At 36.2% G+C, this 56,639-nt stretch overlaps 3 protein-coding genes across 3 annotated transcripts; all 3 read left to right on the forward strand.

The window, feature by feature from the left end:
• Positions 1–4,781: 4,781 nt before the first annotated feature.
• LOC137731072 (auxin-responsive protein IAA14) lies at positions 4,782–7,541 on the forward strand. Its single transcript, XM_068470143.2, has 5 exons — positions 4,782–5,554; positions 5,931–6,169; positions 6,699–6,834; positions 6,985–7,046; positions 7,207–7,541. Exons 1-5 carry the CDS (start codon positions 5,295–5,297, stop codon positions 7,242–7,244), a joined length of 735 nt encoding a protein of 244 aa, XP_068326244.2. The 5' UTR covers positions 4,782–5,294; the 3' UTR covers positions 7,245–7,541.
• Positions 7,542–32,985: 25,444 nt separating this feature from the next.
• On the forward strand, positions 32,986–38,159 carry LOC137731136 (magnesium transporter MRS2-2). Its single transcript, XM_068470228.2, has 11 exons — positions 32,986–33,728; positions 33,869–33,898; positions 34,294–34,447; positions 34,606–34,727; positions 35,247–35,321; positions 36,143–36,370; positions 36,452–36,496; positions 37,136–37,180; positions 37,257–37,286; positions 37,442–37,561; positions 37,649–38,159. The coding sequence occupies exons 1-11, from the start codon at positions 33,486–33,488 to the stop codon at positions 37,733–37,735; spliced, it is 1,179 nt and encodes a 392-aa protein (XP_068326329.2). The 5' UTR covers positions 32,986–33,485; the 3' UTR covers positions 37,736–38,159.
• Positions 38,160–48,059: 9,900 nt separating this feature from the next.
• Positions 48,060–53,221, forward strand: LOC137730791 (E3 ubiquitin protein ligase DRIP2-like). Its single transcript, XM_068469750.2, has 7 exons — positions 48,060–48,863; positions 49,684–49,783; positions 50,346–50,934; positions 51,023–51,468; positions 51,569–51,619; positions 52,129–52,201; positions 52,799–53,221. The coding sequence occupies exons 1-7, from the start codon at positions 48,749–48,751 to the stop codon at positions 52,973–52,975; spliced, it is 1,551 nt and encodes a 516-aa protein (XP_068325851.2). The 5' UTR covers positions 48,060–48,748; the 3' UTR covers positions 52,976–53,221.
• The last annotated feature ends 3,418 nt before the right edge of the window (positions 53,222–56,639 follow it).

Consider the following 56,639-nt stretch of genomic DNA (forward strand, 5'->3'; position numbering starts at 1 on the left):
ATAATCAATATAACATTTTAAGATCCCATGGTAAGATCCCAACGAAGATCGATCTCTATATGCAAAAATCTCACTAGAAGCTTACCTATTAACCTCACACGTATGTGCATAACACAATACAAAGCTCGACGAACAACAGAAGCTAGAGAACATGATGGGCAAGGTACTATAGATTCTTGGCACTAGAAGATAAGACTAAATATATTTATGTACACTACAAAACGTGAGACAACACAGAGACATGTTTGCTTGCAAGTTGTAGTTGCACACCAATTGACCCTATGGACACATCCGAGTGCGCATCACGGGCCATACATGAGGAGCAAACATCTAAGTGCGCAACACAGGGCCATGAGTGAAAAAAAAAAATATTTAAACCATGTATTTATTTATTTATTTATAATCAATATAACATTTTAAAATAGTAAAATAGTCAATTTCTGTCGGTTATAACCATCAGAATACTAAAATAATAACCGTTAGAAACTAAAATAATAAATAGTCAATTTCTGTCGGTTATAACTGCCACCAATAATTTTATGGTGGTTGCATCTGACACTAAATATCCGTCAGGAATTTATGTCGAATATAACTCAAAATGATTTCATTGTTATCCGACACTAACTGAATGATGTGTTGGATATCTTTTATCTGACATAATGACTTATTAAACCGCCATCATCATCCGACACATAAAGCTAATATTGTAGTAATGGAATTCCAGATGTTGAATTAGAATAGAGTGATTTTGAACAACCAAAGAACTTGTAACCACCAAAATTGAAGTTTTGAGAAAACATGTCTCTCTCTTTGTTCTTGTTGTTAGCGGACTTGTAACCACCAAAATTGGAAGAAGAATGATTATGTTGTGTACTGTAAGAACCTCTAAACTTAGAATTAAACTCATTTGTATTAGCTACTAAAGCAGAAAGCATTTGAGTAGCAGATACATTGTCAACATTGAGATAGAAGATCCTTTAAAGAAACGACAGCTTTGCGCTCTCTAATTACAGATCTAATTGTATTATATTCAGCAAACGGTCCATTCAAAGTGACACAATATCATCATCATCAAAACATTCTCCAGCAGCAGACAGATAATCCATAGCTTCTTCAATTCTTTGTAAATAGACAGTGATAGAATTATTACCCTTCTTAATCGTTTGCAACTCAGATTTCATCTGGAAAATACTTATTCGAGTAACTATGGAGACTTGTTCCTTGAGACGATTCCATAAGTCTTGAGAACTGGTGCTTCCAATTGCACATGAGATAGCAGCATGAGATAAAGTTGCAATAATCAACTGCATCAAGACCTTATCGTGCATCTTTCAAATCTTGAAACCATCAGATTCACACCGAGTAAAAGATCCCTCAGAATTAACTTCGGAATCACCAGAGTTGGTATCAAGAAATCGTTTAGGATAAGGAGTAGAATCATCCACAATCCACAAACTAACGATGCCACAGCCTTCAAGCAACAATTGCATATGGAAATGCCAATGCAAGTAGCCAAAATCATCGAGCTTCATAGTAACAGAAGTCAGAATTGAAGAAACAAAGGACGTATTGGCGATTGCAAGATGAGATGTCGTCACCATTGTGATAGACAGAGATCGAAACCAAAGAAAGAATTGAATGAGAACTTTTATCAAACACCTTTTGTGCGTAAGAGAATCAAAAGATATTTAGAGGGCAATAGCAGCAAGGAAGTAGAAGCGAAGAATCCAAGACCGTAATACCGTCAAGCTTGAAGCATTTCCGACGAAGATGCCATGTTAACCAAGCAGATATAAACAGATAAGACACATAAAGAAGAAGAAGTTTATAGAGAGATTGAGAATTACTTCAGTAGTAAGAAAAGAGATTTCACTGTTTCATTAATCTTAAGAAAAGAGATATCCTAAACTATGATTGCTTACAAACTAAGGAATCTTTACAACAACTTGTAACTAACTAACAAATCTATTGACACTTCTATCACGACCATTCAATCTTTATTCCTAACATTAATTGTGGGGTCTAGTTACAATCCTTGCACGTCTTAAGTACAATAATTATCTAACGGTGAAATATAATTGATGTAAGTATGTGTATTCAATATAATCACTATTTGACCGTTGAGATGGTAATTATATTAGAATACATGTAAGTATTTTAGCTAAATCCCTAATTATGATCAACTAGAGAATTTAAACTTTGAACTTCCAACACTAAAAAGATAAATACATTCAAATAAATGGCTCGCTGGCTAATAATATGTGGTCATGCTTTAGAATATTGTCATGATTCCATAATCATAGTTATTTTGATTTTGGTTTTTGTCAATAAGAGAAGGAGTTTAGAATTTGGGAAACTTTAAAAGTTGAGAAGAGAGGTATTACGAATGGATTAGATTTTTAGCCAAATATGATATTATTATATAGGTAATGCTCGGGAGACTAAAATTTTAAACTAAATTTGTAAACTAAATGATGTATCACCAGTAGGAAGTACGTAACGTTAATTAACTCTTCAGTAATAATCTAATCATCAACAACCACATCATTTAGTTTAACAATTTAGTCTCCCTAGCATTACCCTATTATATAACAGGAGATGGGTTGAGGTTCTCAAAATAATGGTCTCATTTTTTTGTCAAATCGAGAAAAATTAAGCGAAATTAGCTTTTCGACAATGATCGTGTGCGAGGAACTTACCCTCTCCCGAAAGGGTGAGGACCTTTACACCTAGAAACTCCTTGACCATCCATCCTCCATCAAATTTATTGATGATATATGAGCGTAAACAAAAAAAGATACAAGTGAGGGAACTACGCTAAGACCCATGAAGACAAAATGATTAACGAAAACGATAATAAGTAGAAAACAAAATGTCATGAGCATGGGTAGAGGCTACAAAATTCAGAACCGTAGGTCACCACTTATTAGCCTAAATATCTTCCTCGAATGAAGCTAAAACATCTGCAACATGATTTCCTTCTCGATAAATATGTAAAAATAAATTGCATTTGACAAAATCGACAAGGAATTTTTCGAATCCACTGTAAGAAACCAAGGGGCCTTATTAGGAACCTTGAAAAGATAATAAATAACCAACATGGAATATGTTTCAATCCATAAATGTTCCAAATCTTTGGCTCAAGTTATACGCACAACCTCAATGAAGACAATAATTTTTACAGCAATTGAACTTACAAATTTTGTGTTTGATGCAAAATCACCTACCACCCCACCTCCAAAAAGCTAAAGATCCCTCCAAATCTAGCACGTCTGGCACAAGACTCATCAATATTAACCTTGAGTCATCCAGGTATCGGCAACTTCCAATGAACTGGAATAAAAATAGAGCCACAATAGAAGGCGACGAGATACCGAATAATGAGAATATAAGCAACATTGAAGAGGAGGAACTGCAACTTGAGAAACACATTAGAGTCAAGTCACAAAACTGAGCCGCTAGCCAACACTTGGAATAATCTAAAGAAGGAGACTTGCTCTCAAACCGAACTCGTTAACCTAAAAATTTTTATGTGTAGACTAGAGGTGATATGATATGATAATTATTTGATTTAACTTAATCTAAGATATAATTGTTTTGACTAGCTTCTCATTTGGACCAAATAAGTAGTGCCTTTGTGGCCCAACCTATTGAGTTACGTTTTGAGTTTGTAGATGAATTCACTTATTAGCGTTCGTAGACAGATTCCCTTACTTGTGTCCATTGAGGGATTCATTTACTTGAATCTCTGTTGTGGGCAGATTCACTTGTGCATCTGTGGCTGATCTACCAAAATTGCGTATGTGGATAGATTCATTTACTTTTGATTCCATGTGCCACATTCTAAACTAGATTCCTAAATGCCTAAGTGATTGGCACCCTCGAGTTACATGCAAATGGCAAGGTTGGAATCAAGAAGGCAATGTATCAAAGCGTAAAAACCATTCCCACTTCATTTTGATTCTACTCCGAGGTTTTACTAGACATACATTGATGCGTTAATCCGATAATTCGGTTGTAAATAGATACATAATAAGATTGAGGTCATTCCACAAAAGTTGAATGTGGTTGTGGTAGCAAAAATTTGCTTTCTTCAGTTTTGTCGAATTTGTACCTACAAAATAATTAACGTCTTTGATAAAAAACCAAAGCCTCACGCACCCACGACGTGGGGGATGGGGGGGGGGGGGGGGTGGTTGGCCAATGGATCTCTAATGCCTAATTAAATACTTCTAAAAAGAGTGAGTGTTTAGGGCTTCTATGCGTAAGAAAAAGCTTACCAAAATGTGGTAGAGATGAGGTATTTATAGGAGAGGTGACCAGCCATGGGGTTTGTTTTTGCCCTACACATGACGGCATTCTATTGGTCAAGGAGTGTCATCTATTGGATAAATTAGGAAAGAATATTCCCAAGATATTAATTAGGAGAAAATATATTGGGATAATGGTGAAAGTATCCCTAAATGATTATGATAGGGATATCTTACTTGATTGAGTAGTTCAATTGAAAATGCATTAAATATATGATTTAGTAATTAACCCTATTTTTAATTGCTTTGATTTTTCTATGCTAGAAGTAGGGAAGCCTTGAGCATCGTCGTTAGCTGCTTGGACCTTCAAGAATGCTCATCTAGCTATGGGAGCAGTTAAAGGCACTCACCCATTTAATAAGGGCAATCTTATTTTTCTCAAGAAAAAATTCACATGTCGTTTTCTATACTTTTGAGATTATTTTGGCTCCACAATAGTTTTTAAAAAGGAGGGAAAAAAATTGTAATTCTGATCTATTCTAATTGTAAGTGAATTTATCCGACTGCTGGCTCGCAATTAATGCATGTGATGGATGACTCTGAAACCAAGACAACAAACAGCTAGCTAGCTTAAAGGATCAACAATGAAAAAAGAGTGAGAGCCATATTAACCACTACCTCCAAATCTTACCCCGTCGGCAAATGATTGCCAACAAGTCTGCAGTCTGCACGGTAACTCCACAACATCAACGATCCAAATTCCTCCATTTGTCCAGTCATCATACCATCAGAAACTCGATCTGACATACATACACATGCAAACACAGACACAAGCGTCCCACGCGGTTATATTATTGTGTGGGGGTCTCCCTCTCTCTTTGCCCAAAACCAACACAACAACGCAACAAGACAGAAGAAAGAAGAAGCAGCAACGAAAGCAGCTCTACGCATCACCACCAATATAAGCACAAGCTTAGAGACCCTCGCAGGCTTTTTAAATACAAGCACTTTCTTCAAAACTTCTTTATTCCTGTTAGCCGGAAGATGACGAGCATGCTTGGAGTTGAGTGTGATTTGAACCTCAGAGAGACTGAGCTGTGCCTAGGGCTGCCTGGTGGTGGTACTTCTACTGTGGCTGAGCCGGAGACTAAGGCTACCGGAAAGAGAGGCTTCTCTGAGACCGTTGATCTCAAGCTCAACCTTCAGTCCAAGGAAGATCTGAATGACAATGTAAAAAATATTGCTTCCAGGGAGAAGAACGACCTCCGTTCTTGCACAAAAGATCCAGCAAAGCCTCCAGCCAAGTAAGCAGGAGTCTATATTGTCCTCTCCTCTTTTTTTTTTCCTGGTTTTGGTAGTAATTAAAAGTCGAAAAGGAAGTAGTTTTGTTCATAAGCACATCATATAGATAAGCACAAAATATCGATAGAGGATCCACCCTCTAATGTGTAACCCCCAATTTTCTTTCTAGAGTAGGTTCACCCAAATTGCGAAATTATGTTTCTATGCTTCTTTTCTTCCCTTTATTTGGTTTTGTGGATATCGTTTGATATTTTAAACAGTAATTAGGGATTTTCTAATTTTTGTAGGTAAATTTACATGCACTAATAAGATGATTGTCTGACAAATATATGTATATATATTGGGGGTAATTAATTATTTTTAAACCATTATCTTCAGGGCACAAGTTGTGGGTTGGCCACCAGTTCGATCATACCGAAAGAACATAATGGCGCAGAAGAACACCAGCGAGGAAAACACTGAGAAGGCAACCGTCGGTGGTGGAGGCTGCAGCGCTGCATTTGTGAAGGTTTGCATGGATGGCGCTCCATATCTTCGTAAGGTGGATTTGAAGACGTACAAGAGTTACCAAGAGCTCTCTAATGCCTTAGCCAAGATGTTCAGTTCCTTCACCACCGGTAAGTTGGCAATATATGATTGATTCAACTAGTTATTTTATCTCTTCGACTTACAGTACACTGAGAACTAATATTAAACCAAAACCCAATTTGATTACTTAGAAAAACAAACAGAAAAAAGGAATTTAATAAGTAGAAAAGGAAAACTTCAACAAATAAGTCAGCTACATGTTTAACTTGTTCATTTAGAAATTGTAGTACTACCTTTTTTCAGATCTTGATCAGAAGTTCAGAACTGTAGCAATTTCCTTATGCCAAAATTAGTCTTAGTGTATATAGTGAAATTATACTTTTTTTCCCTTTTCTATACAGCAATTTTGTATATTAAATTTCTTTAAATTATAGAAAAAAAAAATATTTAAACTTAAATTCAAGATGTAGCATATGTAATAAAGTTGAGTAGATTCAAGTGTGAAGTCGTTGTTAGTCGATGATCATTACAACCTAACTAGCTTGTTAATTGTCACTTCAATGTTACAATATCTTGTTAACTGTTTAATTACTTATCACATATAATATTTGATTGAAGGTTACTATGGGGCCCAAGGAATGATAGACTTCATGAACGAGAGCAAGTTGATGGATCTTCTTAACAGTTCCGAGTATGTGCCAACCTATGAAGATAAGGACCGTGATTGGATGCTCGTGGGTGACGTTCCATGGGGGTAAAGTTGTTCATACCTTATTTGTATACAAACCCTAAAACAACTAATAATTACAGAAAAAAAAAAATAGAATCCAAGAGTAATGCTCGTTATCAAATAATGAAGCTGCTACACTTGACTGACAAATATATTTCCCTAATTTGTATGCAGGATGTTCGTTGATTCATGCAAGCGCTTGAGAATAATGAAAGGATCAGAAGCAATTGGACTTGGTAAGTACCCACATAACATTCTCGCTTTTAGGCTAATTTATTTTTCTCATAGCATGGTCTTTGTAATTTCCCTATATTTGTATGTAATATTTACCTCTTTAATTAATTCGATGGAAAACCCAACTCTATTCATCCATATATTTCTTTCGGTTACTTTTAGCCCCAAAAGCTATGGAGAAATGCAAAGGTAGAAGCTGAGCTCGATCCTCAAGAGAAAATGGATCGATGGAGGGAGAGCTGCAGGGTGTGTTCTTTTGGATGTGTCTGTACTTTATGTGAGGATGGTATGTAAATGGTAAAGATGCTGGACATTTGTAATAGACAAGAAGCAATAAACTTAACCAAGTGGTCCGGTCTGCTGCCTTGTTTATTGCTATTTGATTTCTTTATAATTACCCAATTATTTTTTGTTGTTGGCCTTGTTGTCATAGTTGGTGTGTGTTTTTATTCCTTCAAATTAATGCTACTTTTTTATATATTATTTTTTCATCAAAAGATTCTTGATTAATTTTATGATCAATTTCCTTTCATGTGTTCAAATCAATAATATAAGGTATTGTATATTTGTATTGATTTTGTAATATTTTTCTTCTCTGAGGCAAGTGAGCGAAGGGAACAAGACCATGTGCATGTCGATGGGGGCTTTCATTCATGGCCTTTAATTATACTCCATTTGTTTAATTATAAATTCGGCTAATAAAATATATGTGTATCTGAATCCGACTTGTGAATGTAGGCTGTTAAGTGAACGTGGTTGGTGTTCCATTATTATTATTTTTTTTTTCAGAAGGTGTTCCATTATTTGGGGTATGGTAATTAGTTATACGTATATATAATTATACAGTAGAATTTTTTTGTAAGTGTCGTCTGTATGTTGATTACTATGTCATTGAATTTTATGGGATCACTAACATTTGATTTGGGCCAATAATTATGTAGCACTTATCTTTTCAAGATAATGCAAATCACAAGTCTATGGGTTCTCTCTCTATCACATTATAAATGGATTTTCTTGGATCTGACATTTTGGCAGCCCCAAGTTTCATCTTTTGCATGGAAAACAATTATTTTAGACAGGTTGGTTTAGTATAATAAAATTAAAAACTAGAATCGAATGATCGGAAAGGAAACAAACCCGGCCGCTATTTCCTGAACGAGGATATTTAAGATTACTAAAAATATTTAAAATAAAAAAAATATAAATGATAGAATTTTATTTTCTAGAATTTATGAATTTTCTTGTTTGATTAACCTAAAAGAACAAGAGAACTTGAATACAGAATTTTTATTTTTAGACTCACTTATAGAAATTTAGAATAACACCTATTTACATGGAATTTATGTCGCATCTCGGCCCGGGGCGGATCACTTCTCGGGCCTGCTCCACCACCATAGCACGATATTGTCCGCTTTGGGCTTACCATTCCCTCACGGTTTTGTTTTTGGGAACTCACGAGCAACTTTCCAGTGGGTCACCCATCATGAGATTGTTTTAGCCCCCTTCTCGCTTAACTTCGGAGTTCCTACGGAACCTGAAGCCAGTGAGCCCCCAAAAGGCCTCGTGCTAGGTAGAGATGAGAATATACATTTAAAGATCACTCTCCTGAGCGATGTGGGATGTCGCAATTTAAACTTGGAAATTGGAGAACTCAAATTCCAAGTTTATTTCCAAGTGGATGTTTAAAAATTCTATGTTTATGAATCCAAACAAGAAAATTGGTGCATGTCAATTTATATATTCTAATTTTTGTCAAAATTCCAAGTTTTTCTCTCATCCAAATATAGTGTAAGATTATGTATGGTGAGGAATTCATCAGTTTTTTCTCTCATAACGTACAATATGAACATAATAAAGGCAAGCATGAAAGATTTGAAATGACTCATTCGAAGTATGAAAACCTGCAAATCTCGCCCACATGCTTTTGTGATGCTTAAATGGTGTATATTTTTTTTTTTTTTTAGTACAATGATATATTTTACACTAAGGGGATGAGAAGTTCGGCTAAGCCACACAATGGGCAACCTTATCGAATTCGCCATCCACGAGATTCAAACCTAAGACCTCTCACTTACAAGTGAAGAGAAATACCACCAGACCGTAGTACTAAGTGGCTCAAATGGTGCATTTTTAATTTCTCTTATTTAACATTTTGTAATCCATTCTTATTTACTTGGCATCAATCCCTTTATACTTGAAAATTCTTCAAACTTAGCCTCATGTTTTGATGAGGAACTTCCAAATTCCAAGGGGTTAATACAAGATGAGGAAGAAATGGATCACACAAAGTTAAGTAGAAAGCATTAAAAGTTGACCACATGAGCATTACAAAGATGCATGTGTAAGAATGATCTATAAAGGACTTCTTTCAAGTAGTCATTTGCAATTTTCTCTTACATGCATTGGTAATGCACATGTTGTGCATTTCTAATCTCTTTCATCTAGCTATTTGTAATTCATTTCTTCTTTATTTTACTTAAATATCTTGAAATTTGAAAGTCTTTCGCTCAAAACTTCCAAAGTGGGGATTTACAAATAAAAGCTAAAACCCCCGATTTTGGTATAAAAAAGTGGATCGTATTGAAAGCCCTTATTTTGAGGACCAAAAGAAGCTGCTAATTATAGGGTAACTCAAATGCTATATATATTGAATGGAAACTTAGATGTAAAAGGATGGAATGGGTTGGTTAAAGAAAGAGTCGAAAGACAGAAAAGTTATATAGGGAAAATGTTTAATGCTACTTTTTTTTATTTATCACCAGTTTGTAAGCCAGTTTGCTTGGTTTGATCTTCTTATAACAATTTTTCTCTAATCCTAGAAACAACTAATTATTTTTCTGGAAATCGGCATCGTTTCTTTTCCCTCTAATCGTAGACAGTTTTGAAACCTGCTAAAAATCTTGCAAGTAAAATGTGTATTTAGTCATCTGCGCCGGAGAAGTCCTTATGGAACTACTCGAATATCAAAATCAGAGGACCAAATTCATTACGGAAATGGTTGCACCTATGTTCAATGGGGATCTTCTATACTGATTACTGAGAGGTGTTAAGCATGAAGGGTCGCCGTTCGACAAAATCATACGTCTAAAACTCAAAAACTTTGACACGGTCTAAGAAGGTCGAAATATCATTGGACCGAATTACAAAATCGCTATTTTAAGAAGTATTATACTAGTAAGTTTTGGATCCGATTCGTGATATTGGTGAATTACACAACGGTGGTCAAAAAGGCTCAAAGGTTTCTGTGAATCATCCTATGGTTGTAAAAATATAGTTCATTGAATTAATAATTTACAATGAGTACAAAATATATTCGGCTTGACATAATCCATATGTGGAAGGAATCTTACAATAAATACAATAGTAAAATTGAATTCCTAAATCACGAAGAGGGTTTCGGTTATTGATTTTATTGTAACACTAGTCAGTATCCTCAAGCTTTGTACGTTTCTCTTGATCAATGAATATCATACCGTTTCATAAAACATTAGTCCGTATTTAAATATTATCCAATAACAAATATCTCATTCCACGACTTCTCTAAGTACTATTTAATATAAACTACATATTAATAGAACCATCTTTGTTAATTAAAATAGAGTAAAAAGACTATTTAGGGCTGGTTTGGTATTGCTGTGTTTTGAAAAAAAACTACTTCTGCTGTGCTATGAGAATAAGCAGCTGTGAAATAAAGCAGCAGAGTGTTTGGTAAACTTTTTTGTAAAAGTGCTTTTGAAAAAAAAAAAAAAAAAAAGCAGTATTAGAGTGTTTGGTAAACTTTTATGTAAAACAGATGTGAAAAAAAACCGGTTTTTCAAAGCTTGGTTTTGCAGCTTCTTGTTTTTGGCTTTTTTTCATCCAAAATTGTGAAAAAAAGCTGAAGCTGAGTGTTTACCAAACACAAAAACAGCTCCCAGCTTTTTTTTATTGTAACTTTTTTCAGAATCACCTCAGTACCAAACCAGGTCTTAATCTTCTATCACAATAAAAAAGGAAAGGCAGCTCGCAAAAAAAAAATAAAAAATTTCACACACACTTTAGGTGTGGGGTGGGTTGTGTGAGCATGTACTAGCTGTAATTAAGATTTGGGGGGACTACCCTAGCAAAGGTCATTGTCAATCCCGTATATAATAAATACACACAACGACGCAAACAACACAAATTGATACCATAACAATGTCATATTAACATTTGGACAATAATATAGCAACGATCTATCAATCCCACAACTAAATGATTCTATAATAATAACAGTAAACACTAACCCACCTCTTCATCTCTTTTTCCTCTGTTAAAACTGGTTGTGTGTCCTTCTCTACGGGAAAGGATCCTCTCCGGATCCTGAAGTTTGGCTGCAAGCCTTGCCTCCAACACAGCCGCGAAGCCATTGTAGCTTCATCTTCTTCCTCGAACAGGTCCGCAAAGCCACGATCTCAACTTGCCTCGAACGGGACCGTGAAGCCATCGATCCAGACTACGATCCCGAAGGCGGTGCCGTCATCTCCTCTACCTCCGCACCCTCTCAACCCCTCCCGCCGTCAACACCATCGCCGGGGATTCGATGCAGAGGATGCGATGTAAATTTCAAGTGCTTCTAACAATTACTTGTGTGAAATTGTTTCTGTAAAAGCTAAAATCACTTTTTGACAACTAAAAAGAATTCTGATGCACAATTTTCTATCCTCGTTCATGATAGTGATGGAGAAAGATGACAATGAAAACTTACAAGAAATAAAAGAAGATTAGTACAACGCTTATGAGCAAGAATATTTTCTTACAGAACGACTCAAACAACAAAATTGGTTTTTGCAACACTCCTAAACCACGCCCTAGATCTTCAACGAGCAAATTACATTTCACAACAAATAACTAATGTGCCTGCGTATACAAGTGTAGCCCAAATAAATGGGTTTGGGCCTACCGGGCATTGTTTCCTTCTTTTTGTGAATACAAAGAATAGTACTTGGGTATTGATAATATACTGACTTTGTGATGTAATCAAAAGATGTTACATGTGCTTTTTTACGGTCCAAATATTATGTGTGTTTAGAAGTTCAAGCAAAATTAAATATATAAATTATTTTTGTAAACAATAAGTTTAAAATATTATTCGACCAGATTACTAAATCAGTATTATCGCCAATTTCTCAATCTTTAAGCAACTCTATTTTGGTCAAAAGAGCTTATTCTTCCCTGATTCCTGTTTTAGAGCCGAATCAGAATATAATTGCGCGCTCGAAGTGGAATTCATGATATTTTTATCCGGGAACCTAAGCACGTATGTGCGCTGAGAAGTATCACACTCAAAATTTTTTTTTTTTTTTTTTTAACAAACGATATTATCCACCCTAAAGGAGGAGAGTGGGCTTAGCCTCACAATGGGCTAGGAATAATATGGTTCAAATTCGCCTTTGACAATAATCGAACCTAAGATCTCTTACTCACAAGCACTGTTCTAAAAAGTTGTTGATAGGCGCCTTATTTATCATATTTTCATGTTAATTATCCATAAGTTTTGTTAAAGAATTGATTATAAAAGAGCCTTATTACTTCCTTTCCTTAATTTCAGCCAATCTGCACACTTAGAACGTTTTTTGTGATAATTCGACTTTTCGGAGGAGTTTTGGTGCAAGGCCAATTGGGGAAGGAAGCTAAGAGGCTGAAGCTCATCGTGTAAGAATTTCATAATTTTCCATGGAGCCATATTCATTCCAGTTTTACAAATCAATCTTGCATAAGTTGTTTTCCTGTTAGAATTGCGCAATTGTAGGAGATTGATGATTTGAAGGCTTTCCCAATTTTTCATAGAGGCGTGCAATATATTCTTGGAAAGATAAGAGATAAAGCTACGTTTCTCATATTTTTACGCAATTTTCTAGAAGATAAATTGACTCCAAATTTGGCGGGCAAGACAGATGATGTATTCCCAAGTCAAGAAGGATTCTTTCCTAATTTGTGTCATTAATTGTTTAGGAGTTTGTTTTATTTTAGGAGAGTTTCTCCCAGACCTTTTAGGGTTTTTCTAGTATAAATAAGGTGTCCTGAGCTCTCTCTAGAGCATCCTCTCGACATCACCCCACACCATACTACCATTCACCATCGCCGTAATTTGTGAAGAAGAGCTTAGGGACGTGCTTTGCCATGGACTCCGGGTTCTATCTTTCTTTTATTTTTATTTTTATGTATAACTAAGTTATTTTCTAATGTTTATGATGAAGCCATGACATGAATATTTGCGAAGTACTTTGTTAATTATTATACGATTATGTGCCATGATATATTCTTAATCTTTGTGTGTAATTTATTCTAGATTCAGATTTCTAATGATTGATCACCTTTAGAAATTTTGCATCTAGATATTTAGATAAATCTATGAGGATGGCCAATCAATTAGGTTTATTGGAATTAAGATTAAGAAGATTAGACAAGCTAGTGAGGATGACCAATATCAAGCTAGTCCTACTTGGTTGACATGATTCTTCTACGGTTAATGGGTTTTTATGTGTTTAATTGTATGCCTAACCAATAGGATAAAATTATCATATAGAGATACAAGAATTGATGTCTGACCACAGATTAATTCATACCTTAGAAATAACAACCTTTAACATTGGCATGGTAATTGGATAGCAGTTGGCTCTAGGAAAAGTAAATAAGATTGTTATTGGTGAATTCATGACCTTGGGTTCTTTTGTGTCGTGTGTGTTTATTTAAATCAATTGTCTTCTCCTTTTTTTTTTCTTGTTAATTTTAGTCTTACTCAATTATTCAATTCAATCTATCATTTGTTTGTTTAATTAAGCCTAGTGTGATTAATCGGTTAAATTGGTGTTAAAGCAATCCATGTGGGATCGACCTCATAATTGCATATATTACTATAATTGATTCTTGCGCTTGCGAGTTTAATTTGGTTTAAATTAATCTATTATTTAGGTTAGTTTAAATATCCATTAAGTTTTTAGTGCCGTTGCCGAGGATTGCCCCCTAATCCCAATTCAGCTTGTTAATTGCGCTTTAATTAATTCTGTTTTTCATTCTCTATTTTTATTTTTGTAGTTATTGTTTTCTATTTTTATTTTCTGTTTTATATTTAAAAAATTAAATTAAATCGGTAGTCTTCTTTATTTTCCTATTCGATTCATAATTGAAGTCCTTTACTTAATTAGAGTCTTCTGTTTGTGTAGTTAGTACTCCGTGAATTATTAGGAGTATAGTTCTTTAGTTTAATTTATGTTTTCCGTCAACTAGTTTTCTTTCTTCACTATTTTCAATTATTTGAATTGGTTATTTGAGTTGTTTTATATGGTTAATCAGATCCTTACATGATCATTCTCAAGTTTATTTTATACAAACAACCAATGTTAGTATAACTACCTCTTAACTTAGAGAATTATATGTGGATTTTAAGTGAAAACTTATTGAACCTTTGTGAGATTTTGAGCCTCTTGCATATTCTTTCTTGTGATTTTCATGATAGCATTATCATTCACTAGAACTTGCTTCAATATCTCTTGATGCAAAATCCTAAGTCATGCAACATTAGGGAGATGATTAAGGCTATCTTTAGACCGTTTGAGCTTTTCTAGCTAGCCAACCCATTCATTATTTTTCCTTGTTAGCCCCTTTGAGCCTTTATATAAGCTTTTTTGTTCTTAACGTGAATTTTTCTTACCTAGCCTTACATAAAATTATCCTACCCTTTTCAAGAGAACTAGTAGATCAATACTTTAAAGAGAGTTTTGAAGAATGCAAGGTTTTAGACGAAGTGAGGAATAAAGTAAAATGTTGAACCCCTTGTGATGAAAAGAAATACGTTTGAGGGTTTTAAATAGTAAAAAAAATATGTTCATAAAAGATATAATGAAGTGTGACCCAAAAAGTCATAGCCCTAGGGTGCTATAAGGATGAATCAAGGAGATCCAGGGTAAAGAGCTGCAAAATTGGGCCAAAATAAGCACAAAGAAGGTGCTATGCATGTGTGTACATTGAAGATCTGTTAAATCATGCCTTGCGCGTTTTAATGTTTAATATCTCTAAAGTTCATTATGTGCTCATTATTATTAGTTCTCTTGACTTTGTGTTTTCCATACTTTTTGTTGTTTAGCCAATTACGTTAGCCTAATGTTACAACGTTTGTCAAGACCTTTGATCTTTGGTGTTGCATTGATTTACATTAGTAGAAAGATGATATGAAGAGCAAGCTTATGGGGTTTTATATTGCTTATTATGATATGAGTGAAACACTTTACCTTTAATGTGTGATTTCTTTCTGAGTGATATTCATGGTAAAGGATTTGAAGTGGAAGCTTTGGTTTGCATATACTTATTCGGGTTGAGTAAGTTGTATTGATATTGGTTATTTCACTCAATACACTTGAGAATGTTGTGTAAGGTTTGGTTAATTATATTTTGAAAGGTGTTTAATTCTCTAAAGTTTGGTGACCGTTTTTAGATTGCACTAAGTCTAATTTATGGAAAGGTCTATTTTCTCGTTGTCTTTTATTTTTGTTTTGCCCGAGGACTAGCAAAAGCTAAGTTTGGGGGTATTTGATAGGTGCATTATTTATCATAGTTTAATGTTAATTATCCCTAAGTTTTGTTAAAGAATTGATTATAAAAGAGCCTTATTACTTTCGTTTCCATAATTTCAGCCAATCTGTAGACTCAGAACATTTTTGGTGATAATTCAACTTTTCGGAGGAGTTTTGGTGCAAGGCCAATTGGAGAAGGAAGCTAAGAGGCTGAAGCTCGTTGTGTCCAAATTTCATAATTTTCCATGGAATCCCGCAAAAGTTGTTTTCCCCTCAAAATTGCGCAGCTGTAGGAGAATGATGATTTGAAAGGTTTCCTGATTTTTCCTAGTGGCGTGCGATATATTCTTGGAAAGATAAGAGATAAAGTTACGTTTCTCATATTTTTATGCAATTTTCCAGAAGATAAATTGACTCCAAATTTGGCGCGATAGACAGATGATGTATTCCCAAGTCAAGAAGGATTCATTCCTAGTTTGTGTCATTAATTGTTTAGAAGTTTGTTTTATTTTAGGAGAGTTTCTCCTAAACCTTTTAGGGTTTTTCTAGTATAAATAAGGTGTCCTAAGCCCTCTCTAGAGCATCCTCTCGACGTCACCCCACACCATACTACGATTCGCCATCTCCGCAATTTGTGAAGAAGAGCTTAGGGACATGCTTTGCCATGGACTCCGGGTTCTATCTTTCTTTTATTTTTATTTCTATGTGTAACTAAGTTGTTTTCTAAGGTTTATAATGGAGTCATGACATGAATATTTGCGAAGTACTTTGTTAATTATTATCCGATCATATGACATGTTATATTCTTAATCTTTGTGTGTAATTTATTCTAGATTCGGATTTCTAATGATTGATCACCTTTAAGAATTTTGCATCTAGATATTTAGATAAATCTATGAGGATGATCAATCAATTAGGTTTATTGGAATTAAGATTAAGAAAAGTAGACAAACTAGTGAGGATGACCAATATCAAGCTAGTCCTACTTGGTTGACATGATTCTTCTACGCTTAATGAGTTTTTATGTGTTTAATTGTATGTCTAACCAATAGGATAGAATTATCATATAGATACAAAAGTTGATGTCTGACCACGGATTAATTCATACCTTAGAATGAACAACCTTTAACATTGGCACGGTAATTGGATAGTAGTTGACTCTATGAAAAGTAAATAAGATTGTTAATGGTGAATTCATGACCTTATGTTTTCTTGTGTCATGTGTGTTTATTTAAATCAATTGTCTTCTCCTTTTTCTTGTTAATTTTAGTCTTAATCAATTACTCAATTATTCAATTCAATCTATTCTTTGTTTGTTTAATTAAGTTTAGCATGATTAATTGATTAAATTGGTGTTAAAGTAATTCATGTAAGATCGGAGCTCATATTTGCATATATTACTATAATTGATTCGTGCGCTTGCGAATTTAATTTAGATCAAATTAATTTATTATTTAGGTTAGTTTAAATATCCATCAGCGATCTAGGTGGCGCCTAGGTGTTGAACAGCGGTGCTCCGCCACGATTAGCCCAAAATCATTTGTTAAATCGACAAGGATATTAGGTAGTGTAAGGCGGCCGACTTGATGGGCTGGGTAGATGCTAAGCGGTCTGGGAAAAAAATCTAGCGATTATCACAGCCGTCTGTCTCCCCTATCTCGTCGTCTCCCTCCCGGTTTGCAAGAAGATGAGTAGTGAGAGAGAGAGTTGTAGTCTTGTAGATGAGAAGTCTGTAATTGCAGAATGGGTGACAACGACAGTTATGGAAGAAGTTTGTGCAATTGCAGAGATGGATACGGTGGCAATGGCTTTTAGCGGTTGCAGCTTTAGGCTTTAACCAGCTTTAAGTTAGGGTTGTCGGTGCTGTTTTGTTAACATAAGGAATGCAAGCCCAACCTTCTATTTAACAAATTTGAATAAAGGCCCAGTAATATGGGCTTAGAAAATGGCATAAAAAATAGTCTACAATTTAACATATAAGCTTACATATGTATTTTGATTTTTAAAAACAACATATTATTGAATGTTTATTTATACACTATATAGTAAACTTAATTAATTTATAAGATTTTTAGTAAATTTACTTAAATCTACCTAGTCCACTTAGATTCCTGCCTAGGCTGTAACAACCCGGAATAGAAGGGCAGTTTTGTATTTTCACTATGGTTGGGATAGATATTTTGAAATGTTACTTTTTGGTCTTAATTGGTGTGACCAAGGGGGCCCACCCTCTTGGTTTTGTCCCCGACCCAATTCCACTTTTCTTATATCTCTTTCTTTCTCCCTCTCCGAGTGGCTTCTCACTCAGGTCTTTCTCATCTTTTCCTCTCACAAGTCTTTTTCTCTACACTCACCTCTCCTCTTCAAACCACAAACACACACAAACAATGACGACGACGACGACAACACCACCACCATCACATTCTCCCTTCTCTGCAAGTTCCACGAAACCTGGAACGATGAAGGACACTCGTATATCGTTGCACCATGGCTGCGCCACTATACACTCCTCCGGTGAACCCTCAACATAGGTAAGCCCTAGAACCTATTGGGTTGTGTTTTAGGGTTAGATTAAAGTAGGTTTTAAGTTGTTTCCCTCGTTAGTTGCAGAAAACACCTTGTTGTGACTTTCCCAGATTCCGAGGAGGAATGCTGTGAATTCCAGGCCACTTTCCGGCCAACTCCGACCACACACGACTCCAAATTGGTACGAATCTCTTCCTCTCTCTTTAAGCTTCATTTCCATATATTGTATGTTGAAAATGGTGTAGAAATGAGCTTGAACAGAGCTCGGGAAACCTTGCCCAGATTCTGGACAACCCACGGCCTGAAACCAGGTCAACCTAACTCGATACCCCTAAACCCGAATCCAAGCCCAACTATTAGCTAGCCCAAACCTTTGGGCCATACTACTGGCCCAACCCAGAGTTTCAGCCCACTAAGCCAAGTCGAAACCCAAACCTTTGGCCCAAGCCCAAAAATCGGCCTAACCCAGACCAAGCCCAACCTAGAACCCAAATCTGACCCGATTCAGTCGGATCCCAGATTTCAGTTAGCATGTAGGTCCGCATATGGAACACATGCCCTTCACTGGAGGTACTGTGCTCCACTTCTGTCCACAGCATCGCCGACCACTTTTCCGGGCAACTTGCCGGCGACTTAACTTGGCATGTGGCGACACGTGCGGTGGCTCATGGCTTTCCGGGCTGCCGCCCCGTGGCAACGAGTAGGGGTACTTGAGGTTCCTTCTTAGGTTTTTCGACGTCCTAAATCCGTTTATGACGTCCGTTTTTCAAAATTCAATCATTTTAGTATAGTTTTATTAATTGGTCCATTTATGTGCTTATGTGCATTTGTTAATGGCGTTTCCGTCCACCCTAGTTCGTACATCTCTTTGACGACGGAGTATCTATGAGTGGACCCTTCCAAAATGCATGATTTTACTATTAGAAATGCATACATGAAAAACATGATTTTACGGATACGTTTTATGAAACGTTTATGAGAAAATTAGATTCATGCTTTATGAAATAACATGCTTCACTGGATTTATGCTTATTGAGATATTCATGAATATAATTTAAGATATGATGTTTGAGCTATTGAGATCCATTGAGATTAGGGTTGGAAAAAATTCCCAAAAATCCCAAACGAAACCGAAAAAATCCAAAACCCTAACCGAAAAATCCCAAACCAAAACTATCTCGAAGTTCGGTAATCCAGACCCGAACAATACTGAAGTATTCGGTATGGGATTGGTTTCCGAATCCCATTTGTTCGGTAATCCCAAAATCCTGAAATGTTTTGTTTCTTTACCTTTCGGTTCCCACTTCCCAACTCAAAAGCAGGAGCCTTTTGTCTCCCACTAATAGAAGGAAAAAAAAATATTACAAAAAAAAAAAAAAAAAAAAAAAAAAGGAAAGGCAACAAAATTGGCTTTCTGGATTTCCATGATCGATTTCTGCTTTGCATGTTTGATTTCTTTTCTGCTTTGCGTGCTCAATCTGCAGGTTTGAATTGAATTTATCAGCTTTTTCCATTAACAAGAAGCCAAATTTCTATTGAATTGGAATCCGGAAACCATACCGAAATCCCGAAATTCAAGAATACCCAAATTTCAGTTTGGGATCGGGATTTGGATTTCCATCCCAAAAAGAATCGATTTGGGATCCAGGATCTCATTTTCGGGTCGGGATTCCATATCGATCCAGCCCTAATTGAGATATATATATATTTTGGAAATATTATGTTCACATTTTTATGTGCTTATTTAGTGGTTACACATACGATCTGCCTGCGGGCGAATGATACTGCCTTCGAGCAAATGATATCATTATATGGCTTTGGTAGGGTGATGTAGGGCCTACAAGTGAATGATACTGCCTTCGGGCGATTTTGATACCACTACTAAGCACATTATATGATATATGTTTTACGAAGGTTTTATGGCATGCTAGGGTTTTCGGAAAACCTATTACATATTATGCTAGATGAGTTTTCATAAACTTTGGGGGTTAGTACGTTGATGAATAATTGTTTTAGTATTACTTCTATATCAACTTGGTCCACTCATGCTTTGTTTTGCGCCCCCTCAGGACTTAGAATCGAGGCGTACAATCCTGGCGTCGAGGCACTCTCGCAGCGTATCTTCGAGTCCTCTTTATGTAGGACCCATTTCTTGTTCATACCTTCTTTATAATATTCATTTTTCAATGTTTTGGTTTAGTTGTATGCTCTGAACACATTCCAAAATTGCATATTCATTATAATTAAATTTAAGAGTTTTATTTATGTTCGTTCTTTCTTCATAGTTCTAATGCATGTAAGTATGGCTTCGTCACTTTCGGGTATCGGCTAGCACGTGACTACCTTGGTGTTTGGAGGATATTGGGGTCGGGCGTGTCATAGGTCCCGCTTAGCTGCCTAGGCGCTAGGCTCCAGCTCATCGTCTGACTAGCACCTAACATCTTTTAGAACCTTGCTCACAAGTGAAGAGAAATATCACTAGACCGTAATACTAAGTGGCCACTCAAAAATAAATTTAAAGTACACTAATCAGTACCAAGAATTATTCAATAACAAATATCTCCTTCCGTTGACTTCTCTAATTACTTTTTTTTTTTCAATTAAGATTTTGGGAGGACTACTCTACCAAAGGTCATTGTCAATGCATATAAGAGAAAGAAGCATCCACGAAATATTCCAAGCCCTCAAGGTCACACTCACTAGGGGCTGAAGTTGGCAAGGTCTCTTAACCACTCCAAGTTTGTTTTGGAGCGTGATGTTTCCCAAGTGGTATCTCCCATCTCTAATCCACAACATGACTCTTTGCCTTCGGTTTGTTTGATTGAGGACGCTAAATCTTGGGCATCGGAGTTGCAGGGATTGAATTTTCTGCCTATATCACGTCATTGTAAAGGTGTTGCACACCGGTTAGCTAAGTTTGTTTGTCTATATAATTTGGTTTCAAGATCCTTGCAGTATGATTTAGAACGTCCTCATCCAAGATCTTAATTAAGTGTACTTCTGCACAAGTTTTAATAAACCCATTTTCGTTTCAACTCACAAAGAAAAAGAAGAAAATGTCACACTGATTATTTCTTAAATAGTGATATAACTGCTTCCAGGGTAAATGTTGTGTTCTTTTACCAAACTGGATCATTTTAATACAAGGTTTTATCACACCAAAAATATGATGAGGGTGTCCATCCTTTGTTAAACCACAAATCTTACATCGATATTATCGTAAATGTATCAATATAATGTTCGTATGTTTTGTTATTGAGATATTATTATAATTGATATACACACTTTATCGATCACTCTGCACTAATTAGAGAAAGAATATGTATCCTCATTATATCTTTCTTTGTACACACAGAGATGTTATGAACTCACCATAGTGCAAACATCTAGTGAATGTAGGGTCTTTATTTGTTAATGTTTGCTGGAATATTTGAAAATACATAATTATATAGGAGCATCTTCAGTAAGTCCCCATTTTAGAGACTCCACCACCATTTTTGTGAGCTTAGTTAAGAACTTAAAAAGAATCTTAATGTCTCTAAAGAAATATTACCTCCAACAAAAAGGTTCATACAATAAAACCCTGTTATAAATAGGCAAAAAGTTAGAGAGATAACCTTTCTAAAGACAAGAGTGAAGCAGGTGCAAAATGTCACACTATAACTTTAGTAGCTATAACACAAAAAGAATGACATATAAAGAGGGAGGGATACTGATATTATTTCTCTTGTTTTCTTTTGCAGTACATTTGATAACAGACGGACTGCTCTATTTATAGAGAGACTCCCGTAACTACAACCATCCACAAAACAATGATGATACTTTTGAAAGTATCAAACACTATTCCTAAGTCTTATTCTTTATTAGTGGGCATTCATTCATCCATCAATTTTACAACACTTCCCCTTGGATGCCCACATATCAACATCAGTTGCCTCGTTAAAACCTTGCTTGGAAAAACCCAGTGGGAAAAAACCATAGCGAAGGAAAAAGAGTACAACTTTACATGGACTGTTGATATAGTGTTAAATATGCTTATGTTGTCCCGTTAAAACCTTGATAGGAAAAACACAGTGAGAAAAATCCTAGTCGAAGGAAAAATAGTACAACAAGCATGTATCATGGATGCTCCCCCTGATATTTATCTCCCCCTGATTCCACATTCTTCAAATTTAGCTGATTGGTAAGTCGACATAATCCGATACTCTGCACTAACTTTTGAAACGTGCACTTTGGTAGAGATTTAGTGAACAAATCTGCCAGATTTTCATTGGAACGGATTTGTCTGACTTCAATAACTTTAGCATTCTGAAGTTCATATGCACTGAAATTTTTTGGAGATATGTGTTTAGTCTTATCGCCCTTGATGAATCCTTCCTTCATTTGGACAACACAGGCTACATTATCTTCATGGATGACAGTTGGATTATCTGTCTTCGAAGGTAGACCACATGAATTCCGGATATGATGGATCATTGATCTTAACTAGGAACATTCACGACTTGCTTCATTAAAACAAGTATTTCTGAGTGATTTGAAGATGTAGCAACTAATGTTTGCTTTGTTGAACACCATGAGATTGTTGTATCTCTATTAGTGAACACATATCCAGTTTGTGAGCGGACTTTAAGCGGATCAGAGAGGAAACCAGCATCTGCATATCTAGCAAGGATCTGGTCATTTGTGGATTTTCCTAAGTAGAAGAGACTCATGTCTGTTGTCCCACAAAGGTATTGTAAAACATCTTTGACTCATTTCCAATGACGAATTGTTGGAGCAAAGCTATACCTTGCTAACAAGTTAACTGAAAAAGCTATATCCGGTCTAGTACATTGCGCTAAATACAATAAAGCACCTATTGCACTCAGATATGGTACTTCTAAACCAATGACCATTTCATCATCTTTTTTTGGACGGAATAGATCTTTCTTAATGTCCAAAGAACGAACGACCATTGGCGTGTTGAGTGGATATGCCTTGTCCATGCCAAATCGCTTCAGGATTTTTTCAATGTAAGTTGATTGGTGGACCAAAATTCCATTAACACAATGCTCAATCTGCAGGCCGAGACAATATTTTATTTTCCCGAGGTCTTTCATTTCAAATTCGCTTTTCAGATATTCAGCAGTTTTATTAAGCTCCTCAGGAGTTCCAACTAGGTTCATATCATCAACATATACTGCCACTATAGCAAATCCAAAATTGGATTTCTTAATGAACACATAAGGGCAAATGATATCGTTGATATATCCTTCTTTGATCAAATATTCACTGAGACAATTATACCACATTCGTCCAGATTGTTTAAGCCCATACAATGATCATCTTAATTTGATTGTCAGCATACCTCATGGTTTGTTAGTTGTTTCAGGCAACTTAAGTCATCCTGGGAGCTTCATGTATATGTTAGTATCTAATTCTCCATATAGATACGTAGTGATGACATTCATAAGTCGCATGTCAAGCTTTTCTGAAACCACTAAACATATTAAGTAACGAAACCTAATTGTATTCATTACAGAAGAATATGTCTCCTCATAATCAATTCCAGGTCTTTGTGAAAAGCCTTGTGCAAGGAGTCGTGCTTTGTATCTTGCTATCTCGTTTTTCTCATTTCGTTTTCTTGTGAATACCCATTTGTAACCCACGGGATTTACATCAGGTAGAGTTTGGACTACCAGTCCAGAAACACTTCGCCTTTCCAAGGAATTTAATTCTGCCTGGATTGCATCTTTCTACTTAGGCCGATCTTGTCTCTGTTTGCATTCATCAACAGAGCGGGGCTCAATATCATCACTTAATATGATTTCAGTGGCTACTGCGAATGCGAATATATCATCGATGATTATTTCATTCCGATCCCACAATTCATTTGTACATGCATAATTTATGGAGATTTCTTTGCTTTCATATACTGCTGTCTCTTCAGGGACATGTGTCTCATCAAGGATATTTTCTTTTTCGGGAAGTACAGAATCATGAATTGAGGATTTTTCATTCATTTTCTCTTCCTGAATGATTTCATTTGGATTTAGTTGTGCCCTTGCCTTTCTCTTTCAAGGGGCTTAATCTTTTGAACCTGGGGGTCTACCATGCTTTAGGTGTGCACCAGATGAATCATTTGCTGCCACTTTATTTTGTCCAACAGGGACATCAATTCTTGCTGGTGTATTTGTAGCTGGTATATGTGATTTTGTCACTTTCATAGCATCATTAAATGCATCTGGCATTTGATTGGCAATACTTTGAAGATAAACGATTTTTTTCACTTCATTTTCACATTGAGTGCTACGTGGATCAAAATGAGACAAGTTGGGTATAACCCATGTCAGCTCTTGCCGTTCTTCTGGAACGGTCTTTGCTCCCCCGAACGATGAGAATACTGTCTCTTCAAAGTGACAATCAGCAAAACGAGCTGTAAACATATCACCTGTCAGGGGTTCCAAATATCTAATGATAGATGGTGAATCAAAACCCACATAAATTCCTAGTCTACGCTAAGGTCCCATTTTAGTGCGTTGGGGTGGTGCAATAGGCACATAAACAGCATAACCAAAAACTCGTAAATGTGAAATGTTTGGCCGATGTCCAAACATGAGTTATACTGAGGAGTATTGGTGGTTGGCTATAGGTCTCAATCGAACCAATGATGTAGCATGTAAGATGGCATATCCCCATGCAGAAACTAACAATTTTGTTTTCATGAGCAGAGTGCGAGCTATTAACTAAAGCCGCTTGATCAATGCTTCTGCTAAACCATTTTGAGTATGGACATGAGGAACAGGGTGTTCAACATCAATGCCCAATGTTATGCAGTAATCATCAAAGGTTTGAGACGTAAATTCACCAGCGTTATCAAGTCTAATTGACTTAATGGGGTAATCTGGGAACTATGCTCGCAACTTGATTATCTGAGCAAGAAGTCTTGCAAAAGCTACATTCCGAGTAGATAAGAGACAAATATGTGACCATTGGGTAGATGCATCAACCAAAACCATAATATCGAAATGGTCTATAAGATGGTTGAATAGGTCCACAAATATCCCCTTGAATTCTTTGCAAAAATTATGGGGATTCAACATCAACCTTTAGTTGAGATGGTTTAATTACCAACTTCCCTTGAGAACAAGCCTTGCAAGGGTTATCATTTGAGATAGCAATGTCTCTACTCAATAATGGATGTCCATTAGAGTTGGTATATGCATCATGGTGTATCCTGGATGACCCAAACGGTCATACCAAAGCATGTAAACTTTTGAATCAATGAACTTCTGGTTCATGACAGCATGTGATTCAATTTTCCTTATGTATGTATAATACAATCCACTTGACAAACCATGCAACTTCTCCAATATATGCTTATGAGTATCGTTAGAGGTAATGCATAGATACTCCACATTTTCTGCACTTTTCGTTTCAATGTGGTATCCATTTAAACGTATGTCTTTGAAACTCAACAAATTTCGAGTAGATCAAGTAGCATACAATGCATTTTGTATGGACAATATTGTTCCATTTCGTAACATAATCTGAGTTTTCCCTGAGCCTTCAATTACATCCAATTGACCTGATATTGTTGTTACCCTTACTCTTGTAAGTATCAAGTTTGAGAAATACTTCGATCACAAAGTATTGTATGTGTGGTTGCGTTGTCAGCAAGACAAATATCTCAACCATTTCTCATGTTTTGAGAATAACCATAGCTTTTATCCATGCTTTCTGAGTAAAGGGAATTGCGGTTAAAAATAACTTAGAAATTAAAAATGCCTCTTTTATTGAAATGCGAGTTTTTAAACTACAAGTTCAGAATAATAAAAGTACATCAAATATAAATGATTTAGTCGAACAGATACACTTCATTCCTCTTTTCCACAATGAAGTCCGAGACATCTAGGTGGGTTGTGTTCAACTGTCTTGAGAAGTCGCACACTGGATCAGGTATATCCATTGGTCTAGCCTGGTCGAGGAAATTAGTCTCGACACCTTTCTCCTTGAGGGAGGCTTGAAATAGATCCACCAGATGTTTTGAGGTACGACAGGTACGTGCCCAATGCCCATCGCCACCACGCTTATGGCAAGCTCTATCAGAGTTTTTAGGAGCATTGTTCATATGAGCTTTGCCTTTGTGGTGATTTCCATTTTTAAAGCTCGGGCCTGAATTTTGCCTTGGAATCTGGTTGTGAAACTAACCACCATGATTCTTACCTTTCCTGCTCCACCGACCTCGCTTATGGCCACATCCTTGTTTATGATTATCGCCACCAGAGGATGTGGCGTTCACTTCGGGGAAATAGCATTCACTTATGGGAATGGTGTAGATCCAGTAGGTCGGGACTGATGATTTTTCATCAGGAGCTCATTGTTTTGTTCAGCTACCAAGAGCACATATATTAGCTGGTTGTATTCAGTGAAGCCTCATGCTCTATACTGCTGCTGCAGGAGCACGTTAGATGCATGAAATGTGCTGAAAGTCTTTTCCAGCATATCTTCCTCAGTAATGGTATCCCCACAGAGCTTCATCTGAGAGGTAATTTTGAACAACACAGAATTGTACTCGGCCATTGTCTTGAAATCCTGGATCCTCAGGTGAGTCCATTCATATCGTGCCCTTGGAAGAATCACTATTGTCTGGTGATTGTATTTGTTTCTCAATGCCTTCCAGAGAGCTAATGGATCTTCAACCGTTAAGTACTCGCTCTTTAGTCCCTCATCAAGATGGCGACGAATAAAGATCATGGCATTCGCTCGATCTTGAGAGGATGAGATGTTTTCTTCCCTAGTGGTATCTCCAAGATTCCCTACTTCCAGATGGATCTTGGTATCCAGTACCCAGGTAAGGTAATTCTTCCTAGTAATGTTTAGGGCAGCAAAATCAAGCTTTGTCAAGTTCGCCATTTTCTTTTCTTTCTGAAAGAAAAGTGAGATGCGTAAGAACTTGTAATAATATGTATTCCTAGAGGAATATAGTGTTAGAACTTCTGGTTCTTACAAATTTTTCATTTTGATCTTCAGGCCAAAAATGATAAGCACTCGAAACTTCAAGCTCTAGATTTTCATGATTAATGAGAAGGGCGATTGTACCACACCATTCTTATCGAAACAAGCATAGAATGGGCGATTATTCCACACCACTTGAACATCAGGAAAATTTAAATATGCAGAGTAGTTTAAATATGTAGGGCAGGGTAGGCGATTATACTGCACCACCTAAAATTGCGATAAAATTATGCAGAACAAGATATAATCGATTTGAATATGCAGAGCAAGGTGGATAATTATACCGCACCACCTAAAATTTGCAGTAAAATTAAATATGCAGCTCAAGATGGGCGATTGTACTGCACCATCTTTGATTGCAATGAAAATTAACTTTGCAGTTCAAGATGGGCGATTGTACCGCACCATCTTTGATTATAGTAAAATTAACATAAATAAACAATGGGTTAGAAACCAGGAACTGCACCAAACAAGAAATCAAAGATACAAGTAACTGTTAAATTTAGAACGAGAAGCAGACATGATGTTAGCAGTTTATCACGAGGGTGCATCACGTAGATGAAGCAGAAGAAGAAGAAAAACAGGAAAAACCTTAAAGGAAGCATTTTTTTTTCCTTTCGGTGAAGGGAGATGCGAACTATTTAAGGTTAGAGAGTTATGCTGATAATGTATTATAAATAGGCAAAAGTTAGAGAGATAACCTTTCTAAGGACAGGAGCGAAGCAGATGCAAAATATCACACTATAACTTTAGTAGCTACAACACATAAAGGATGATAGATAAAGAGAGGGAGGGATACTGATATTATTTCTCTTGCTTTCTTTTACAATACATTTGATAATTGATGGAGTGCTCTATTTATAAAGAGAGTCCCATAACTACAACCATCCACAAAACAATGATGATACTTTTGAAAGTATCAAACACTATTCCTAAGTCTCGTTCTTTTTGAGTGGGCATTCATTCATCCATCAATCCATCAATTTCACAACAAACCCTAAATTTGAGGTTTATATAATCTACCATGCCTCATTCCTTGTTGATATGTAATAACTAATCAATACCTTTGCTACAATTAGAAAACAAGAAATGACAAAGAAAGTGTTTTGGTCGGTTAGATTGCATTTGATAACAGAGACATGTTAAAAAGATTCTCTCATCATAGGACTCTTCTATCATCTTACATTTTAATGTAAATTTTTATACTTCTAATATAAAAATTTTATGCCAATTTTATAAAATATTATAAAAAATAAATAAAATGACAAAGAATTCATAAAAAAGATATCCCTCTTGAGAGAATGTCCTTCACATTTCTCCTGAAAACAAAGGTCCAAAAGGTTAGAATATTCTAATCCAATGGATTGCAGTGATCCATAAGAAAAACGAAAGACCAAAAATAGTTCCCCATTTATCATATTGTTTGCCTTTTTTTTTCACAATGATCCGAAACAAGATAACTGATACGACAAGATTACCTAGTCACCGTGTCTAAATTGTCCATCATCTAGAACCAAACACAGATTTGATTTGCTCTTCAAAATGCCTTCGATGTCATTTATGACAACTACCTCATCTTTTGTGAAAATTTTCTTTCACAAAAAAAAAAAAAAATATATATATATATATATATATATACAAGGTTCTGAAAAACGATAAGTGCTAGTCGGGCAACGGGCTAGCGCCTAGGTGGATAGGCGGGGTCTAGGCAGATTTAGGTAAATTTCTTGTATATCTTGTAAATAAGTGCATATTGACACTTACAAAAAATTATACTTGTATAAAATACATAAATAAAATAATAAAAGAATGATAAAATGCAAATAAAATATCTAGCAAGTCTAGAATTTAAACACATATTAAGCATAAATACCATATAACTTAAGACATTTTAAATGACTACATCTAATTTTTAAAGATTAAAAGTAAAAATCCGGTTAGGTGGTTCATAATAAAATAATTCTGAAAAGGTGCATATGCATCCTTTCCCATTTCATAAAGCACCACGTGTATGGTGTGATCCCTTCCCTCCAACCCTAGTTCCCAACTTCCCATGCCTTACATCAGCCAAGACCCATGCCTCACATCAGCCAAGATCCATGCCTCACATCAACCAAGACAATTAGAGACTCCCAAACCAAGGAGTCCATTTTGACGCCTTGAAAACTAGAATCTTCTGTTCTTTTTTATTGTTTTCCTTTTCCTCATCCTCTTCATCTTCTTTCGGTTCCCTTTCTTCCAACTTCCCATGCCTTACATCAGCCAAGACCCATGCCTCACATCAGCCAAGATCCATGCCTCACATCAACCAAGACAATTAGAGACTCCCAAACCAAGGAGTCCATTTTGACGCCTTGAAAACCAGAATCTTCTGTTATTTTTTATTGTTTTCCTTTTCCTCATCCTCTTCATCTTCTTTCGGTTCCCTTTCTTCTTCTTCTTCTTCTTCTTCTTCTTCTTCTTCTTCTTCTTCTTCTTCTTCTTCTTCTTCTTCTTCTTCTTCTTCTTCTTCTTCTTCTTCTTCTTCTTCTTCTTCTTCTTCTTCTTCTTCTTCTTCTTTTTTCCATTTTCCCTTTGTAAATTCTCCCTTTTTTCTTTGATTGCTCCGCCTAATTTCCATCTTCTTGCTCTGTATAATTTTCCAAAACCTAATCATGAGTCCAGTCAATTTCCTCAAGCACAGCGAAGAAATCTGGGCTTCCAGGTCAAAGTTCTCATTTTTTTTCCTGCAATTGCATTGTTATTCTAATTCCTTCTACATATCTCTCTCAAGTTTGCTCTTCCCTCACGCTCTCTCGATTTCTTTTTCGTCACCATCGCTGTGTAGTGAGACAGAAAATTTTAACAAAACCGCCGCGGAGGCCGCTTAGCCTGGCGCCTAGCCCGCCTAGTCGGCCGCCTAGGCACCGCATAATACCCATGCCGATTTCTTGAACGTTTTTGAAATAATCGCGGCGGCGGCCTGATTCCCAGCACCTAGGCGGCCACCCAAACCTCATTTTAGAACAATTTATATATATATATATATATATATATATTTATGCAATGGTGAACTGTCAATTTAGTTTCTGAATTATCACCTCAGTGAAAATTAGGTCTCTAAACTATCTTTTTTTTTTTCTTCAGAAAAATCAATCCTTGAATTATAAAAATCTGCTAATTACATCCCTATTATTATATTCGAAGCTACTATATTCAATTTTCCGACAATTGAAGTCATGTTATTTGCATGTGATACACATTGGAGGGTAGATTGATACTTTTTCATAAAGAAATAGTGTACGAAGTTGACTTTGGAGGGTAAATTGGTAGGTTTTCATAAGAAATATTGTAAGTTAATTTTGAAGAGTAAATTTGACGTTAGATTCGTAACCTATATGAAATGTTAAGGGCTTATACGCGAGAAAATGACAGTATTACACTCTAAAGTGTGTCAAGTGACTTAATTTGACAAAAAAATTAGATAAAATAGCTTTGAATATAATAATAGGGATGAAATTAGCAATTTTTAATGAATTTAGGGACTTATTTAAAAAAAAAAAAAACAATGACCTAATTTTCCCTAAGGTGATAGTTCAGAAACTAAATAAGCACTTCACCCTATATGTAAATGTGCAACAATTTACCAAATTAAAGCTCCCAGCGCAAGTGGTCTTGTGCTTCTTTTTATTTTTTATTTTAATTTTTTTCATAATTAAAAATAGTGTTAATCTCAATTTACTATTTTAAAATTTTTTAGTTTTCAACATTTCATATATTTAGTTTTTTTTCATCTCAATTTGGTACCTAAAGTCATAATTCTGATACACTTTCATACATCTGATAAAATTTGCATCGAAACTTCCGTTAACTAATGATGTGACACTCAAATAAATCATAAGTGGACGTCGCGTGTCAATCTGGCCCACGTGAACATTAAAAAAAAATTTTAATTAAAAAAATTAAACCGAAATCTGAACCCTCCTCTCCCCCTTCTTTCCTCGACTCCGTACTCGGATCTTCTCTGGAACATCCACTGCGGAGCCTCCGGATCTTCTCCCCCGTTCTCTCTTAATTTCAGTCAATTCCCCTCGGTCTTCCCGCTCTCTTTCCTCCATGTCAAAATTTCACCGAAGAAAAACTGAACCATGATAGTGCCGAATTACTATTGACAAAAGATTTCAATTCCAACCAAATTAAGACAAATAATTGATGACCCAATTTGAATTTTGATCCAAATTTAACAACCCAATTATTGAATTTTTGTTTTAATTTCTTGAATAGGTTCTTCTTTTCTGGTAAAAACCCTAAGTTCAAGCGAAAGGAAATCGAGGTTTTTTCATCCATGGCGGCAATTTAGAAAGCGGGATCAGTGGCTTCACCGCCACTAGTCATTGAAGCTAGTGTGGCAGTCCGTGTTCAACAACAACTTCAGGGGGTTTGGGGCTTATGGATCACTTGGGCGGCTGGAACACGGTGCTGATGCTCGAGACAGAGGAGCAACTCGCCATCGTTGACCGCGAAGCAGGCGGTAGTTTCGACGCCTCGCCTTCAGCTCTGCCTTCTCCGGGTAAAGCTGCAGTTGCAGCAGCGAGGGGAGAAAAGGGAAAAGGGAAAAGGGAAAGGGAAAGAAAAGGGGGAGAAGTTTTGAGGCTCTTCAGCCACAATCTAGAGAGAGAAGGGGAATTTACAGAAAGAAATTGAGGAAGAAGGAGGGTTATGCGAAGATTAGGAAGAATGGAGGTATAGGTGCGCTGGGGGGTACTGGGTGAAGTTAGCTCTTGTGGGAGTTGAAGACGTAAACGGGAAAAGGAGAGAGAGGTTTAGGTTTAGGTTTAGTTCTTTATCATTTTAAATTTTAATTTAAAATTTTTAATTTTAACAAATGTACGAAAGTGTCATAGAATTATGATTTTAGGTAACAGACTAGGAAGAAAAAAACTCGATGCATGAAATGTTAAAAATGAAGAAACTTCAAGACAGTAAACTAAAATTAACTTTTAAAAATAAGTTTCGAACCCAAAAGCATAAGGGATGCAAGTAGGTACCTAGCCACCACACCATGCGTTATTTATAATTCTTTTGAGTTATATTAGTTTATAAGAAAAAATAAAAAATGTAAAAGAATATGTATGAACCTATATATATTTTAGACCTAAGGGATATTCCTACAAGTGGTAAGATGTACAGTCGACTCACTTGCCGTTTGTGGGGCTCCGGATACGAGTGAGCGAAAGGGGAGGAGGAAATTAAGAAATTGAGGAGCAATTGACTCAAAAAACTAATTAGTCCCCTTCTAGCCTAAAAAGGGCACCAATAAGTATGGAAATTTCTTGTTGAGTTATGTAGTGAAAAGCAAACTAACTTAGTTACAAGAAATATGCATTTAACAATGAACAACAATGCCACATTCACGAACAGACGGTGTCACCATAATAATTTTCCTAAACAATGTTCACAACTTTAATTTTAAGGTTCTAAAAGACAATAGACACTAGTCAAAAGGCAGGCTGAGGCCTAATGCCTAGGCAACTGGGCGATGCCTAGACCGATTTAAGTAAATTAGTTATATATCGTATAAATAATTGTTTGCTTATACTTAAAAAGTACATAATTTTATTGGAATACATAATTTTAAAGTATTAGCATAATGAAAATATAGGGAACATACATATAATTTGTGTTTATCTGAGTATTCAACAAGTCTCTTACAATTTATTGAAAATTAAATGATTTTTTATCTAAGTAAGAGTAGCTACCTAGGCGGTTGTCTAGATGGGTCTAGACACACTATTTTAATTTCAAATATATAGGACGATGGTTAGCCACCTAGTACCTAAACGGGAACTAGACGACGCTAAATGAGAATTTTAAGAACAGGGTTTAGTTTCCTTGTTTTTATTTTTTATTTTTTTTGTGATATCAAAGTCCTACCCTAGAAAGTAGAAACAAAAGATCCGCGAGTTCAGAAATCCCGTAGTCCAACCTGCCTCCAACTCTCTTTCAAGCATGCCTTTCCTTTTTGAAACAAACCTTTTTCTTGCGTATCAAGTTCCTCCACTTCCTCCCCTAACAAACCGCACACGGCATCCCCCGTGAACCCTAAAACTCCCCTGTCTCTCCCAAAAGCACAAGTGCCTGCCCCAATTCCAGATTCAAATCCCCAAATTGTAAAAGAAATATTAATAAAACATCAAATAATCATAAACGAATCACCGTCCCAGGCATTCTTCACGCCGAATCTTCAATGTCCATTAAAATTTTCGATGGTGCAAACTGAATCGGATTCAAATTGAGGTTTTGATTTGTTAGGTTTTTTTTTATATTAATGTTCGATAGTGAGAGATGTGAGTGAAATCGGGTTGGAGCGGTTGGGTCCAGTCCGGTGGTTTCCGGGGATGGTCAGATATGGCTCGAGAGGGGGAAATGGTGCCGGTGGACCAACAGTCGGCGGTGGCGGTGAAGAAGAAGTCCTCTCGGAGTTGGGTTTTATTGGACTGTACTGGAAAGGCTACAGTCTTGGACGTGGATAAGTATGCCATCATGCACAGAGTTCACATTCACGCTCGCGATCTTCGCATTGTCGACCCTTTGCTCTCTTACCCTTCCACCATTCTCGGCCGTGACAGGGCCATAGTTCTCAATTTGGAGGTGGTGCTCTTTTTCTTCTTGTTTTTCTTCTTTTCAATTTTTTATTTTGGGTGTTTCTTTCTTTTTAATTTGTTAATTTTTTATGTTTTTTTGTTATTGCTGATAAATTGAATTGGGTTTGTTTGTTTCTGGCTGTGCAGCATATTAAAGCAATAATCACCGCTGAAGAGGTTAGCCTTTCTCTCTCTCTCTCTCTCTCGATAAACTCGTTTTCTCTTACGACGGAGTTAATTTGTTTTGGGTTTTGAGGAATCACAGAGTTTGAATTGGATAGACATCAGCATTAATTTTGTACTTTGTTCCGCGGATAGAGATTGCTGATTTAAGAGAGAAGCAGTAATTGTGTTGTATGACTAACTATTTGATACTCAAAATTAGTATTAATTGTTTTGGGGGAGAAGTAAGTAATGGGAGTAACTAGATAGGTTGTGCAAATTCAGACTATAGAAAATTCGTTTCCTGTGTAGGCCGTCTTTATCTTCTAGGAAAAAGAAAAGTATATGCGGTCCTTTCTATGAGCTGGAGCTCTTTTGCAGATGATGATTGTTAGCTTGTTATGGGACAGGTGCTACTTCGGGATCCATTGGATGAAAACGTTATTCCGGTTGTTGAAGAGCTTCAAAGACGGTTGCCTCCTGTTAATGCCAATTGTGAAAGTCAAACAGATGGGAAAGAGTTCCCTGCTGGGCAAAATGATATTGAGGCGGGTGATGAAGATGGTATGACATTGATTTCAAAGATTTTCATTGAAAATTGGCTTCTGTGACAGTCATCAGTGTTCTTGGAAATATACAAAAGTTTGCATTCATCATTCTACACATCAAAACTTTTGATTTGTGGTCTGTGATATCTGAATGATCTAGATTATGTAATGTAGAGTCTCCATTTGAGTTCCGGGCCTTGGAGGTAGCTTTGGAAGCAATTTGTAGTTTTCTTGCTGTACGTACGACAGAACTTGAGACTGCTGCTTATCCTGCCTTAGATGAACTTACTTCTAAGGTAGGACTTGAGTTTTCTCTTATTTTTGTTTTGTTTCTTTGTGTCGATTCTTTGGTTGCTGCCTGTCTCTGCTTCTTGTGGCCTTTGCAACCGAAATTTAAATAAACAAAGAAAATGAATGAATTCATTCACTGATAGTAGCATTCAGGCATATCCTTTGTCAGCATAGGCTATGTCAGAATATTTCCTACTTAAGTAGTATATAATGAAGTCTAGGATTGTCTACATTTTGGTGTGAAGTTGAGTCAAAGAAGAGATTCTGGATATTATGCTTCACACTTTGGTTAATTTTGGTAGGCCTCTGGCTTTGCATTCTGGCTGTTAACCTGAATATTTGGCTTCATAGAAATATTCGCTTGCATATTTGCCTGCATGGTTTTGTAAGCTAAGCATCTTTAGCTATGAGAGAATATTTCTCTCACTTGTCCTCATATTAAAGAAAATAGTCTCTCAATTATATTTCTTCCTCTAGTTGGCACTTTTCTTATTTAGTAAAATATCCACCCCTTCTGCCTGCAGATTAGCAGCCGCAATTTGGATAGGGTTCGTAAATTGAAGAGTGGAATGACGAGGATGACTGCTCGGGTACAAAAGGTATATGAACATTCTGTATAATGTGCATAAATGAATAGTAGTTCTTGCCTTTGTGAGAGTTATTGATTTAAATGCAATAAGTAGGAGATCATGATTCCCTTCCACCTGAATCAACACTGGTTATTGTGTTATAAGTCGCTGAGCATGTTAAAGCATTTGGATGAAAATCTAAAACAGTTATCAAGATAAAGATATGTAAGTAAATCAGAATGCCGTATTAAGTATCAACCATTGTTGAATTTTTATCCAAGGGCTTAGAACATGGTAATGTCTTCGTATACTACAGACTAGTAAGTATTTGAGCACTTCCCTATAGGTGACTATATATACATAATTACAAATTATGTAAGTATGTGTGTGCACGCTTTCGCACACACCAAGGTTCTTAGATGAGGTCCCTACATGTCGTTTGGAAAAGTTCAGTGTAGGATAGCTTTTTCTGTAAAGTACTGATAAGGGGAAGTTTACTATCTGGGTTACATACAGGACATGGGTGAAATCTAGTTAAACTTGTATAGATCAGAGTGAAAATTTCACAATCAATGTAGAAACTTCTCAGTGAACATCCTGTGCATAAAACTACTTCAGACCTTGGAGTCTAAATTAGTTGCATGAAAATGCAGTTTTTATTATTTCTGTAAATCACATTTTTTCTGTTGTGTATCTCATATTGAATTTGCAGACTATGCTATTAAAATGATTTTTGCAGTGTGGAATTGAACAAAATTTCTTAGTCAGAGTTTGATTGAAGACAACTTATCATTGTCCTCTTTAGTTTTTACTTCTAAATCAAGGTTGGAAATTCTGTATTGCTTATTTAGGTGAGGGATGAGCTTGAGCAGCTGCTGGACGATGACGATGATATGGCTGACCTTTACTTATCAAGAAAGCTGGCTGGTGCATCTTCACCAGTTAGTGACTCTGGTCCTGCGAATTGGTATCCTACCTCCCCTACCATAGGCTCAAAAATATCGCGTGCAAGTAGAGCAAGTATGATCACTGTTCATGGAGATGAGAATGACGTTGAGGAACTTGAAATGTTACTTGAGGTAGGTAATAATGCTGCATACTTCTTGATTGCCTTCTTTTAGTGAAGCTATATACTAAACTGGCAAGCAATACCTTTGCAGGCTTATTTTATGCAGATTGATGGCACCTTGAACAAATTAGCCACGGTATGTGCTAGTTTAGAGGCAAACTTATATTTTTTTCATTGGCTTATGAGGAAAAATTAACCTTAGGATCTAGATTCATTCCACCCTATCCCATGCCAATCATAATTTATAACACTAGAACGAGTCTCCCCCACACAAAGTGCAGTGAAGTACACCATAGTCACAAACTGTCCATGCCCCCAATGGAATTAGGTGGTCCTTAAACACAGTACACTGTACATATTACCTTGAAGGGCAACCCTAGTAACAATGCTGTGAATTATCTATTACCATTGATTCCTAGGTCAGCTTGAAGGGCAAATCAAAAGCAAAGTTATGAGTTATCATGACTTTGACCTATCAAAGCAGAATTATCATGAACGTGAACCTGCAGTTGAGTATGTATGAAGTAATCTGTACAAGCACACTACTAAGGAAGTGGCACAGGAATTGCATGTCAAGATCTGATTTTTGATTAAGAGGGGAATGATATTTAGTCAACAAGTGAATCATTAATTTAAATTCACTAAAATCATCCAAGGGTTTTCCATCTGGTCTTTATAGAAAAACTCTTGTAGACATCAAAATCTTCGATTAGTCCTTTTACGTGGAAAAGATTTTTTTTATCAACATTAACTGCTTAAATCTGAACTTTTGCAGCTGCGTGAATATATTGATGATACAGAGGATTACATTAATATACAGGTGCTTGATTTATGAATCTTAAATTTTTTTGATAATATGTTTATGTTTTTATCTAACTTATGGTTTCGTTTTGCAGCTCGATAACCACAGGAATCAGCTGATTCAGGTGCTTTTTTGTCTTCTGATGTAGTGTATCATATTACTGTACTATGCTGGATTCTTTTTCGTTTAATCTCTTTTGTTCTCCTTTTGCTTTCTAAATCTGGAATATCTGTATTTTCTAAGATTACTGTTTATTTTCTTCACATTTCATGGTTGCAGCTTGAGCTTTTTCTTAGTTCCGGGACTGTATGCGTCTCCATGTTTTCATTGGTGGCTGGAATTTTTGGCATGAATATTCCATATACGTGGAATGACGGTTATGGATACATGTTCAAATGGGTACGCAAAGTATTTACTTGCGCTGGTAATCCTTTCTAGTACAACAGTAAAAACATGTCTGAGAATTGAACATTTTTCAATTGACAGGTTTGCATTGTCACGGGAATTTTCTGTGCTGTTGTCTTCGTATTAGTCATATCATATGCTCGCTACAAGGGTCTGGTAGGATCTTGAACATCATAAAGGAGCCCTGCAATTGATCTTTTGAATCTTCTGAAAATAAATAGGTGTCGAGGATTATCCGCAAAGCTATGTGGAGTTAAAATCTCTTGCTGAGTTTGGTGAATTTTTTCCCTTAAAGACTGCCGATTATAGCTGCTACGATTAAGGAGATTGCAAAGTTTTATAATTGTCAAACATAACAGGATTCCGTCACGAACGCAGACTGAAAAACGAGTCTACAGAATGATTCATATTTCTCGATTTTGGTCCATGATTCTTGTTCTGTTGCACCTAAGTATTTTGATCAAACAGATATATATTGTTTAACTGTAATTAGCAACAATGTTATATGGAGTGATTAATGCATTCCACAAAACTGATCATTTCTCTGAAGAAATATAGGCACTATCAGCTGTAGTGTGACATGATCTGGCAATATTTTCTTATAATCTGTTCGGGCGGAGTTTTTGCTTGTGTGAATTTTCGAGTTCTCGGATTGTTTTGATCTCATTCTGCATTCGCAAATAGCCATATTAAAACAATAAAACTAAATCGCAAAGTTCTTGCCATTTATTATTACGGTCTACTGGTATTCCTCTTTACTTGTAAGTGAGAGGTCTTACGTTCAATTTTCGTCAAAGGCGAATTTGAATCACATTATTACTTGGTGAAAATTGAACCACATTATTATTAGCCTTTTGTGAGGCTAAGCTCACCCCTCCCCCTTAGTGTAATATTGTTTCTTTAAAAAAAATGGTAAAGCCCTTAGGGCAACCCGTACAAGAAGAGCCAAGCAGAGAGTATGCCTAGAACGTGAACGAACTGGTCTAGCAATAGCATAAGTGGAAAGGTTAGAAATGCGTTAACACTCTCTCATTCTTGTCAATGTTTGGAAGTGAAATGCATCCTAAAATTTTGAAAATTCTGAATTATATTGAGGATGTAAGCTTGAACTATTCATAAGTACTGAAATATGCGACCCAATCACCAAAGAAATATATGAGTTGTTCCATGAAAATTGACAGCAAGTGAGCACTAGTTATATAGTGAGTAGGTTCTTTGGGCTTTTGGTTCGAGTTTTCCTATATCTCGGCTAATTTTAATCTTTCAGATTTTTTTATCATATCCCAAACTGAATATTTTGAAATCTGATCATTCTAAAAATTAAGAGAAAAAAAAAATGCATACATACTCCAAAAAATTGATGATTAGTGATAGGATTAAAAGCACACCACAAAGTAGCACACAAATGTCCTATTAATTTTCCTTATTAACAATAAGATTTGTCAATTGTAGCATATGAAAATAGGGATCTTTCCCGCAGAAGATTGTTTTATCTAACTACTTAAAATGTCACAAAAACTGGGCTATTGTCCCTACTGACCAGCCACCGAAAAATAATTATTAGACCGACTTACACTTATCTAAAGTCTACGAAATTTTATATGCAGATACTAGACACACAGAGCTACACTCACACAAATTTTTGGGATTTTTGGAGTTGATTTGATATTTAAATTAAATCGAACAAAAATAGAATAGAAACAGATTTTAAATAATAAAAATAGATTGTAGTTCACAAGCTAAGAAAACGAGTTAGGGGAATTGCTATCCACCACCAAATAATCATGCAAACATGTTATGTTTCATTCAAATTCCTTCTATTTCCGAATGAAGATGCTCAAGTTGGCTCAATGTTAGAACTCAACCTATTACTCTTTCTTATGTAGTATGTTAAGAGAATGGCGTTTTCAACTTAACTTAGTCCCTAACATGCAATCTAGAATGGTGTGTTCATAGATTTAACAAGTAGAAATCATTAAGAACGAAAAGAGTTTGAGTCATCGCAAGGCATCGTAAGTACTGGCGTTGTCTTACTTATCCTAGAAATTGGTTCACATGTTAATCGCAATTAACAAGTACTACTCTAGAACATATGTAGGTCCTCATTTGACAAGGGCAGGCACACACATATTCATAGCATTAGAATCCTAGATATGCTTACTAAGTATGCATCCGTAGAAAACACATAAAGAATTCATCAATGAGACAAGTAGTGAATCAATTTTCATCCATTCATAAAAGTAATTCAAACGAAATGTCATAACAAACTTGCAATCATATTCGGGGCTTCAAACAGCCCCTAACTACTAAAAATTTAGTTACAAAATCCTTAAGTTAAAACAAAAAATAGACATGAGTTTGAGAAAATAGAACCGAAAGAAATCGACTAAGGCTCCCTCTTTCCTTCCTTCCCCAATGCTACTTTTAAACCAATTCTTGCTGCATCATTTTCTTCTCCTTAACTCACCCACTAATAGCCATTTAGTGATGACAATAAGTGAGAGGAAATGTAAAACAATTGTAACTCCTTGGGTAGCCTTTATGCCAATTACTCCCTCTTAATCCTCATCTTTAATTCCATTTCCTCTGATATTTGAATAAGTGTCAGCTGGTTTGTTCTTGATTGCATCAGTTTTGGCTACTAGATTTATTGGATTTATTGCTTTCAATGCTTTCTTGTCAGTTACAAACTGCTCAGCCTCTTGGGAACCTTTCAGTGTTGAAACAGCCATAACTTCTTCTAGAAAAATGATATTAACAATCCATGAAATGCTCCAGAAAATAGACATCCGTAGCTTTCCAAGCATATAAGGCTCATTCTCTAATTCATTCTGAGGTGTCCGCAACTCGCTTCTAAAGTCAGCTGACCTGCACAGGCAGTTTTGACGAATTTGTTACTTAAAATTTCACTTGTGTTATTTTTCTTTTCTTTACTTGACAAATCCTACAAAACACAAAAACAAAGTAAATAACTCAGAAATATAAGGAACTAAGTAAGAAAAGACAAGTGAATTTGATATAAATTTTATATAAATATGAATTTATCAAATAGCTCTCAAATAATCCTAAATATAACTTGAAACCCAAATGCCTTGAACCAAGAACAATATTGCTTTTTCAAGTGGTGAATTACATTGATGGTTAGTGTGAAGACAAAAATCAATCACATTCAATAGGAGAATGACACATGGACTATTAGTTGAATATGGTGGATTTACCCTTGGTGTTGTGAGTAGGGCTGGGCACAGGTCGGATCAGGCCTAATTTTGAAGGGAGCAGATCGGACCTGGGTTTAAAAGAAATAGCCCGGGCCGGGGCAGGTATAACAAATTTTAATACAAGAACTGGACCTAACCCGGCCCGTTTGAAACGGGCTGGTTCAGGCACATTTTTTTTTTGGTTAGGGACGACCTCGTTGAGATCGTCTTCCTGAGCACAAAGGGGATCGAGCTCCTTCATTTGTCCCTATCTCTCTTGCTCATCTTTCCCAATCGCATATCGGGGTCTCTGTCTTTCGACTTCGATCGACGATGATGGCGTGAGGCTCCATATTAGAATATGACAGATCAGATCGACGTTGACGCAAGGCTCCGGATCAATTTAGTAGAGATTTTACACAGTCGACGTAATCAGCATAGTCGATTCAAGGAGTGGGAGGGAGAAGAGAACGAATGGGTAGTGCCGTCGAGGAGGGGATAATGCCTGAACCAAAGATCTAGATGCCGGTGATAGGCTGGTGGTCGTCGCTGCAACGATGATGGGATGACGATGGATTAGTGGTCTGGGTTTTCGGTGATATCGTTGATGGAGATGGAGATGAGTATGAAAGATGAGATTAAAGTCGGTGTTGTGGGACTCGGGAGAGAAGGAGACTAGGAGGGGGACAATCAAGAAGATTGGTTGTCGTGGTGGTTGCCAAACTCGTGACGTTAGTGATGATGTTCTAGGTGATGGAGAAGCTGATTGACGAAGACGAAGAATGTGGGTGGAAGGGAGAAGACGCAAAAGGAGACTTGGGTTTGATTGAGACCCAGGGTAAAAGCTGACAGTTAAGATTGGGAGATATTGTGATCTTCAATCTTCTTCGTCAATTACAATTACAAACATGCCGGTCTGGGGCTTCGTTTTTCTATATAGCTGGACTGGACTCGACCCGTCCCGCTCCGTTTTTCCTCTTAAAAAAATTAGAACCGATCTGTACTTGCCCCAAACTTGGATTACCTGCCCCGACCCGTGGTTCCTATATTCGTTTGCCCACCCCTAATTGTGAGTATACCACATGTGAAACCTTAGTGAGCTAAGCATTTGCCTGTCCTCTAGGTCTAGGCTTTTGGGTTCAAGTACATATTAACTTGTATTTTCTATGCCCATGATATCCTCACTCCTCCCACTATGCCCTTTCTAGGCCCAAGAAGGCATGGGTCAGCTCATTGAAGTCTTGCTTGGGTGTCCCCTTACTTCAGTGAGCCCATCTACAAAAAAAATGCACCTACCACCAAAGATTTTCCTCAAGTGGAATGTTCAGTGTCAAATCCCGTCCCCAAACTTCACTATTTTAAATTTTAGGGTGAAGTGCTGACATAGTCCCTAAATTATCACCTCAGTGAAAATTAGGTCTCTGAATTATTTTTTGGTCAAATAAGTCCCTAAATTCATTAAAAATTGCTAATTTCATCCCTACTATATTCAAAGCTATTTTATCCAATTTTTCGTCAACTTAAGTCACTTGACACACTTTAGAGTGTAATACCGTAATTTTCTGACTTATAAGCCCTTAATATTTCATATAGGTTGTGAATCTAATGTCTAATTTACCCTCCAAAGTTCACTTACAATATTTCTTATGAAAAACTACCAATTTACCCTCCAAAGTTTACTCCATACACTATTTCTTTATGAAAAACTACCAATCTACTCTCCTATGTGACTTGCAAGTAACGTGACTTAAATTGACGGAAAAGTGAATATATTAGCTTTGAATTCAATAACAGGGATGTAATTGACAGATTTTTATAATTCAATGACTGATTTTTCTGAAAAAATAGTTTAGGGACCTAATTTTCATTTAGGTGATAATTCAGGGACTAAATTGGCAGCTCACCCTAAATTTTATATTTCATATTTACACACATTTATTTTATTATTAGTTTCATTAACTTTAGAATTTTAGTTGAATAGTTACAAAGTTTGAATTTCCATAATTAAAAATTGAAAATTTGTAGACCATTCAGGGTCGCTTTTAGTATTTTCGAATAAGGCTCAATCGCACGAATACGTGGACGAAAACCGTTCATGAAACATAATTGCAACGAAGGAGAAATAAGCGACCTTGTGTGTTGAACCGACCTGAATGAGACTCGGTTATGCAGAAATTTTCAAATGTCGATTCATGTCGTTTTTCAACGAATCAAACATCACCACCACCACCAAAGTGTAGCCCTCAAACCCTATATCACAACCCACCCAAGGTTGCCTTAGCATGGCTTCTTAAGCGGTGTTTCTAGACCGCTATTTCGTTGACTAGCAGTGGGCTTCTCACCATTTTTCGATGAATCCGTTGAACGAAGATGGTCATCACCATCTAATTTGGACTCGCTTCAACCCTGCTTCAAAACCCGATCTCTGATCGTCCATCGAATGTTGAATAGCAATGCACCTTGGGTGTGTAACTCAAAACTTACCAAGGCTTCTCCGGAGGTTTTCACCGCCTTCCAACCATATTTGAGAGTTAGCTCATGTATAAGAATTTTCCCTCGTCTTGTTCTACATGCTTGTGAAATTTGGTGATGTTTGGAGTTAGTTGAAAATTTGGTTTGCATTTGCCGAAAGTCACCACAAGTAAAGGCGTGTGTGGCGGGCCATAGCCAATGACCTAGCTTTGTTTTCCTAGGCTAATTTTGATGTCCTAAACTAAATTTTGATGTTCATTCGATAGTTTACCCCCTTTGACATTTGTTGTAGACGAAGATCCAACCATTGGATTGTTATGAAATTTAGCATGTTGTTATGAAAATAGTAAGATGCCCTTAGAAATTGATAAACCAAAAGTCCAAGGTGCGAATCTTCCGAATCAGAATAATCAAGGTTTATGACCTAGGGTGGGACCACTTTGACCGAGGGTTGATTTTTGGTCAACATGTACCTGAATCATTCTTGGATATATATTGAACTTAGCATTACTAGAGACTTGAAGAAGCCTAGTGGACATACCTTGGTCAGCGTGCAAGTAGCACACACTTTACTGGGACTATTAGAATTTTAGTAAAACTAGGATATAAAGGTACTCCGTGTATTGTTTTTTGTATGACTAGATACTTGTTTGATATTGTGGGATCGACAACGTATGCATTTTTTTATGTAAATCATGTTGGGTTGATGCATGATGTGTGATAATGATACTTCACCATGTAGCAGTGTGGTACATGGATGGTCTTGCCTAGTTAATCCGCTTTGGGGGACCATAATATCATATGTATTCCTATAGTCATGCTTGGGTAATCTGTAATTGGGGACCACACTAATAGATGTAAAAGATGTATGCCTATGGTTTTGCTTGATTTACGCATCAGGAAACAATATGCATTTTAGGGGTGACTTTGCTTGGTTAATCTGCATTGGGAAGGGGAGGGAGGGCACTACCTAATGTTATTGAATATGGTTCTTCCTGGTTATTCCTTATTCCTCATTGTGGGACCACGCTATTAGTTGTATGCATATGGTTCTACTTGTTTAATTCGCATTGGGGGATCATACACATTCTAGGGGTGGTTCTGTTGAGTTGTTCCAAAACCCTAATTCGATGGACATTGAGTTGCTCCAGAGTCCTATTTACTTTATGGTTCCGTTGAGTTAGTTCGAACCCTATATTCCTCTAGATTTCTTTGAGTTGGTCCGAAATCCCATTATTGATTTGGTTACGTTAAGTTGGTTTGAAACCCTATATTCTTAGGATTTCATTGAGTTGATCTGGAATCCTACTTTGCTATGATTTCTTTAAGTAGTCTAGAATCTAATGATTCATTCATATCGAGTTCCATTGAGTTATTTTGGAACTCTATGTTTCCTTGCTAGATAAGGCTATACAAAATTTTGGAGTAATTGCAAATATAAGATGCTTATGGGGCTTAACAAAAGGGTGAACTGCAAATAGCTCAATCCTGCCTTAGGGTATGTAGGTAGTCTAACCTAAAAGTTAGATACAACCATGAAATAAAAGGAATTTATTAGTATTGGGCAATTCAGTTCATAAATTTAGTCAAGTCTCGAGATTAATTTTTCGGAGTGTGATAAGAATTTTTTGTATCGCTACCGTTATTGTCCTACCGTCACACTTTGATCTGGACGTATATCGGGAATGGGGCCTGACATTTAGTAAGGTCTGCACCATCCTGGTAGAACACCGAGGTCTGCCTACCATGATATGCAACCTTATTGTTAGGCTGTGTATGAGGAGTCTCTCCTATAAATAATGAAGTCATCCAATGAGATCGGTACTCGTTGCTTGCTATTCAAAACTCTCTCATGTTCAGTTTCTCTCATACTATTCTAAGTTAGACATCAAAGACCCTTTGGTAGATACCTTCCCTATTTTCTTGGGTGTTTGTTATTTAGTCTAACGGTGTTAACTGTTTTGTAAGTGTGATTTCGTAAATCTATCCTTGGTGAAAATTTGCATCCACAATTAAGACCTTCCTTTTCAACCCACTACATCCAGGATTCAAACCCTTTCCCCTCCTCCTTAGTGTTAATTAGTGTAGAATATCGTTTGCAATGAAAAAACACTACTTCTTACTTTCTTTTTTTATTCACCCGAGCGTCATTCACTAAATCTAAATTTAAGATTTCTTTCAACAAGGTGAAGATTGAAAATGACTAGTAAAGGACTCTATTTCAGTAATATCACTAATCTTTTTCACTCAAGTTATGATGTGTATACAATTATAATAGGGGATTGTCAACAACGCAAATTGGTTATTAGAATCTACGAAAAACAAGAGTATTTGTCATGGTTTTAATTATTGGCTTTATTACCTACCAAAACAGTCACACGTAGCTTCAAACATATCCAGTGCTCCTGAAAAAAGAAAAAAAAAGTGCTTATATACATTCACGAACTAGAGTAAAGAAAATTGTAAACAAAACAAGACTGAAAAGATTGAGAGTTCTGAGAACAGCATAAATCATTTCCAGTCTGAAGGGATTTAGAGCAATGAGCAGAGCGTAAATCGTATCAAGATGTGAAGGTAGAAGGACGAAAAATTGATTCAAATTTAGGTAATCTATATCTTTTCCTCTTCATGTTTGTGGGTGTGTATCAAGAGTAAAAAAAAACATAGATATGGAAGATCGATCGTGAACTCGATTTGCATGTACTCTATGACTCGTTTCTTGTTAACTTTCACATCCAAGTTTTGCGTTGTTTGGTTTTGGCTGCAAGGCCATCAAAAGATGATTTTGCCCCCTTAAAAAAGAATTACAAAGATTTCTGGAAAAAAAAAAGAAGAGTAAATTCAATTACCTTTTTTTTTTTTTCTAAAGAAAAAAGAAAACATCGAATATCGTTGATACAATTGATGTGCCACATATTACACTATTTTTCCTCACAAATTCTTCAAAATTCCTTAGAAAACTCGAGATCTGGCTATAGGCTCCCCATTGTTGAAGTTCAGTTAGATGATAATCACATCGGATTATTTGATTCATTGTTCCTATCACAAAACTTCATTTTCGTTTGCTGTATTTTAATAAATTCCTTATATATATTGATGTAATTCACTCTTTTAGAAAAAAGGGTTATGAATTTTAATTATAATTAGCCAACACACAAAAATGTTTCTTTGTTGATGGTTTGTGAGGTGAATTAAGTCGGGAGGATTATCTCAGCTTTGAACCAGAGGCTGACAGATATGAGTCAGTGGGCTGCCACTTGGGCACGCATTTTTGTCTGCATGTAACGAAAACGCTTGCATGATTCACGTTTGCAGTCCATAACCGTCCCACTTTTGCATCCTAATCAATTTGTCTCCTTTTTCTTTTTCTTTTCCAAATGAGGTAAAAAAAAGTATTTGTTCAAATGGATAATTTGTATATATTGGCTAAAGACCAATTTTACCCTCTTTACTCTCTATTTTAATCTTGCTGTAGTTTTCATGCTTTCCCCATATTTTTTTTTTTGCTTATTATGTAATTGACTTATTGGCATGAAATTTCAAAGTCCAGGTTTTTTTTTGTTTGTTTTGCTAATGAGTTAGAAGTTGAGTAATGTGTTCTGTCACACTTTGTCATGTTACATTGTTGAAACTAACAATAAGTGTTGTATAAGTGGTAGAAACATACAATTAAATGCGTAACTATTATTATTTAGTTGATCACATAAGGTGTTAAATTGTCTAATAATAAAAAAGAATTTTCATTAAACTGTCTAGAGCTACACAAGTCATTCAAATATCTGATAGCTAGTCTACCACAATGTAATCATATCCAATACACAATTCATGTTGTGAAACACTTTTTATAAGTTTTTTATTAAAATATAAAAGGAAACTATCTTCTATCAAAGATAGTAATTTCCGCACTTTCTTTTCTCTTCTTGTATTTATCGTTTTTCTTCTAAAAATTAAATTAAATAAATCAAAAGAGAATTAAGTGTTTAATGAAAAAACTAGAGTGTGAAGATCAATACCTATATCAGTAGTGCCACAATTCTCAGTCCCATCAAATTTTACAGAAAAGCTACTACTCCTATCACTTTCCTTTAATTTCTTCAATACTTGAACAGTTTTTTCATGGAATTAACAAAAGGATTTGGTTGAAGAATAGTTTCCCTTTCCCGGTACTGGATTTTGCAGGTAGCTAGGGTAATATTGTTGTTTCTTTGGTGTGGATTAATTAGAGATTGAACACTATACATTAGGTATTCTTTTGGGTGGATACATCTTTGTTGGTGATACAATGAACCAAGTTTACTCTTCAAAGTCACAAACTAAACGCACACAAATTAATATATAGATTTTGAACAAATTAATATATAGGTTTCTTGGGGGTAAAAAGAAAAATCCTGCATTTTTATGCTCGCTATTTTCAAGAAAATCATGCATCTTTGTTTTCGATGTTCCACTTCCTTAGTCATTAGTGGACTGGAATTGCATGAAGCAATTAAATAAGGAAAAACAAAAACACAAAAAAGTTAAGATAATGAATGGAAAAAGAAACCTACATATTTAAATCAGGGAGAATTAAGTTAAATCACACGTTAAGACAGTCAGAATTATAATTTTGTATTGAACTTACTATTTACAAAATTAATACTAAATTTGAATTATATGTAAAGAGAAAAATCATTGCACAGTAGTGTGACATCCTGCATCCCAAGGGAACGAATTCGGATCTTTGTCGGATCCTCTTTATGAGAATTCCAGGGATCCGTGAATTGTGTCCGTTCATCGTATATCGTACGGTTAGAAATTATTTTAAATCTTTTTATTTAAAAGATATACATGATTCACGGATTCCTAAAATCCTCTCTAAGAAAATCTGGAGAGGATCCTGTTGACAAGGGAACACTTAATAGTGAAAATTGGACAACTGAGGGGAAAAAATCATATTTGGTTTTTGGTTCCGATAGTAGAAAAATAGAAGGTTTAGAAACAAAAATAAAACTTTTGGGCGCAGTTTAAGCCCATAAACACCACCAGCGTATCTTACCATGGCGCCTTAGGATTTATTGTGCATATTTGCGTCTGTTTGATCAAACTCACGCATAGTTATAGTTTTTCATGCGTGCGTTTGTGTTTATGTCTTTTTGTTTTATGATTTTTGGGAGGAGGTGAGATTATAGCTGTTGTGCCTCGAACAGATCATCAATCCAACCCCAATCCCATTGTCCAAATCGAACAAGAACCCTCTTCGAATACTCCAAAATCTCTATCCACTCTGGTTTTTTTTTCTTTTCCTTCTGTTTTTTTCTCGCCGACCAAACACGTCCCAATAGCTATCATCATTCATCACCACATAGAATCAGGAAACCCCGTACTGGGTTTTGTTTGCGTGTTCGATTTCTCTGTGATTCGATTCCTGTCTCTTGATTTTCTGGTCGAGAATATTGAAGGTGACATGCACCAGGTGTACGTGAGTTACAGAATAATTAAAGCAAGAGAATAGCACTGGTTGTGTTCGTTGACGATGAGTGGTCAGGTGGTCAAGAGAAAGAGAAAGAAGATCGAAGATTGCGTGAGATGTCCACTCTGCAACATGCACTTCTGCGAGGCCACTACCATATGTGAATGCCTTCATACATGTCAGTTCCCTTTCTCTCCCCTTCATGTTTCATCCAATATTATGTTTTTTTATCTGATTTCATGTGTTTTCTTGAAGCTGTCCCATTCTTTGATATAGGTTGTTTATTGTCATGTTTTCATGATCTGGGTCTTTTTTCAATTTTGCATTTTGATTGTCCAAGTTTTTGTATAAAAACATAAGAACAAAACTGCACACTTGGAGGAGTTTATGTACATTTTGGAGTGTCAGTAACAGTTCGCTTTAGGAATATGTCAAACTGTTAATAATTATTGGTATTTCCTTACATATGTGTGTAATGAACGACTTGGACTTTACCATAAATTAATTTAATTTCTGATTTTGTTTTTTTTTTTTTTTTTTTTTTGTATTTTTCGACTACATATTATTGCAAGCTTCCGTCATGGTGGTCTAGAAATTTATTGTAGTGTTAATATCTAGGTCAAGTTTCACTCTGCACTGGACAGGACAACCTACTAGCAAAGAGTTCTGGTTAATTTCCCAAATTTACTTGCAAAATATATGCAATGAATCACAATTTATATTTTCCATCTCATCTTAGATTCCTGTTGTTTCCTAAAGAACATGGTGTGTGCTAATTACATGTAGCATGCAAGAATCCACATATTGTGTTCGCCCATAAGATCTTTCATTGCTCATTCGTCCCATACCGTCTTGGGTTTTGTCTAAATTCATCTGAATTATATGGAGGGAGCTGCATTATGTGTTTTATTTTACACCAGTCTCTCATTTAATCATCTGAGCTGCATATTAATTTTTCTTCTATCAATCTGACTCCTCTCTTTTTGTTTCGAGAACAGTTTGCAAGAAGTGCATATACTCAAAGATAGTAGATGAAGAGTTGGATTGCTGTCCACAATGCAATACTCATTTAGGGGTTGCCCCATTGGAAAAACTCAGGTATTTGAATTTGATCATCAATAATAGTCATATGTTTATAAATGTTTAAATATCGGTTACAAATTCGTGTTCTAACCTTATATCATGCTAGAAAAATAGTTAGACTGTAAATTGGATTATTAGTAGCAAACTTCATTAGCACAAAAACAAAAGAGATTTGATGCACAAACTGCTCAATTAATAGTATAGGCTCTGAACACCACATAAATTCAAAAGCCTATTTTAACTAATAAAATTTCAAGTGTAGAACCATTTGTTCAGACCAACTGCTGTTTTCGGAAGGATATTGTGTATCAACAGTTTGTTTCAAACTATGTGTCAACAAAGAACAGTTGCAAAGCATAGTTTTTTTTTTTTTTTTTTTTTTTTTTTTTTTTTTTTTTCCACTTCTGCTTTTTGTTACATTCAACGCGTAGTTACCCTTTTTTTAATTTCTTGATGACCAAACATACAGAGGCAAGCAGGCTAACATTTGATGAAGAATTCATAGATTGCTGATATGGAAAGGATTATTGAGATCTGTGTTGGTTTACGCTTATCCTTTTTCTTTCCTTGTCTGCAGGCCAGACCGCATGTGGGATAATATAGTGGGCAATATCTTCCCTTCTGACAGAGAAAAGGTCAACGTACCTGCAGACAACAATGCGCAAGATACAACATCAAAGCCCCTTCCTTCCGAAAGAAAAATGGTTAAGGAACCTGCAGACTGCAATGCGCAGGATATGACAGCAGAGGTTCTTCGTTATGAAGGGAGAAAGATTAAGGCACCTGCAGACTTCGATGTGCAAGATATAACAGCAGAGCTGCTTCCTTCCGAAAGTAGAAAGTCTAAGGCACCTGCAGACGACAATGTGAAAGATGTAGAGGCCAAGCCCCTTCTGTCCGGAAGGAAAAAGGTTAAGGAACCTGCTGTGCCCTCAACTTCAATCCCAGCTAAAAGAAAGGAGATATATCTCTCTTCATTGTTGATAAATTCACCTCAAGGATCAGGTGGGTCTGAGATAAGTGGACAAAGAAGGTATTCTGCACGAAGGAGATTTCCTCTACCAGAGTCACCTTCGATTCAGAAGCCTGAAAAGAATGAGGATGTTTTCCATGAGAGACTTAAGTCACCTCAGACACTAAAAACGGTTGCACTATTTATCAAACAGGTAAAAGAGGCAAAAAAAAAATAATCATTTCAATGCGTTTACTTGTCCATTTTTATCCTTTCAAACATGTTGAAATATGTTGATGCAGAACTCTGCTGAGGGATCATTGAAGCAGCACATGCTTAACAAGGGTGTGGTCGACAATTCTCAATCAGGGGATGTGAAACCTGAAATTTGGAAGCCATTAAACCGCCTGGTTGAAGCTGCAAGCAAGACAAGTCCTGATAAGATTAATCTGCAACTGCAACTTCCTATTTCCGAACCAATGTTGCCTGTTGCGCTCAACAACGAAGCATGTGAGGTTAAGCCCGTTATAGAATATGGTAGCAAATCCAAAGTCGGTGGTAGTGTGAATCAATCTAATCTTGCGCCATCGGGTTTGGTGAGTTATAGGAAACCACAACGCGGACGAAAAAGAAAACCAGCTGTACCTAACGGACTCAACATTCCAGCACAATCTGTGGCTGATGCAAATGATAAGTGTGACAGAATATTACGTCCAATTTGGTTCTCGTTGTTTGCTTCCGATCACCAGTGAGATTTTGTTCCCATTGCTTTAATCAAGAACTGATTTTGATTATTTTTTTCCCTTTTCATAAATTGGGTTTAACAATTTAGAAATTGATTATTGCAGGGAAGGCTTTCCACCCTTGCCGCAGTTACCTTCATGTTACTTGAGAGTCAAGTAATTTTCATTAACATTATGCCCTTCTATTTTCTTGCATTTACTGTTTGCCGATCCCTGCACCACAAAATTTTCAGTCTCGATGTAAAGTTCATGGCAATAGATCATATCTTACAAGCAAGAAGCAACTAGATTTTTCACTCTTCATTCATGATATATATGCTCAACTCAATCTGTATTATTTTCCAGATGTCCGAAAAGAAATATTATTTCCATTTTCGATAGTTGGTTCAAAACTGTACTGCCTTTCCATGGACCGGCGTTATGAAAATTTTGCAACTTGTTTGATGAATGCATGCGCCCTTATTCGTTCTCATGCCCCCTTTTCTTGGAGAACACTTGTGTATTTTACATTGCAGGAGCATCCAAAATTAATTCTGTGGGACAGAACAGACCGTTGGATGAAAATGCTCTCTTGCAATTTTCTGGCTATGTTTAGCGTAATTTATTCGTTTAATTTCTTGTAAGCGCAGATATTAACTTCAATTATGTTTTTCGAAATTCCATAGGGATGGTAGCTTTCCCGTTTCTTTCTTAAAAAAGTACCTGGTGAAAAAGCTGAATCTTACCTGCGAGGATGAGGTAACATCATCTTTGTCCCTTTTCAGTTACTACTATTTGTGCATGTATGAAACTTCAGACTTATGATGGTGAAGAAAAAGGGGACGGGAAGCATTTTTTCATATATCGAAAATGAAGATTCCTTGTCCTGCGAAAACCAAATTCATCTGTTTTATTTCTTGAAATGGAAATAAGTGAATCAGAGATTACTCCTTTTGTTCACGAATTCATACTGTTCAATTGGGATTTTGGGTAACTTGGGCGATAGTCATCTTCAGTACATAAACTACTGGCAAGCAGGAGAAATCGCTAAATTCGTGAATTGTTTCGTTCTGCTAATGATAATTGAAACTGATATTTTTGTGGTCAGAACTAGGTATAGTTGATTTATCTGATCACTTATTTCCCATTTCACTTGTCCATTGTTGCCAACCCTAGTTTTTCTAGTAAGTTAACCGGACTTGATGATATTAGACGCTCAAAAACTCAGTTGATTTGGGTACTAAAAGCAGAACTATTTTTTGCTGCAGACAAGTAAATTTATTTTTCTAATCAGACCTTTAAACTCATGAAGTATGCCTATATTTGATACTGAATCTCACTTCGTGCCTAATGCAGGTGGAGGTCACATTGCACGGAAAGCCAATACTTCCTACATTGGAGCTGCATAACTTAGTCGACTTGTGGTTACAGACAACAGCATCGGCATCTCCGAGGATACAGGCGACCGTAGGAAGCTCCGCAAAGGAATACGTGCTGCCCCTCACATACGGTCGAAAAATGCTGCTCCTTTAGGCTAGCTTTAGCTATTCCTGTAGTCGCGGCCCTGTAAAAGTGATCAGTCCAGGCAGCCGCAGTCTGGGATGCCTTCACTGTGTTGTTCACCGTATGCAAATTTCATTTGTTCTTTCTTTTCATCCCTGCTTGCACATGCTTTGCTTGCAGTGTGGTGTTCTCGGTACTTCTTACTCTAAGCAGGTTTTCGAGTTTTACTCTGTATCCTTGGTTTCTAAGTTTTTATAGAATTTTCTTATTGAAAAACTACAGATTTTCAAAACAGATTAAGCTGGTTTAAATTATAACTCTTGGCAGACGTTTCGGAACGAAAGTTAGATTCACCAATCAAGAATACGATTGTGAATACTCTGTAATTGCTAAAACCGAGCCGCCCCAGCCCCCATGGACAAAAAGTGTTGAATAGTTTTTCTCAATTTTCACCACTAACGAAAAGGAATTAGTTTTGCATACATGATCACTCCGAAAATTGCAGTACACTACTTGCAGGGTTTTACAATGCATTTGTTCCACATTTACCATGAGAAAAAACTGATATATAAAAGTTTCTCCGTTAAAAGCACTAAGAAGGTGATTTGAATCGGCAACGAAAGCTGAACAACAAGTAAGATGAATGAAACAATTGCAGACTTCAGAAGCAAGGCGCATCATCTCAACTGGATCTGCAATAATTGATTGCTAGTGAATGCAGTCGAATGTGTTTCCGTAGTGTGAAGTAGGTCTCAAATTCTTGCGATACTAATAACTAGCAATCAAGCAGGAGCAAATGATCAATTACACATAAGAATTCATATAAACAAAATGAATGTTCGGGTAAAAAGCACTCGGCTCGATTCAATCCTGATACAGAATTTTTCATAGATTATTTTCTCAAGGGAAAAATAATCATGTCACTGCCCTATGTACCTGTGATATTGCCTAAAGCATACGACATAGACAGATCAATTCTCAAGAGCAGCGGTACTGCACAAACCGGTAGCTCGGTAGCTCCTCAATACGGATGGAGAGCGACAAAACAGAAAGTAGCTGTCAAAGATGGATGATGCATCATTTAGACCCAAAACTGGAAAACCTTTCTATCAAGAATATGTAATAGGTAGAACGCTTGATGGAATTACTAGTACTAAACCACGCCCGTCAATATGAACGATGCTCACATCAGAAATAAACTTGGTTTCATCTCATCTCATCTCATCTCATGTCCCTAAAATTCAATGGATTAGACTTTAACAAGCAAAACTGTCCGTGCAATGCTCTGGGTTTACAACTCTAGTTACACACAATTACAACGATGTTTACAACTCTATTACCACATATATACAACCATATATATATAATCAGTATTTCTGTCAGAATTCTAGCGATTGAGGAGAGAACTAATAGCGCACAACTAGAGGACATGACATTTTAGCGATTGACATTTAAGACAGTTGTATTTTAAAATAAATGATCAGATACACATATAAAACTGTCTGAAATGGGTTGGAGTTTTACCTCAGTTCCGCCACAAAGAAGTTGGGATTCTCCATTGTCACCACCACTTTTCTCCCTGCTTTCCTTTGCCCAAAAATTGGAAAAAAAAAATTCAATTTTCGTGCCATTTACTCACTAAATAGCAAAAAAAAGTTCAAAACTTTGAGGATAAAAAAGAAAAGCATCTAAAACTCAAATCTGGAAACACAGAAATAAGCAAAACCCATTTGAGAACCCACCATAAAAAACCAAACTTTACCCAAAAAAAACTCAAAAAAGTAACGGCGTATTTGGTATCTTATTTGAAAATTTTCATTATTTCTCAAAACATTTCTTAAGAACATTTCTTGAAAATAATTTTCTTTAAGACTCGAAAACTTGTTTGGTGTGAAATTTAAAAAATTAAATTAGAAAACTTAAACTGAATAAAGAGATCCAAAAATAGGGGTCACATAAGAGGGAGAAAGAGGTGAAAGGAGGAAAGAAAGTAAGAAACGATTGGAGGAAAAAAAGAAGAAGAGAGAGGATCAAAGGAGATAAAGAGGAAGAGGAGAGAGAGAACCGAGAGAATGAAAAGATTGGAAGAAAGACCAAAAACAAAAAAAAAATGAGAAGAGAGAGAAGAAAAGAGAGAGTTAGGTTGGGAGTGAAAGGGGAGAAAGGAAAGAAAAAAAAGACTGAGTTTAAGTTTAAAAACTCTAAAAACTCACTTTTTGTGTTTTTAGTTTATCTTGAATTCATTTTTTGAAAACAGTCATACCAAACAAGTTTAAAGCCTAAAACTTGAAAATTATTTTTGAGTTTAAAAAGTTAGATTTAAGTAGAGTACCAAACAAGCCCTAAAAAACCCATTTGAAAGCTCATAACTTTACACAAAATGCAGCAAAGAAAAGACAAAAAAGAAAAAGTAAACCCATCAAATTCAACCCTTTAATTTAAACTCCAAAAAAAATTGCACACAACTCAATTGAATCATTAATCTTACTACAATATACTCTCAATTACGCGTTGTTAACCCTTGTGTTTTCAAATTTCTCCTGTATCTCTTTGTCGGTCTGCATTATGCGCAATGTACTCCCAGTTTCGCTTTGCTTTCTATGTCATTTCCGCTATGTACTCCTGATTTCGCTTTGCTTTCTCTATCATTTTTGCAATTGCCTCCTCCATCTCATAAATGATCTGTTTTGGAAAATTCCCCACCAAAAACTCAAACCACTCACCAAGCGTCATCTTCTCCAAGTCACAACTCACATTAACACCTGCACCACACCCACTTCAGTCGCCACCCTTAACACCATTCTGCTTCCATATTCACCATTTTCACCACTCCCACTTCCACTTCCACCCTTTTCACCCTTTCCACTTCCACAATCGCCCCTACACCGTGAGAATGGTAACCCGGATAAGTTGCGAAGTTTGTGTGAGTGACAATAATCCAACATATGTGAGAATCATAAAACATTTTCATTGATCACATTTTATAAACATCAATCATAAAATCAATCTTTATAAAATCATTAACACGTTGAAAATCCCGACGGAGTTGCATAGACATCCAATGACCTTTCTAAATCAAACCACATAGGTTATCAAATATCAGATTCATAAACACATTGAAAACTAGGGCTAGAGCGACACAATTAAGCCAATGCCTACATCTTCTAAGTTTCCATGTTCTAGACGGAATCCAAGGAAATCAACAAATCAACAAATCAACGAAGACAAGGGATGCAATTTCGGACCACTCAACAAAATCTAACAAGGACCGGGTTCTAGACGACTCAACCGAACCGAAGGGAAACGAGATTCTAGAGTACTCAACGAAATCTGAACAAGATATGATCCTGGACTACTCAACAGAATCGCGGAGTAAGAGGATTTTGGACCACTCAACAGAATCCATATGGAGCAGAGAACTAGACCACTCAACGGAACCCTAGTGGAACCTGGTTCTGGACCACTTAATGAAACCGAGTAGAATCCAAGGAACATAATTCAAAACAGCTCAATGAAACAAGACATGACACAAGTTCAATGTAACAGCTCCCCATGACAATGGGTTAATAGTACTCTACTAGCCCTCACGTTTCTCAAATCATTTCACATACGCATTTCTAATCACATTTCACAAACATTTCGAATATGAAAGTCAAGTCACATTTCATAATAGTAGATCGATGTCTAAATATAA

The sequence above is a fragment of the Pyrus communis genome, chromosome 16, assembly GCF_041283825.1.
Source record: "Pyrus communis isolate YQ-2024b chromosome 16, ASM4128382v1, whole genome shotgun sequence".
Lineage (NCBI taxonomy): Eukaryota > Viridiplantae > Streptophyta > Magnoliopsida > Rosales > Rosaceae > Pyrus > Pyrus communis.

What these genes read in the sequence shown, in the direction of transcription:
- LOC137731136 (XM_068470228.2), top strand. Translation starts at nt 33,486, where the DNA reads ATGGCTCGAGAGGGGGAAATGGTGCCGGTGGACCAACAGTCGGCGGTG. An exon ending in CAATAATCACCGCTGAAGAG is followed by an intron (nt 33,899 to 34,293) that starts GTTAGCCTTTCT and finishes GTTATGGGACAG; the next exon opens with GTGCTACTTCGGGATCCATT. An exon ending in CCTTGAACAAATTAGCCACG is followed by an intron (nt 36,497 to 37,135) that starts GTATGTGCTAGT and finishes GAACTTTTGCAG; the next exon opens with CTGCGTGAATATATTGATGA.
- LOC137730791 (XM_068469750.2), top strand. Translation starts at nt 48,749, where the DNA reads ATGAGTGGTCAGGTGGTCAAGAGAAAGAGAAAGAAGATCGAAGATTGC. An exon ending in TTGTTTGCTTCCGATCACCA is followed by an intron (nt 51,469 to 51,568) that starts GTGAGATTTTGT and finishes TGATTATTGCAG; the next exon opens with GGAAGGCTTTCCACCCTTGC. An exon ending in TCATGTTACTTGAGAGTCAA is followed by an intron (nt 51,620 to 52,128) that starts GTAATTTTCATT and finishes GAAATTCCATAG; the next exon opens with GGATGGTAGCTTTCCCGTTT.
- LOC137731072 (XM_068470143.2), top strand. Translation starts at nt 5,295, where the DNA reads ATGACGAGCATGCTTGGAGTTGAGTGTGATTTGAACCTCAGAGAGACT. An exon ending in CCAGCAAAGCCTCCAGCCAA is followed by an intron (nt 5,555 to 5,930) that starts GTAAGCAGGAGT and finishes CATTATCTTCAG; the next exon opens with GGCACAAGTTGTGGGTTGGC. An exon ending in GTGGGTGACGTTCCATGGGG is followed by an intron (nt 6,835 to 6,984) that starts GTAAAGTTGTTC and finishes ATTTGTATGCAG; the next exon opens with GATGTTCGTTGATTCATGCA.